Consider the following 69671-nt stretch of genomic DNA (forward strand, 5'->3'; position numbering starts at 1 on the left):
TGCAGCCTCACCCTGAAGCCTCACCTGCAGCCTCACCTGCAGCCTCACCTGCAGCCTCACCTGCTGCCTCACCTGCAGCCTCACCTGCAGCCTCACCTGAAGCCTCACCGGCAGCCTCACCTGCTGCCTCACCTGAAGCCTCACCGGCAGCCTCACCTGCTGCCTCACCTGAAGCCTCACCTGCAGCCTCACCTGCTGCGTCACCTGAAGCCTCACCTGAAGCCTCACCTGCTGCGTCACCTGACAGTAGCAAGCCGACTCCAGCTTTGGCACCAAAAATTATCTTTTAATTCACCAAAAACTGTTCTGTAATCTCTGGGATATTTGCTAGCTTGAGCTCCGCAGTTAACCGCCTTATCTCACTGTGCGACAGGCAAGTGCGTCGTGGGTCACGGGCAAAAGGTCAAAGGTAACAATGTGACCGGAGGGCTTGCAAAATAATAATAATAATAATTATTATTATTATTATAATTGTAGTACATGTGTCAGAAATAGTAAATGTGTCATGGAGCAAAAGGGGCAGGTGCTCAGCCCTGCTTGCCCCCCCCCCCCCCCCCCCCCTGCACTTACCTGTTCCTGCTTCTTGTTCAGCCCAGAAACCCACACCAGCTCATCAGTTTTTACCCCAGGCTCAGGATCAGCACTGATGATCCCACCCCCGTTTGCTTGGATATTTCTTCACACCTCTCTGTCGCGCTCTTCTTGTTCCTTCCTGCGCTTTGCTGTCATACTTTCTGTTACCCGCCATCGTGAGAGATCCCTCCCTGAGTCCACATCTTCTCCCGCTTTGGGCTGAAATGACTCTCCATAGCAGTAGCAAATGAATCTCTGTGGTGAACTCAGCCGCCTGAGTCGGATCTCAGAAAGGCGCCGGAATTCTCATCGTGAATGGAAACCTCGCGATATCTCCTTCGTCCACGAAGGCTCTGTAACGTCACAAACACAAACATCGGCGGATGTGATCGGTACCGGTCCAGTTTAGAGTCCGCCAGAAGTCCACAGACACCAGAACCAGCGACTATCCGAACCCCGGGACCCGGAGCTGAAGCTGCCGCCGCGTGAGGATGTCTGCCGGGACCGGGAGCCGGAGCACGGAGCCCTGGGGAGGGTTCGACGACCAGCTCATCCAGGTGGGTCAAACCTGGGATAACTAGCAGCTAGCGAACCGAGAGCCTAATTAATTGTTGCTAGCAGTCCGGCCAGCAGATGACCCCACTGGCTAAGCTAATGTTAGCCTCCGCTGACAGAACCAACCGACCCGCCAACCTGCTAACTGGAGGAACGGATCCGACCGGATCAGGAGCTTCTGATGGGTATCACCATCAGGTTCTGGTTCTGATCACAGGTTCGAACACTGACCCGGTGTTATGGATTAACTGGTGGCAAAATTAACTGGGTGAAACCTTCTCGCACCGCAGATGTTTCTGAATTGTAGGTGGCTGTGTTGATGCCTGCTAAAAAATGCTACTTGTGTGACAAAACCATTTGCAAAACTTTCCTTTAAATCCCGTTTGAAGCAAATACGTTTTTTGTTACATGTGAAAATTACGTTTCAAAACAAGTTTCTACAGAGCAGCGATCAGTTCGCTTCATTGGATCAGAACCAGGTCAATGAGAAACAGGACCACCCCATCCAGGTTCACCAGAATCAATTCATTTCCTGTCATGAACAGCAGAATGTGAGCCTGAGTGGAAGCTTTTCTAACCAGCACTGATCGATTATTGATCATTGAATCGGCTCTCAGCTTCCTGTAATGGGCGATATTAACATTTCCATCCTGCTGAGAGTTTCTGGCTCTGCAACCAAAATGTTTCTGAACTTCATCCTGTAGAGACTCGACCTGTCACAGGAAGTGACTCGACCTGTCACAGGAAGTGACTCGACCTGTCACAGGAAGTGACTCGACCTGTCACAGGAAGTGACTCGACCTGTCACAGGAAGTGACTCGACCTGTCACAGGAAGTGACTCGACCTGTCACAGGAAGTGATGCTGAGCGATGAGGTCATCACATTGAATCAACTTTAAATCACTGATGTGTTGCTGTGTGTTTACTAACAGTAACGTCCATCAATCATCTCAATGACATAAAGTTATAATAATCAACATTATGATCATATCTACAGTCTCCACTGGGAACCAGTTTGGATTTGGCATTAACCAGTGAGCCCACGGGTCCTCAGCGCTGCTGCCTGGAGACTTTAGGCGTCTGATTCGTTTCCTGATCAAAATGATTAGAAAATGTCTTTGATCTTTTCAAAACAACAATAATAATTATTAGCATGTGAAGGAAAATTGATAAATATATTGAAATATCAGCGAAATATCAGCATTTTGAGGACTTACAACCTGTTATTGATCCTGATCCAATGACCCTATTATTGATCCTGATCCAATAATCCTGTTATTGATCCTGATCCAATTACCCTGTTATTGATCCTGATCCAATAATCCTGTTATTGATCCTGATCCAATGACCTGTTATTGATCCTGATCCAATAATCCTGTTATTGATCCTGATCCAATGAGCCTGTTATTGATCCTGATCCAATGACCCTATTATTGATCCTGATCCAATAATCCTGTTATTGATCCTGATCCAATGACCCTGTTATTGATCCTGATCCAATAATCCCGTTATTGATCCTGATCCAATGACCCTATTATTGATCCTGATCCAATAATCCTGTTATTGATCCTGATCCAATGACCCTGTTATTGATCCTGATCCAATGACCCTGTTATTGATCCTGATCCAATGACCCTATTATTGATCCTGATCCAATAATCCTGTTATTGATCCTCCAATGACCCTGTTATTGATCCTGATCCAATAATCCTGTTATTGATCCTGATCCAATGACCCTATTATTGATCCTGATCCAATAATCCTGTTATTGATCCTGATCCAATGACCCTGTTATTGATCCTGATCCAATAATCCTGTTATTGATCCTGATCCAATGAGCCTGTTATTGATCCTGATCCAATAATCCTGTTATTGATCCTGATCCAATGACCCTGTTATTGATCCTGATCCAATAATCCTGTTATTGATCCTGATCCAATGAGCCTGTTATTGATCCTGATCCAATAATCCTGTTATTGATCCTGATCCAATGACCCTGTTATTGATCCTGATCCAATGACCCTATTATTGATCCTGATCCAATAATCCTGTTATTGATCCTGATCCAATGATCCCGTTATTGATCCTGATCCAATGACCCTGTTATTGATCCTGGTCACCTTGCGCTGTAAGAAGTAAACCTGGATTAACTTGTGAAACGTTCAGAATCTTAGTTTGAGTGAAGATTTTAACAGTTTCTGATGTAAAAATTTATAAGACAATAGTTTCTGTCTCTTATGGTTGAGTGTTGGAGTCACTTGATGAAAAGAATAAAGCTGTTTAGTTAAATTAAAAGACAAAATATCAACAATAGAGAATAAATGCCACATAGATCTGCAGTAGCCATGACTTCTATAAATAAGCAGCGCCCCGTTGCTTTGGTATCGTCTCTGAATGCGTGGAATGAAACATCATTTTTCCAGCAAAAGTCCTGCCATGCGTTTGATCCAGTCGAGATCCACTGCAGCCTTCTGCTGAGATTGTTGCCTTCATTTCTTTTCCCATTTCCTCTTGATGTATTCTGGATTCTCATGTTTAGATAGCTTATATCGTTATATAATTTGGAGATAATTCTGCTGTCTCGTCCAGGTTTAATTAGTGATAAAAATGAAACTTGAATCGCTTTCTGTCATCCGTTCTTTAAAACATCTATTAAAATAATGTCTCTCCTGCAGGTACCGAAAGAAATCATGTTTTCCAGTCTGTGATCCTTCTGTAAGGTTTCAAAACTCTGAAATATCTCTTTGTGGGAAAATGAGTAACAGGTAGTTGATCCTTTTCAGGTCCTCCAGTTGATCTTTTTAATCATTTATGGCTCTTTAAGATTTATCAGGGATGAATCTTTGAGATCTGTTTCCATCTTCCATTGACGAGTTTCAGCCTCTGAAGGAACATAGAAATCAGGACAACTTCTGACAAATCTGCATGTTTTGGTGATTTTGTAGATTAATGTAAAATAAAAAAGGCAACATAGCATGTTAGACCAATAAACATCTTTCTAATTAGTTATTACCGAGATCTTCATGGGCTTCTTACAGAATCTGATGGTTTTTCAAGCTCATCGCCTTGTTTACTTCCTGGTTCAGTAAAGGGGTCCTAAAAAGCCACGCCCACACCAACATCTGCCAGCTGCCGCCACCAGTTAACCCATAACACCAGAACCAGTCCATCCGAAGGTTCTGGAGTTATTCTTTATTTATTCAAACAACTCCAGAACCAATTCATTGAACTGAAACAGAACCAGAATTTTATCCACATCCATTTTCCTGACCATCAGCTTCTTTGCCTGAATTTCACAGAAATGGACCCGACCTCCCCTCGGTTCTGGTCAGTTTAAGCCTGAAACCAGAAATAAACCCGGTTCTACTAAGACTAGAACCGGGTCGGTGGGGAACATTGATGGTTCTGATCAGGTTTGTTCAGCTGGACTGAACCGGGTCTGAAACCATCAAAGTGTTTCTGGACCCAACATCTGGACCTCTGCTGGTTCTGAAAGACCCACTTCATTTTCTGATTAGGATTGTTGTAAGTATTACTTTAGTAATTGATTATTCTGATGATTAATGGAGTAATCGAATAAAACATTTGATAAAATAAAATTCTGCCATATGAAAATTATGGCACAATTCTGTTAATATCAATATTAATGCTGATATTCAATATGTAGTTTTCTAAACTACTTTTCTGTAGTTTAGAAAAGAAACCTGAGACAATAAAAGTTCATAGTTCAAGTTAACCTGGACAACAATCTGAAGCTACATGGACTTTAATAATCAACCAGTTTCATGGATGAACTCTGCCCAGACTCTTACTAGCTTCGTGTTAGCCTTAGCTTTGTGTTCATGTTAGCATTGTGTTAGCGTCAACTTTACGTTAGCTTTAGCTTTGTGTTTGAGTCAACTTTATATTAGCTTTAGCTTTGTATTCAAGTTAGCATTGAGTTAGCTCGAGCTTTATGTTAGCTTTAGCTTTGTATTAGCATCGGCTTTGTGTTTTTGGTAGCTTTATGTTAGCTTTAGCTTTGTGAGCATTGAGTTAGCTCGAGCTTTATGTTAGCTTTGGCCTCATCAGCCGTCAGCTACGTGTTTTGTCAGTGACAGGATTAACAGTACAGCCCCCAGCTCTCTAGCGCCACCATGTGCTTGTCCTCTACCTGCTCTGAGATGGACAGACGTTTATTTCCGGGTTCTTCCATTAAACGTCATCAGCACCGCCATGTTCAGTCCAACGGTGAAACACTGAAGAGTTGCTGGTTCTGGTTACACAGCTGAATAAATTGACCCGGTACCGGGAACAGCTGGATGTCCTGGTCCTCAAACGGACCTGACCTAACCCGGTCCGTTTGGTATCAGCACCGGCTATGATGCGTCCTCAGGGCGGCGGTGCGGCGGTCATCGACATGGAGAACATGGACGACACGTCGGGCTCCAGTTTCGAGGACGTTGGCGAGCTGCACCAGAGGATGAGGGAGGAACAGGAAGTGGCCGAGGAGGCGGCGGCCGCCGACGCCGACGGCGCTGACGACTTCCTTGGTGTGAAGGGGCTAAAAGGTCAGCTGGGTCGGCAGGTGGCGGACGAGGTGAGTGCGTGCCGACGGATGGGAGCTGGAATGTTGCTATGGTGACGAGAGGATGCTATAAGCCCCGCCCCCTCCCTCTGTTTCCTCCAGGTGTGGCAGGCGGGGAAGCGGCAGGCGTCCAGAGCCTTCAACCTCTACGCCAACATCGACATCCTCAGGCCGTACTTTGACGTGGAGCCCGCCCAGGTGCGCTGCAGGTGAGAACTCCACTTCCTGCGTCCTGTCAGCTGCTTCCTGATCCCATGCTAAGCTAGCCTTTCCCCTCGCCAGGTTGCTGGAGTCCATGATACCCGTCCGCATGATCACCTTCCCCCAGGTAAACCCCGCCCCTCTTGCAGTAAGCCCCGCCCTCTCCAGGTGAGCTCCAGGTGAGCTGCTGTGCTTCCTCTGCAGAAGGTGGCGGGGGAGCTGTACGGCCCTCTGATGCTGGTCTTCACCCTGGTGGCCATCTTGCTGCACGGCATGAAGACTTCGGGACCGTCATTGTAAGCCCGCCCCCGGCCTGTCCTCACCTGTCCTCACCTGTCCTCACCTGTCCTCACCTGTCCCTCCTTCCGTCACTAGGTGGAGGGCACCCTCATGGGGACGGCCATCGGGAGTGCTTCGGCTACTGGCTCGGCGTTTCCTGCTTCGTCTTCTTCTTGGCCTACCTGGTCAACGCTCAGATCACCTTGCTGCAAATGCTCTCCCTGCTGGTGGGTACTGCACCTCCCCTGCCCCCCAGCTCCCCCTGACATCACTTCCTGTCTCCTGTCGCCAGGGTTACGGCCTGTTCGGGCATTGCGTGGTCCTCCTGGTCACTACAACATCCACTTCCACTTCCTGTTCTACGGCCTGTGGCTGCTGCTGGGCGGACTGTCCACGCTGCGCATGGTAGGACTGCGTTTCCCATCAACCCCTGCCTCAGCCCCGTTTCCCATCAGCCCCTGCTCCTCATTCCCTGTGTGTCCTGCAGGTGGCGGTGTTGCTCTCCCGGACGGTGGGCCAGACGCCGCGGCTGCTGCTCTGCGGTTCCCTGGCGCTGCTGCACATGAGCTTCCTGCTGTACCTGCACTTCAGCTACCACCGCATTCTGGAAGGTCAGAATCGGGTCAGAACCAGAACCGGGTCCGAACACAGAGCTGATTGGACCACGTCTCGTCGTGTTCGACTTTAGTGAATGGGTTTCCTGGGTTTGTTGAGACGATGCGTCCCAGTGGAACGGATCGGTTCCGTTACACACCGAGACCTTATTATGAAAACAATTTTACTGGATGGATGGTTGATGGAACCAGTTCACCCAGTTTAACCATCAGAGAGAAAAACTCGCCATGTTTATAGCAGCATGTTTATAGCATATCGCGGCCCGGTTCTGCAGCTCCGGATCCAAATGTTCTCTCGGGATTGGGCGGCTCATTTGGGTCAGAACCGACTCATGATCTGCTTGGTTCTGTTCCAGGTCTGCTAGACTCTCTGGAAGGACCCGACCCGGCGGCCATGGAGAGGGTGGCCCGAAACGTTCACCAGGTGACCCTGAACGCCACCGCCAGGAGTCTGTGAAGGGCCCAGTGAGAGCTCGGTCCGGATCCGGTCAGGGTCCGGTCCGGATCCGGTCCGGGCTCGGTCCGGATCCGGTCAGGGTCCAGTCCGGGCTCGGTCCGGATCCGGTCAGGGTCCGGTCCGGGCTCGGTCAGGGTTTCTTTCTCTCTGGTTCTGGTTCTCTGGGTTTCTCTCTCCTTCTGCTCTCCATACCTTCAGCGTCTTTATTATTGTTTTTATCTTTGTTGTTTATTACAGATGTTGCGTTTGAGTCAGTTAGAAACTCTGGGAAATCTCAGTTTGTCTAACCTTCACAGAAACTGAAACATGTCAGTGTGTTCAACATGTTAATAAAGATTTGATTCCCATCTAATGGTTCTGAACTGGCAACAGGTGCAGTTCTGTATTTCTGCCACCAGGCGGCACAGCCTACCATAACAAACAAACTGATGGTTCCCTCCTTACCCCAGCTAACCCCAACAGGTCAGACTGAGGCATAAAGGATCCAGCTGCAGGAGTTGGAACACAGTCTGCTGCGATCCGTGCAGAATGTGCTCCAATTATAGAGGGGTCACACTCTTAAGCCTCCTTAGCAAGGTCTATTCAAGGGTCCTGGAGAGGAGGGTCCGTCGGATAGTCGTACCTCAGATTCAGGAAGAGCAGTGTGATTCTTTTTTCTGGTCGTGGAACACTGGACCAGCTCTACAACCCCAGCAGAGTCCAGGAGGTGTATGGGAGTTCCCCAACCGGTCTACATGTGTTTTGTGGACTTGGAGAAGGTGTTTGACCGTGTCCCTCAGGGTGTCCAGTGGGGGTTCTCCAGGAGTTTGGGGGTACCGGGCCCTTTGATACAGGCTGTCAGGTCCCTGTACGACCGGTGTCAGAGTCTGGTCCGCATTGCCGGCAGTAAGTCGGGCTCGTTTCTGGTGAGAGTTGAACTCCGCCAGGACTGCCCTTTGTCACCGATTCTGTTCATTACTTTCATGGACAGAATCTCTAGGTGCAGTCAAGGCGTTGAGGGGATCCGATTTGGTGGCCTCAGGATCGCATCTCTGCTTTTTGCGGATGATGTGGTTCGTTGGCTCCATCAGGTTGTAATCTCTGCAGCTCTCGCTGGAGCGGTTCGCAGCCGAGTGCGAAGCGGCCGGGATGATGATGATCAGTGCCTCCTAATCTGAGGCCGTGGTCTTGAGCCGGAAAAGGGTAGAGTGCCTTCTCCGGGTCGAGGGGGATGTCTTGCCCCGAATGGAGGAGTTCAAAAGATCCGAATGGATCTTGTTCACGAATGAGAGAAGGGAATGGGAGATCGACAGACGGATTGGAGTAGGGTCTACAGTGAAGCGATGAAACTGTACCGGTCCATCAAAGTGAAGAGCAAAGCTATCGATTTATTGGTCGATCTACGTTCCTACCTTCTTCTATGGTCATGAGCTTTGGGTCATGACCGACAGAACGAATACATGGGTCATTCGATCATGACCCATGATCGAATACAAGCGGCCGAAATGGGTTTCCTCCGTTGGGTGGCTGGGCTCTCCCTTCAAGAGAGAAGCTCAGTCATCCGGGAGGGACTCAGAGTAGAGCCGCTGCTCCTTCACATCGAGAGGAGCCAGTTGAGGCTCAGGCATCTGGTCAGGATGCTTCCTGGACGCCTTCCTGGTGGAGATCCCACTGGGAGGAGACCCGGGAAGACCCAGGACACTCTGGAGGGACTTTGTCTCCCGGCTGGCCTGGGAACATCTCAGGTTCCCCCGAAGTGGCTGGAAGAGGGAAGTCTGGGCCTCCCTTCTTAAGCTGCAACCCCCGCGACCCCGGATAAGCGGCAGATGATGGATGGATGGAAGTAATATTGATGATAATAATGTAGCAACAGGAGGATTCATATGTTAGCATTAATATACATCAGTAGTTCGATAATTCAGTCAGGTATCTGATGATGCAACACATCTCAGAGATTTCAAATATAACTGCAATAAAGATAAAAATGTTAAAAACTGTGGCTCATCTCAGCTGTCTGTTTATGAATAAACAAAATCTTAGGTTACATATTTGAGCTCTATTGTTTTGCAGTAACACTCCATAAGTTACCATAACTCTAGAAATAGATTCAGGAAGTGCAATTTTCAGTTTGATCCGCCTTTCTGATCAGTCCCAGAATATTTCGGTCTGACTGCGTTCATGACTTGCTTTATCGTTTATTGTCATCGATATCAAAGCGATCTCAAACTTGCAAAAAATGTTTTTTTTAAATTATTTTTCAGGAAATAAAGTTTCTTGGGGTCATTGGATGATATGTTATTATATCTGTATTCTGATGAATAAATGGTTTTGATATCATATGATCTGGTAAATTCAGCTTTTGGGGGAAAGAATTGATATTTTGCACAGAATTGTTGTAGTTTAACATGCAGCCATTAAGTGTCTAATATATTCTCCTGCAGCCAATCCGTAAAATAAGACTTTATTGTGACGTATGAATCTGTTATTGCATATGATGGACAGCATTTTCCAGACAGTAACATTTTATGGAACTGATAGTTTAATAAGAAATTTATGTTTATTGAAAACAGCTACAAGTTTTAGACCATTATTGTGTTAATATATAATGAGAGAGACAATACCAACATAACTGAGAATTATTCATTATTAATCCAGTTGGCTACTTTCAGACGCCATCTTTGATTTCTTTGACCTATGACCTTTCCTGTGGCCTGTTCCTCCCAATAAAGTTGATTGGGTTAATAGTTTTAACGACAGCAGCAGGTTGACGATATCAATCTGGACAAATTTCCATGTTTGAGGAGTAAATTGGTCCTGAAGCCGTGAGTGAAGTTTGGATTTATCGTCTTTAATCTTGTTTTCAAAACTTCAGGTTCTGAAAAAGTTTGGTTGGATCCGTTATGGTTGGAAGCTGCTTGTTTGAACGCAGCAGTGACGTCATATTAACTGCTGACGCGTCTGATTTCTCAGTGTCTGCACCGATCTGATCATGAATTGTTCATATTCCTAAATTACAGAGAAAAGTGGAAATGAGATGAAATATTAATGTTAAATCAGCAGCAAAGCCTCCAGGGAGTTTCACACAAATATTAATGTTTGGATATAAACCAATAATTAAGTTCCTACAATTTACTCCAAAACATAAATGATCCAAAACTGAGAATAAGAATTGATTATTGATCAATAATGATCATTACTCTCTCCGCCATCTTGTCCTGGTGTTATCTGTCCCCTCACTATCAGCAGCAGGTCCTCTAAGCCCCGCCCCCGCAGGCTGAGCTCTCTCCCTTTAGCTCCTCCCACACAGGTGAGTTCAGGTACCTTCTGCTCTCCACAGTAAATGTCTCTGACTTGGTGAAACTTCATTTCTTGCTACGTCATTGAACTCGTGTTCAGTCCTGCAAGGTGTTTTTGGAGGTCAAAGGTCTTTCATTGTGGGAGGGACAATCAAAACAGAAAACTCAAGAGGCTGATCAATGATCAATACTGATGGATATCGATGGGTCCTCGGCTGCATCTATGTCGCCACGGGAACCGGAAATAACTCTTTAAGGGGAAGCGGAAACAATGAGCGCTCCGCGGGAACAGGCCGGAAGTGGAACCGCGGCTCAGACAGCCAACAGCAGAGGCGGTTCGGAACCGGCCCGGTCCAGCATGAAGATCTATTTCTGCGGCAGCATCCGGGGCGGCAGGTCGGACCAGCTGCTCTACCGGAGGATCGTGAACGCGCTGAGCAGATACGGGAGCGTGCTCACTGAACACGTGGCTTGCGCCGAGCTCGGCGACTCAGGTGGGACGCGCATGCGCTTTTGAGTTTTTGATGGCCCGGACCCAGGCGGGTCGGAGCCTCTGATACTGAGGAAGAGGAAGGCGCTGGAGCCAAAAGGGAGATTTAAAGCCAAAGAATGAGCAGATGCGTCCTGATTAATAGCTATTCAACACTGTAAGAGTTAAGCAGTGCCTGGAGCACCTATTGCTCCACGTTAGCACAACATTAGCAGAGCTAGCGCTCTGGGGAGCAAAGCTATGCTAGCATCACCCTTCTCCCCAAAATCAGCATTTAGCTGTTTCATGCATTAGCTGTGTTCAGCACACTGAATGGAGAAATTCAATGTAAGACAACATGCTAGTGACGGCGTTTAAGCTAACATTAGCATTTTGGCTCATGTTAGCTCACGCTCTAGTTTAAACCTACCGAATGGAGTCAGTCCTCATTGGTCAACATGCTATTGATAGGATTTAGCTAAGTTTAGCATTGATGCTAAATGTTAGCATCAGAACGCTGGTTCTACCCGACGGGCCCACTTTGGAACGTCTTCAGAAACGTTCTACTTCATCAATAAAGTCTTTGCCTTGGTGATGCAACTCTTAACATTTTGTCGTTTTCAGGAAGTCTGTAGATTTGCTCAACAATCACAAAATCCACCAACATTCCTGTGAAGAATGATCACAATAAGTCGTTGCCTTTTCCTGCCTGGTTCTGCTGAGCGCTCAGAAACCGCAGCCCTTCGTAGAAGAGAGGCCAGTCTGGGAGCAGATCCACCGTGAGGCTCCGGGCTACGGCGGCCCATTAGCCGCTGCTACGGCGGCCCATTAGCCGCTGCTACGGCGGCCCATTAGCCGCTGCTACGGCGGCCCATTAGCCGCTGCTACGGCGGCCCATTAGCCGCTGCTACGGCGGCCCATTAGCCGCTGCTACGGCGGCCCATTAGCCGCTGCTACGGCGGCCCATTAGCCGCTGCTACGGCGGCGCATTAGCCGCTGCTACGGCGGCCCATTAGCCGCTGCTACGGCGGCCCATTAGCCGCTGCTACGGCGGCCCATTAGCCGCTGCTACGGCGGCCCATTAGCCGCTGCTACGGCGGCCCATTAGCCGCTGCTACGGCGGCCCATTAGCCGCTGCTACGGCGGCCCATTAGCCGCTGCTACGGCGGCCCATTAGCCGCTGCTACGGCGGCCCATTAGCCGCTGCTACGGCTAGTGACGTCCCCCTGCGGTGCCTTTCCAGTTTCTAGACGTTTTTGGCTTGAATAGGAGCGCCGATGTTGGGATGTGTCACAGATCTCCATCTGTCTGGATTCAAACCCAGAAACAGTTTGGTTTCTGTCAGTTTGGCTGGTAGCGTCTTTAAGCAGCTGCTTCACTGATCGTCTGTCCAGGGAGTAGATGTTTGGGTCGCTTGTTTCTGAGTGAACTGAATTGAAACACAGCGGCTTCATATTGTCAGGTGCAGCATCAGGCTGTGACCCACAGACATGTTAGAGTGCTGCAGGTCAAACGTTTCACCCAGCTGATTCCCTTGGATCTGACCTTGCTGTCGTAGCGTTGACCATTAATAGCAAAATATTACGTCCCCTTTTCAGATTCTCGGCTTGGCTGCAAATCCTGAGCATGGAGTCCTCTCAGTGACCTTCCAAGCAGCAGGTCACTGAGAGGCTCAGGATTTGCAAAATAATGTTCAAAGCTGTTAACAACCAGCTGCTGCTGCAGAGTTACTGTCTGCTAACGATGCAGGAACAGGAAGGAAACAAGGTGGCCATATTGGTGGGCATGTCTCAAGAAATCTGCTTTTATTTGAAATCTTCTCTTTCAAGCTAGAGCTGCTCAGGATGTTTGGGACCAAATGGCCACAATGTTCATTAGTTCATGAATGAATTTGTTCAGGATTGATGAATTGCATTGCTGCTGCTGATTGGTTATTGGTCATGTGATGTCAATGACCAGCTGTGCTCTGACTGGTCAGGAGAGAGAGGTCCAGCAGGGGGCGACAGAGCCATCCATGACCGAGACCTGGCCTGGCTGCGCAGTCTGACGGTAAGACCGGATCGTAGCGTCGGTCCCAGAGGGGTGGGTCGCTCACCTCTGACCCCTATGTGTCTCAGTGGTGGTTGCCGAGGTGACGCGGCCGTCCCTGGGCGTCGGCTACGAGTTGGGCCGGGCCTTGGACATGGAGGACAAGAAGGTGCTGTGTTTGTTCCGGCCGTCGTCAGGACGAGGTGAGGTCACTTCCTGTGCAGGTTGATGTGATTTGGTCATCAGGGTGTTAACTTCCTGCCTCTGCAGCGCTGTCGGCCATGATCCGAGGGGCGGCGGATGGGCGGCGCTTCCTGGTGGTGGACTACAGCGAGGAACAGCTGGAGGGGGTTCTGGACCGGTTCTTCAGTCCAGACTCAACGCCAAGCAGCAGGTCACTGAGACCAATTAGTCACCATGGTGTCGTCCACAGGGGAAGGCGGGTTTGTTTGAACTTATAATAATAGTAATAAAAACCACTAATGAGCATCATCATCATCATCAGCAGCAGCAGCAGCACAAAGGTCAGAGGTGACGGGGAGACATAGTTTGTCTAGCAGAAAGGTCGTGAACCCTGAACTTGTCCAGAATATCTTTCTTCCTTATTTTTTGATATTTTAGTATCTGATGTTTGACTTATAACTGAGGAGCAGCAACAGTTTATTAAATGTCTCTTTGTCCAAAACGTTATTAAAAATGATCTTTCATCAAAGATTGATTTCCTGGTTGTTTGCAGAATATCTGAGACATGAACCGTGTCAGAGGAATCGTCTCCATGTGAAAGGAAGAGCTTCCTCTGCTCCACTGATCGTTGGAGCATTTCTGTTGTGACAACATCTCCAATCAATAACCCTTATTGATTGATGATTAGCAGTGACACATTGTAGAGGATAAATTCAATTTATTATAAGATTCCCTTCATCGTTATACATGTTTAACCAGTGATTCTGTTCCATCCAGATGTGAGTAAAAAGTGATTTATTCTGATAAAATATTCACATCATTGCAGATATTACAGTAATGACATCACAGTCTCTGTATTTCAGCAGATTAAAGTCGATTTAGAGTTTTAAAAAGTAGGCGGAATCTCCCTTTAGCGAATCAGAAGCTGACTTCAGTTTGAGAACCAGCAGGGGTCCGGATGTTCCCAGAACCGGGTCCGACTGGACGACCGTGGACTAAATGTTGTTTATAGACTAAACGACCTGCCAAAATAAAAGCAGCTTATTTCAACAACCGTGGAGGCGATGTGCTTTTATTTTGGCAGGTTTCTTGGTAGCTATGGTGACGGAACTGCAGCTGAATTTGTTTCTCTGATTGTTTATGAATAACTGATCATGTAACGGGTCAATATTGATGTTGACTGATGATACTGTGATAAATCATTGAGCAGGTGTTGTTTATCTGAGCTACCTGTCAATCCGTCCTACCTGAACACTACGTCACATTCTGCTGACTCAGCAGATTTCTTCTCCTACCTGTGGAAGTTTCATTCAGGTGTTTTATTTCATTGCATCAGAAACTTTATTTATTTTCTAGCAGCTTTCATGAAGCTGCTGGATTACTAGCAGAATTCTGGCTTTAGTTTGGTCCAGTCATCATCAGGACTGAATATGTTTTTGAGCTATACTTTTAAAATACTTTAGTTTAATTACACTTTTTATTAATGATCAAACTTTGCTAAATAGATGTGGGACTGAAGTTGTCAAGGCCTGTAATATCAGTGCATATGAATCATATCCCATCATTTCAGTGACTTGTTGTGGCTGATGCTGATAACATATAATATATATATAATATAAAGTATTAATGCACAAAAAAGATCTGTGGTGATCTAGATTAGTGTTTAATTCCAATAAAAGCTGTTTCCATCTGATCCGGTTTTATTCTAACAAACGCCTCTGTGTCTCAGATATTAACAGCTAGATATTGTAGGAAAGGATCAGCTGCATCTGCAGCTTTTCATTTCAACTTTGGTAGGATATTCAGATGAAGGAAGTGATCTGCTTCTGGTTTCATCATCACATCATTGTTCAATGCTAAGCTAACCAGAACTGCTAAGCTTCCAGTCACTAAATGATCCAATTATTGAACATTAACAAGCCGCTGCAGTTTGTTTGTAACATGGCGGTAGCAGCTTTAGACGGTAGCACGGACAGACAGAGCCAGCTGTCGATCCGTGCTGCGGTAGGGAAATCTGACGAGTAGCTCAGATCGTCAGAACAGGGTCAGTGAGAAAAGGCCGAAATCTCGCGAGAAACTTCGTGTTTTCAGCTGTATTCCCTCCTGTGCCGCTGGGGGCGGTAAATCCGACCTCCGCTTTCACCGCAGCAGCAGAAGAAGGAGCCCACCAAAACACCCGCTGAACCGCCCGTCCAGGTCTGCTCTGACTGGAACCGAACCGAGCCCAGCCGAACATGACGAGTCTGAAGGAGTCCGTTTCCGGCGGCTGCAACGTGCTCACGTGATCACAGAGGAACTTCCGGAGCGGAGACAGAAAGGAGGCAGGTGAGACCCGAACCTCACCTGGATACGCGGTTCGGCTCTGTGCTGCGGTTCGAGAGGTTTCTGGATCACCGGGCTCTGCGGTTCCGGCTCTGTGGATCCTGGTCCAATCAGAGGAAGCAGACCGGAACTGCCTCACATCCGGTTTAACCCGGATTATGTGATGGGTGTGGAGCGATTCAGAACCACCCAGAAGGTTCTGATGGACCTGATAGCTTCATGCTTGACCCGTTGGATCAGAGCAGTCTGGTCCGGTTCCGAACAAGTTCTCCAGGTTCTTGTTCTGAACCGTCGCCCCAGTAGAAGTTTCTGGTTGCAGCTCACAACCTTGAAGACAAAAATCGACCCATTAGAATGATTAGAAGCTGGTACCAGAACCAGGAGGAACCAAGCCAGAAGAGAGGCTCCTCCTAGTTCTGGTCCTGGTTCTGGTCCTGGTTCTGGTTCTGGTCCTGTTTCTAGTTCAGGTCTGGGTCGATCCGTCTCCGGGTCGGTCTGGGTCCGGGTCGATCCGTCTCCGGGTCGGGTCTGGGTCGGTCCGGGTCCGGGTCGGGTCCGGGTCGGTCCGGGTCCGGGTCGATCCGTCTCCGGGTCGGGTCCGGGTCGATCCTGCAGCCCAGCACAGTTGGAGGTGGACCAGATGGTCCGGTGAACTGGTACCAGCCGACCTGGACAAAGTTGTCAGGGTTTCCCAGGCGACCTGCTCAGCCCAGCGGGGGGTCCGCCGTGTTTCTGTTGTAAAAATGTTAAATTGACAGGAAATGTAAACATATTACTGGGTAATTATGAATTAGAGGAAAACATGGAGAGTGAAACTATTGAAACCGTCACCGGTCTAAACAACAAATCCAATTTTCCATGAATATGAATTATTTGCACTTTTGTTCAATCCACATTAAGGCAGCGGCTCCTTGGGGCCCCCAGGGCTCTTTGGGGCCCCCATGGCTTCAGGGGCCCCCAGGGCTTCAGGGGCCACCATGGCTTCAGGGGCCCCCATGGCTTCAGGGGCCCCCAGGGCTTCAGGGGCCCCCAGGGCTCCTGGGGCCGCCAGGGCTTCAGGGGCCCCCAGGGCTTCAGGGGCCCCCAGGGCTTCAGGGGCCCCCAGGGCTTCAGGGGCCCCCAGGGCTTCAGGGGCCCCCAGGGCTTCAGGGGCCAGAAATAATCATATTTTAACACAGAAGCAGAAATGAAACCTTCTTTTATTGAGATGATCAATGCTGCTAAATTTGATGTCACAGTTTTAACATAAACTAAAAGATTTTAAATTGTTTAACATTTAAATGTACTTTTAAGGAGCTGGAAAGTTTATTTTATAAAAGATCAAAGAACAATATTCATAGTTAGATTGTTTGTTACCACAGCAACAACCTGATGCTGAGTTTGTTGACAAATATAAATTAATAAACTGTAATTAGAACTGATAGTTTTCAGGTTGGCCAGTTAATCTACTTTAATCTCCCAGATTAAATCCAACAGAAGCTGCTAGAGGTTCTGATGTTTTAGCAGCAAGAGGGGCCCAACAGTCAGGTTCTGCCCCACAGTCAGGTTCTGCCCCAACAGTCAGGTTCTGCCCCACAGTCAGGTTCTGCCCCAACAGTCAGGTTCTGCCCCAACAGTCAGGTTCTGCCCCACAGTCAGGTTCTGCCCCACAGTCAGGTTCTGCCCCAACAGTCAGGTTCTGCCCCAACAGTCAGGTTCTGCCCCAACAGTCAGGTTCTGCCCCAACAGTCAGGTTCTGCCCCACAGTCAGGTTCTGCCCCACAGTCAGGTTCTGCCCCAACAGTCAGGTTCTGCCCCAACAGTCAGGTTCTGCCCCACAGTCAGGTTCTGCCCCACAGTCAGGCAGCTAGCCTGTTAGCTCAGCACATGGCAGCTAGCCTGTTAGCTCAGCACATGGCAGCTAGCCTGTTAGCTCAGCACATGGCAGCTAGCCTGTTAGCTCAACAAATGGCAGCTAGCTTGTTAGCTCAGCACATGGCAGCTAGTCTGTTAGCTCAGCAAATGGCAGCTAGCCTGTTAGCTCAACAAATGGCAGCTAGCCTGTTAGCTCAGCACATGGCAGCTAGCCTGTTAGCTCAGCACATGGCAGCTAGCCTGTTAGCTCAACAAATGGCAGCTAGCTTGTTAGCTCAGCACATGGCAGCTAGTCTGTTAGCTCAGCAAATGGCAGCTGGCCTATTAGCTCAACAAATGGCAGCTAGCCTGTTAGCTCAACAAATTGCAGCTAGCCTGTAAGTTCAACAAATGGCAGCTAGCCTGTTAGCTCAACAAATGGCAGCTAGCCTGTAAGCTCAGCACATGGCAGCTAGCCTGTTAGCTCAGCACATGGCAGCTAGACTGTTAGCTCAGCAAATGGCAGCTAGCCTGTTAGCTCAACAAATGGCAGCTAGCCTGTTAGCTCAACAAATGGCAGCTAGCTTGTTAGCTCAGCACATGGCATCTAGCCTGTTAGCTCAGCAAATGGCAGCTAGCCTGTTAGCTCAGCACATGGCAGCTAGCCTGTTAGCTCAGCACATGGCAGCTAGTCTGTTAGCTCAGCAAATGGCAGCTGGCCTGTTAGCTCAGCAAATGGCAGCTGGCCTGTTAGCTCAACAAATGGCAGCTAGCCTGTAAGCTCAGCACATGGCAGCTAGCCTGTTAGCTCAGCACATGGCAGCTAGACTGTTAGCTCAGCAAATGGCAGCTAGCCTGTTAGCTCAACAAATGGCAGCTAGCCTGTTAGCTCAACAAATGGCAGCTAGCTTGTTAGCTCAGCACATGGCATCTAGCCTGTTAGCTCAGCAAATGGCAGCTAGCCTGTTAGCTCAGCACATGGCAGCTAGCCTGTTAGCTCAGCACATGGCAGCTAGTCTGTTAGCTCAGCAAATGGCAGCTGGCCTGTTAGCTCAGCAAATGGCAGCTGGCCTGTTAGCTCAGCAAATGGCAGCTAGCCTGTCAGCTCAGCACATGGCAGCTAGCCTGTTAGCTCAGCACATGGCAGCTAGCCTGTTAGCTCAGCACATGGCAGCTAGCCTGTTAGCTCAACAAATGGCAGCTAGCTTGTTAGCTCAGCACATGGCAGCTAGTCTGTTAGCTCAGCAAATGGCAGCTGGCCTGTTAGCTCAACAAATGGCAGCTAGCCTGTTAGCTCAACAAATTGCAGCTAGCCTGTAAGTTCAACAAATGGCAGCTAGCCTGTTAGCTCAACAAATGGCAGCTAGCCTGTAAGCTCAGCACATGGCAGCTAGCCTGTTAGCTCAGCACATGGCAGCTAGACTGTTAGCTCAGCAAATGGCAGCTAGCCTGTTAGCTCAACAAATGGCAGCTAGCCTGTTAGCTCAACAAATGGCAGCCAACTTGTTAGCTCAGCACATGGCATCTAGCCTGTTAGCTCAGCAAATGGCAGCTAGCCTGTTAGCTCAGCAAATGGCAGCTAGCCTGTTAGCTCAACAGCAGGTATTTTGTGCTAATAAAATACAGGAAAACGCCACAACAGCGAGTTATGAAGTCGCTAAACTTATTGCCCAGCACGTCAAACCGTTTTCAGACAGTGATTTCATAAAGCAGTTCCTCATCAAAGGCACACATAATGTGTCCAACAACAGTGTCTGATTTCAACAATGTGAGCTCATTCAGAAATACAGTCGTGCGGAGAATAGAAGACTTGTCAGCTGCCCTGAAACTTCAGCTGAGAGACAAAACTTGTGCTTTTGATTTTTACTGGATAGCATGAGATGAGAGCTCAGACGCCACAGACACTGCGCAGCTGCATACAGGCAGCTGAAAAGATGGGGCTTAATTGGGACAAGCTCTGCGGAGTAACAACAGATGGAGCTCCGGCCATGACGGGCGAGCGCAAAGGTAAAAGAGAGCAGAGGTGAGGCTGTTAGGATGAACTGTATAATCCACCAAGAAGCGCTGTGTGCCAGGGTTAGGGTTAGGGTTAGGGTTAGGGTTAGTGTGTGCCAACACTGTCCAGCTGAGCGATGTGATGAACTCTTATTAAAACTGTCAACATATTTCAAGCTCCAGGAATGACCCACAAAGATTTTCAGGCTCTCCAATCTGACGCTGAAGACGGGGATGTTCTTGCACTCTGATGTGCTGTTGCAGCGCTTTTATTCGCTGACATCAGAAATCGACCAGTTTTAAAAGAGAAGAGTGCTTTTGATTTTTTCATGAACTAAGTGACCCTGTAGCTGCAGAACTGGCATTTTAGTTGATCTGGATCCACTGAACAAGAACCTAGAAGGAAAGAACAGCTGCATGCGCATGAAAGCCCTGAGCGCTAAGCTCCACCTAGTGGAGACAGACTGAACGTCACCTCTAGTGTCTGTGGCCCTTTGCTTGTTTGTCTGTATTTGGCCCTCAATAAAAACATTTGGACCCCTGAGACCCAGGAGTCTCAGAAATGTTGGACAACAGGTCCAACATTTCTGTCTGTCGACTTTTAATAGAGTCACAGAAACTGAAACTGTTTACTGCAGTTTATGGGACGAGTTTCTCTGAGATCTGAGTTAACCCACCTGTCCTCCTCCTGTCCTCCACCTGTCCTCCTCCTGTCCTCCTCTTGTCCTCCACCTGTCCTCCTCCTGTCCTCCACCTGTCCTCCTGTCCTCCTCTTGTCCTCCACCTGTCCTCCTCTTGTCCTCCACCTGTACTCCTGTCCTCCTCTTGTCCTCCACCTGTCCTCCTCCTGTCCTCCTCTTGTCCTCCACCTGTCCTCCTCTTGTCCTCCACCTGTCCTCCTCTTGTCCTCCACCTGTCCTCCTCCTGTCCTCCTCTTGTCCTCCACCTGTCCTCCTCTTGTCCTCCACCTGTCCTCCTCCTGTCCTCCTCTTGTCCTCCACCTGTCCTCCACATGTCGTCCTCCTGTCCTCCTCTTGTCCTCCACCTGTCGTCCTCCTGTCCTCTACCTGTCCTCCTCTTGTCCTCCACCTGTCCTCCTTTTGTCCTCCTCCTGTCCCCCACCATCCACCTGTCCTCCACCTGATGTCCTCTTGTCCTCCTCCTGTCCCCCACATGTCCTCCACCTGACCTCCTGTCCTCCACCTGTCCTCCTCTTGTCCTCCACCTGTCCTCCTCTTGTCCTCCACCTGTCCTCCTCTTGTCCTCCACCTGTCCTCCTCCTGTCCTCCTCTTGTCCTCCTCTTGTCCTCCACCTGTCCTCCTCCTGTCCTCCTCTTGTCCTCCACCTGTCCTCCACCTGTCGTCCACCTGTCCTCCTCTTGTCCTCCACCTGTCCTCCTGTCCTCCTCTTGTCCTCCACCTGTCCTCCTCCTGTCCTCCTCTTGTCCTCCACCTGTCCTCCACATGTCGTCCTCCTGTCCTCCTCTTGTCCTCCACCTGTCCTCCTCTTGTCCTCCACCTGTCCTCCACATGTCGTCCTCCTGTCCTCCTCTTGTCCTCCACCTGTCGTCCTCCTGTCCTCTACCTGTCCTCCTCTTGTCCTCCACCTGTCCTCCTTTTGTCCTCCTCCTGTCCCCCACCATCCACCTGTCCTCCACCTGATGTCCTCTTGTCCTCCTCCTGTCCCCCACATGTCCTCCACCTGACCTCCTGTCCTCCACCTGACCTCCACCTGTCGTCCACCTGTCCTCCTCTTGTCCTCCACCTGTCCTCCTGTCCTCCTCTTGTCCTCCACCTGTCCTCCTGTCCTCCTCTTGTCCTCCACGTGTCCTCCTCTTGTCCTCCACCTGTCCTCCTCCTGTCCTCCTCTTGTCCTCCACCTGTCCTCCACATGTCGTCCTCCTGTCCTCCTCTTGTCCTCCACCTGTCGTCCTCCTGTCCTCTAACTGTCCTCCACCTGTCCTCCTCTTGTCCTCCACCTGTCCTCCTTTTGTCCTCCTCCTGTCCCCCACCATCCACCTGTCCTCCACCTGATGTCCTCTTGTCCTCCTCCTGTCCCCCAAATGTCCTCCTCTTGTCCTCCACCTGTCCTCCTTTTGTCCTCCTCCTGTCCCCCACCATCCACCTGTCCTCCACCTGATGTCCTCTTGTCCTCCTCCTGTCCCCCACATGTCCTCCACCTGACCTCCTGTCCTCCACCTGACCTCCACCTGTCGTCCACCTGTCCTCCTGTCCTCCTCTTGTCCTCCACCTGTCCTCCTGTCCTCCTCTTGTCCTCCACCTGTCCTCCTCTTGTCCTCCACCTGTCCTCCTCCTGTCCTCCTCTTGTCCTCCACCTGTCCTCCACATGTCGTCCTCCTGTCCTCCTCTTGTCCTCCACCTGTCGTCCTCCTGTCCTCTACCTGTCCTCCACCTGTCCTCCTCTTGTCCTCCACCTGTCCTCCTTTTGTCCTCCTCCTGTCCCCCACCATCCACCTGTCCTCCACCTGATGTCCTCTTGTCCTCCTCCTGTCCCCCAAATGTCCTCCTCTTGTCCTCCACCTGTCCTCCTTTTGTCCTCCTCCTGTCCCCCACCATCCACCTGTCCTCCACCTGATGTCCTCTTGTCCTCCTCCTGTCCCCCACATGTCCTCCACCTGTCCACCTGACCTCCTGTCCTCCACCTGACCTCCACCTGTCCTCCTGTCCTCCTCTTGACCTCCACCTGTCCTCCACCTGTCCTCCTCTTGTCCTCCACCTGTCCTCCTCTTGTCCTCCACCTGTCCTCCTGTCCAGCTCCTACAGTGGGAAGGTCTTCCGGGTCACTCTGCTGTCTCTGGGCGGTTTCTTGATTCTTCTTCTTCTCATCATCTTCTTCATCCTGGAGTCTCCCATTCATCCAGAGGCCTTCAGGTGAGTCAGTCTGGATCGGGTCAGAACCAGATCAAACCCTCTTTAACCCCCTTGTTTCCATGGCGGCCTGTGGCGCCCCCTGCTGGCTGCAGCTTGAAGGAGCCGCCCCAGATGAAGGGCTGCTGGGAGCCCAACCTGCGGCTCCGGGAGGCCCGGCGGCTCTACGAGGACCAGCTTCTGGGTCCAGAGTCCATCGTCAACATGGGAGGTCAGCTGCTTCACTTCTGGTTCCCGACCAGAACCAGAACCAGAACCAGAACCAGAACCAGTCTGTTTTTCTCTCCGCAGATGTTTTCTTCACTGGAACAGCTGACGGCAAAATCCTCAAGCTGATTGGACAGAGAATCGTTACCTTGGCAACGCTCGGCAGGCCGCCGTGTGGTGAGAACTGGTTCTGACTGGTTCTGATTGGTTCTGACTGGTTCTGACTGGTTCTGATTGGTTCTGACTGGTTCTGACTGGTTCTGACTGGTTCTGACTGGTTCTGATTGGTTCTGACTGGTTCTGACTGGTTCTGATTGGTTCTGACTGGTTCTGACTGGTTCTGACTGGTTCTGATTGGTTCTGACTGGTTCTGACTGGTTCTGATTGGTTCTGACTGGTTCTGACTGGTTCTGACTGGTTCTGACTGGTTCTGACTGGTTCTGATTGGTTCTGACTGGTTCTGACTGGTTCTGATTGGTTCTGACTGGTTCTGACTGGTTCTGATTGGTTCTGACTGGTTCTGACTGGTTCTGACTGGTTCTGACTGGTTCTGATTGGTTCTGACTGGTTCTGACTGGTTCTGACTGGTTCTGACTGGTTCTGACTGGTTCTGACTGGTTCTGATTGGTTCTGACTGGTTCTGATAGGTTCTGACTGGTTCTGATTGGTTCTGACTGGTTCTGACTGGTTCTGACTGGTTCTGACTGGTTCTGATAGGTTCTGACTGGTTCTGACTGGTTCTGATTGGTTCTGACTGGTTCTGACTGGTTCTGATTGGTTCTGACTGGTTCTGACTGGTTCTGACTGGTTCTGACTGGTTCTGATTGGTTCTGACTGGTTCTGAAAGGTTCTGACTGGTTCTGACTGGTTCTGACTGGTTCTGACTGGTTCTGACTGGTTCTGATTGGTTCTGACTGGTTCTGACTGGTTCTGACTGGTTCTGATAGGTTCTGACTGGTTCTGATAGGTTCTGACTGGTTCTGACTGGTTCTGACTGGTTCTGATTGGTTCTGACTGGTTCTGACTGGTTCTGACTGGTTCTGATTGGTTCTGACTGGTTCTGACTGGTTCTGACTGGTTCTGACTGGTTCTGATTGGTTCTGACTGGTTCTGACTGGTTCTGACTGGTTCTGATTGGTTCTGACTGGTTCTGACTGGTTCTGACTGGTTCTGATTGGTTCTGACTGGTTCTGACTGGTTCTGACTGGTTCTGATAGGTTCTGACTGGTTCTGATTGGTTCTGACTGGTTCTGACTGGTTCTGACTGGTTCTGATTGGTTCTGACTGGTTCTGACTGGTTCTGACTGGTTCTGATTGGTTCTGACTGGTTCTGACTGGTTCTGACTGGTTCTGACTGGTTCTGATTGGTTCTGACTGGTTCTGAAAGGTTCTGACTGGTTCTGACTGGTTCTGACTGGTTCTGACTGGTTCTGACTGGGTCTGACTGGTTCTGATTGGTTCTGACTGACTGGTTCTGACTGGTTCTGACTGGTTCTGATTGGTTCTGACTGGTTCTGACTGGTTCTGACTGGTTCTGACTGGTTCTGATTGGTTCTGACTGGTTCTGACTGGTTCTGACTGGTTCTGATTGGTTCTGACTGGTTCTGACTGGTTCTGACTGGTTCTGACTGGTTCTGAAAGGTTCTGATTGGTTCTGACTGGTTCTGACTGGTTCTGATTGGTTCTGACTGGTTCTGACTGGTTCTGACTGGGTCTGACTGGTTCTGATTGGTTCTGACTGGTTCTGACTGGTTCTGACTGGTTCTGACTGGTTCTGATTGGTTCTGACTGGTTCTGACTGGTTCTGACTGGTTCTGATTGGTTCTGACTGGTTCTGATTGGTTCTGACTGGTTCTGATTGGTTCTGACTGGGTCTGATTGGTTCTGACTGGGTCTGACTGGTTCTGATTGGTTCTGACTGGTTCTGACTGGTTCTGACTGGTTCTGATAGGTTCTGACTGGTTCTGACTGGGTCTGACTGGTTCTGACTGGTTCTGATAGGTTCTAACTGGTTCTGACTGGTTCTGATTGGTTCTGACTGGTTCTGATTGGTTCTGACTGGTTCTGATTGGTTCTGACTGGTTCTGACTGGTTCTGACTGGTTCTGATTGGTTCTGATTGGTTCTGACTGGTTCTGACTGGTTCTGATTGGTTCTGACTGGTTCTGATTGGTTCTGACTGGTTCTGATTGGTTCTGACTGGGTCTGATTGGTTCTGACTGGTTCTGACTGGTTCTGATTGGTTCTGACTGGTTCTGATTGGTTCTGACTGGTTCTGATTGGTTCTGACTGGGTCTGATTGGTTCTGACTGGGTCTGACTGGTTCTGATTGGTTCTGACTGGTTCTGACTGGTTCTGACTGGTTCTGATTTGTTCTGACTGGTTCTGACTGGTTCTGATTGGTTCTGACTGGTTCTGACTGGTTCTGACTGGTTCTGACTGGTTCTGACTGGTTCTGATTGGTTCTGACTGGTTCTGACTGGGTCTGACTGGTTCTGATTGGTTCTGATTGGTTCTGACTGGTTCTGATTGGTTCTGACTGGTTCTGATAGGTTCTGACTGGTTCTGACTGGTTCTGACTGGTTCTGACTGGTTCTGATAGGTTCTGACTGGTTCTGACTGGTTCTGACTGGTTCTGATTGGTTCTGACTGGTTCTGATTGGTTCTGACTGGTTCTGATAGGTTCTGACTGGTTCTGACTGGTTCTGATTGGTTCTGACTGGTTCTGATTGGTTCTGACTGGTTCTGATAGGTTCTGACTGGTTCTGACTGGTTCTGACTGGTTCTGACTGGTTCTGACTGGGTCTGACTGGTTCTGACTGGTTCTGATTGGTTCTGACTGGTTCTGATAGGTTCTGACTGGTTCTGATAGGTTCTGACTGGTTCTGACTGGTTCTGACTGGTTCTGATTGGTTCTGACTGGTTCTGATTGGTTCTGACTGGTTCTGACTGGTTCTGACTGGTTCTGACTGGGTCTGATTGGTTCTGACTGGTTCTGATTGGTTCTGACTGGTTCTGACTGGTTCTGATAGGTTCTGACTGGTTCTGATAGGTTCTGACTGGTTCTGACTGGTTCTGATTGGTTCTGACTGGTTCTGATTGGTTCTGACTGGGTCTGACTGGTTCTGACTGGGTCTGACTGGTTCTGATTGGTTCTGACTGGTTCTGATTGGTTCTGACTGGTTCTGACTGGTTCTGACTGGTTCTGATTGGTTCTGACTGGTTCTGACTGGTTCTGACTGGTTCTGATTGGTTCTGACTGGTTCTGACTGGTTCTGATTGGTTCTGACTGGTTCTGACTGGTTCTGATTGGTTCTGACTGGTTCTGACTGGTTCTGACTGGTTCTGATTGGTTCTGAAAGGTTCTGACTGGTTCTGACTGGTTCTGACTGGTTCTGATTGGTTCTGACTGATTCTGACTGGTTCTGACTGGTTCTGACTGGGTCTGACTGGTTCTGATTGGTTCTGACTGGTTCTGATTGGTTCTGACTGGTTCTGACTGGTTCTGACTGGTTCTGACTGGTTCTGATTGGTTCTGACTGGTTCTGACTGGTTCTGATTGGTTCTGACTGGTTCTGACTGGTTCTGATTGGTTCTGACTGGTTCTGACTGGTTCTGATTGGTTCTGACTGGTTCTGACTGGTTCTGACTGGTTCTGATTGGTTCTGACTGGTTCTGATTGGTTCTGACTGGGTCTGATTGGTTCTGACTGGTTCTGACTGGTTCTGATTGGTTCTGACTGGTTCTGATTGGTTCTGACTGGTTCTGATTGGTTCTGACTGGTTCTGACTGGTTCTGACTGGGTCTGACTGGTTCTGATTGGTTCTGACTGGTTCTGATTGGTTCTGACTGGTTCTGACTGGTTCTGATTGGTTCTGACTGGTTCTGACTGGTTCTGACTGGTTCTGACTGGTTCTGATTGGTTCTGACTGGTTCTGACTGGTTCTGATTGGTTCTGACTGGTTCTGACTGGTTCTGATTGGTTCTGACTGGTTCTGACTGGTTCTGACTGGTTCTGATTGGTTCTGATTGGTTCTGAAAGGTTCTGACTGGTTCTGACTGGTTCTGACTGGTTCTGATTGGTTCTGACTGGTTCTGACTGGTTCTGACTGGTTCTGACTGGGTCTGACTGGTTCTGATTGGTTCTGACTGGTTCTGATTGGTTCTGACTGGTTCTGACTGGTTCTGATTGGTTCTGACTGGTTCTGATTGGTTCTGACTGGTTCTGATTGGTTCTGACTGGGTCTGATTGGTTCTGACTGGGTCTGACTGGTTCTGATTGGTTCTGACTGGTTCTGACTGGTTCTGACTGGTTCTGATAGGTTCTGACTGGGTCTGACTGGTTCTGACTGGTTCTGATAGGTTCTGACTGGTTCTGACTGGTTCTGATTGGTTCTGACTGGTTCTGATTGGTTCTGACTGGTTCTGACTGGGTCTGACTGGTTCTGACTGGTTCTGATAGGTTCTGACTGGTTCTGACTGGTTCTGACTGGGTCTGACTGGTTCTGACTGGTTCTGATTGGTTCTGACTGGTTCTGATTGGTTCTGACTGGTTCTGATAGGTTCTGACTGGTTCTGATAGGTTCTGACTGGTTCTGACTGGTTCTGATTGGTTCTGACTGGTTCTGATTGGTTCTGACTGGGTCTGACTGGTTCTGATTGGTTCTGACTGGTTCTGATAGGTTCTGACTGGTTCTGACTGGGTCTGACTGGTTCTGACTGGTTCTGATAGGTTCTGACTGGTTCTGACTGGTTCTGATAGGTTCTGATAGGTTCTGACTGGTTCTGATTGGTTCTGATTGGTTCTGACTGGGTCTGACTGGTTCTGATTGGTTCTGACTGGTTCTGATTGGTTCTGACTGGTTCTGACTGGTTCTGACTGGTTCTGACTGGTTCTGATTGGTTCTGACTGGTTCTGACTGGTTCTGATTGGTTCTGACTCGTTCTGACTGGTTCTGACTGGTTCTGATTGGTTCTGACTGGTTCTGACTGGTTCTGACTGGTTCTGACTGGTTCTGATTGGTTCTGAAAGGTTCTGACTGGTTCTGACTGGTTCTGACTGGTTCTGATTGGTTCTGACTGGTTCTGACTGGTTCTGACTGGTTCTGACTGGGTCTGACTGGTTCTGATTGGTTCTGACTGGTTCTGATGGTTCTGACTGGTTCTGACTGGTTCTGATTGGTTCTGACTGGTTCTGACTGGTTCTGACTGGTTCTGATTGGTTCTGACTGGTTCTGACTGGTTCTGATTGGTTCTGACTGGTTCTGACTGGTTCTGACTGGTTCTGATTGGTTCTGACTGGTTCTGACTGGTTCTGACTGGTTCTGATTGGTTCTGACTGGTTCTGATTGGTTCTGACTGGGTCTGATTGGTTCTGACTGGGTCTGACTGGTTCTGATTGGTTCTGACTGGTTCTGACTGGTTCTGACTGGTTCTGATAGGTTCTGACTGGTTCTGACTGGGTCTGACTGGTTCTGACTGGTTCTGATAGGTTCTGACTGGTTCTGACTGGTTCTGATTGGTTCTGACTGGTTCTGATTGGTTCTGACTGGTTCTGACTGGTTCTGACTGGTTCTGACTGGTTCTGACTGGTTCTGATTGGTTCTGACTGGTTCTGACTGGTTCTGACTGGTTCTGATTGGTTCTGACTGGTTCTGACTGGTTCTGACTGGTTCTGATTGGTTCTGACTGGTTCTGACTGGTTCTGACTGGTTCTGATAGGTTCTGACTGGTTCTGATTGGTTCTGACTGGTTCTGACTGGTTCTGACTGGTTCTGATTGGTTCTGACTGGTTCTGACTGGTTCTGATTGGTTCTGACTGGTTCTGACTGGGTCTGACTGGTTCTGATTGGTTCTGACTGGTTCTGACTGGTTCTGACTGGTTCTGATTGGTTCTGACTGGTTCTGATTGGTTCTGACTGGTTCTGACTGGTTCTGACTGGTTCTGACTGGTTCTGATTGGTTCTGACTGGTTCTGACTGGTTCTGACTGGTTCTGATTGGTTCTGACTGGTTCTGACTGGTTCTGACTGGTTCTGACTGGTTCTGAAAGGTTCTGATTGGTTCTGACTGGTTCTGACTGGTTCTGATTGGTTCTGACTGGTTCTGACTGGTTCTGACTGGGTCTGACTGGTTCTGATTGGTTCTGACTGGTTCTGACTGGTTCTGACTGGTTCTGACTGGTTCTGACTGGTTCTGATTGGTTCTGACTGGTTCTGACTGGTTCTGACTGGTTCTGATTGGTTCTGACTGGTTCTGATTGGTTCTGACTGGTTCTGATTGGTTCTGACTGGGTCTGATTGGTTCTGACTGGGTCTGACTGGTTCTGATTGGTTCTGACTGGTTCTGACTGGTTCTGACTGGTTCTGATAGGTTCTGACTGGTTCTGACTGGGTCTGACTGGTTCTGACTGGTTCTGATAGGTTCTAACTGGTTCTGACTGGTTCTGATTGGTTCTGACTGGTTCTGATTGGTTCTGACTGGTTCTGATTGGTTCTGACTGGTTCTGACTGGTTCTGACTGGTTCTGATTGGTTCTGATTGGTTCTGACTGGTTCTGACTGGTTCTGATTGGTTCTGACTGGTTCTGACTGGTTCTGACTGGTTCTGATTGGTTCTGACTGGGTCTGATTGGTTCTGACTGGTTCTGACTGGTTCTGATTGGTTCTGACTGGTTCTGATTGGTTCTGACTGGTTCTGATTGGTTCTGACTGGGTCTGATTGGTTCTGACTGGGTCTGACTGGTTCTGATTGGTTCTGACTGGTTCTGACTGGTTCTGACTGGTTCTGATTTGTTCTGACTGGTTCTGACTGGTTCTGATTGGTTCTGACTGGTTCTGACTGGTTCTGACTGGTTCTGACTGGTTCTGACTGGTTCTGATTGGTTCTGACTGGTTCTGACTGGGTCTGACTGGTTCTGATTGGTTCTGATTGGTTCTGACTGGTTCTGATTGGTTCTGACTGGTTCTGATAGGTTCTGACTGGTTCTGACTGGTTCTGACTGGTTCTGACTGGTTCTGATAGGTTCTGACTGGTTCTGACTGGTTCTGACTGGTTCTGATTGGTTCTGACTGGTTCTGATTGGTTCTGACTGGTTCTGATAGGTTCTGACTGGTTCTGACTGGTTCTGATTGGTTCTGACTGGTTCTGATTGGTTCTGACTGGTTCTGATAGGTTCTGACTGGTTCTGACTGGTTCTGACTGGTTCTGACTGGTTCTGACTGGGTCTGACTGGTTCTGACTGGTTCTGATTGGTTCTGACTGGTTCTGATAGGTTCTGACTGGTTCTGATAGGTTCTGACTGGTTCTGACTGGTTCTGACTGGTTCTGATTGGTTCTGACTGGTTCTGATTGGTTCTGACTGGTTCTGACTGGTTCTGACTGGTTCTGACTGGGTCTGATTGGTTCTGACTGGTTCTGATTGGTTCTGACTGGTTCTGACTGGTTCTGATAGGTTCTGACTGGTTCTGATAGGTTCTGACTGGTTCTGACTGGTTCTGATTGGTTCTGACTGGTTCTGATTGGTTCTGACTGGGTCTGACTGGTTCTGACTGGGTCTGACTGGTTCTGATTGGTTCTGACTGGTTCTGATTGGTTCTGACTGGTTCTGACTGGTTCTGACTGGTTCTGATTGGTTCTGACTGGTTCTGACTGGTTCTGACTGGTTCTGATTGGTTCTGACTGGTTCTGACTGGTTCTGATTGGTTCTGACTGGTTCTGACTGGTTCTGATTGGTTCTGACTGGTTCTGACTGGTTCTGACTGGTTCTGATTGGTTCTGAAAGGTTCTGAAAGGTTCTGACTGGTTCTGACTGGTTCTGACTGGTTCTCATTGGTTCTGACTGATTCTGACTGGTTCTGACTGGTTCTGACTGGGTCTGACTGGTTCTGATTGGTTCTGACTGGTTCTGATTGGTTCTGACTGGTTCTGACTGGTTCTGACTGGTTCTGACTGGTTCTGATTGGTTCTGACTGGTTCTGACTGGTTCTGATTGGTTCTGACTGGTTCTGACTGGTTCTGATTGGTTCTGACTGGTTCTGACTGGTTCTGATTGGTTCTGACTGGTTCTGACTGGTTCTGACTGGTTCTGATTGGTTCTGACTGGTTCTGATTGGTTCTGACTGGGTCTGATTGGTTCTGACTGGTTCTGACTGGTTCTGATTGGTTCTGACTGGTTCTGATTGGTTCTGACTGGTTCTGATTGGTTCTGACTGGTTCTGACTGGTTCTGACTGGGTCTGACTGGTTCTGATTGGTTCTGACTGGTTCTGATTGGTTCTGACTGGTTCTGACTGGTTCTGATTGGTTCTGACTGGTTCTGACTGGTTCTGACTGGTTCTGACTGGTTCTGATTGGTTCTGACTGGTTCTGACTGGTTCTGATTGGTTCTGACTGGTTCTGACTGGTTCTGATTGGTTCTGACTGGTTCTGACTGGTTCTGACTGGTTCTGATTGGTTCTGATTGGTTCTGAAAGGTTCTGACTGGTTCTGACTGGTTCTGACTGGTTCTGATTGGTTCTGACTGGTTCTGACTGGTTCTGACTGGTTCTGACTGGGTCTGACTGGTTCTGATTGGTTCTGACTGGTTCTGATTGGTTCTGACTGGTTCTGACTGGTTCTGATTGGTTCTGACTGGTTCTGATTGGTTCTGACTGGTTCTGATTGGTTCTGACTGGGTCTGATTGGTTCTGACTGGGTCTGACTGGTTCTGATTGGTTCTGACTGGTTCTGACTGGTTCTGACTGGTTCTGATAGGTTCTGACTGGGTCTGACTGGTTCTGACTGGTTCTGATAGGTTCTGACTGGTTCTGACTGGTTCTGATTGGTTCTGACTGGTTCTGATTGGTTCTGACTGGTTCTGACTGGGTCTGACTGGTTCTGACTGGTTCTGATAGGTTCTGACTGGTTCTGACTGGTTCTGACTGGGTCTGACTGGTTCTGACTGGTTCTGATAGGTTCTGACTGGTTCTGACTGGTTCTGATAGGTTCTGATAGGTTCTGACTGGTTCTGATTGGTTCTGATTGGTTCTGACTGGGTCTGACTGGTTCTGATTGGTTCTGACTGGTTCTGATTGGTTCTGACTGGTTCTGACTGGTTCTGACTGGTTCTGACTGGTTCTGATTGGTTCTGACTGGTTCTGACTGGTTCTGATTGGTTCTGACTCGTTCTGACTGGTTCTGACTGGTTCTGATTGTTCTGACTGGTTCTGACTGGTTCTGACTGGTTCTGACTGGTTCTGATTGGTTCTGAAAGGTTCTGACTGGTTCTGACTGGTTCTGACTGGTTCTGATTGGTTCTGACTGGTTCTGACTGGTTCTGACTGGTTCTGACTGGGTCTGACTGGTTCTGATTGGTTCTGACTGGTTCTGATTGGTTCTGACTGGTTCTGACTGGTTCTGACTGGTTCTGATGGTTCTGACTGGTTCTGACTGGTTCTGACTGGTTCTGATTGGTTCTGACTGGTTCTGACTGGTTCTGATTGGTTCTGACTGGTTCTGACTGGTTCTGACTGGTTCTGATTGGTTCTGACTGGTTCTGACTGGTTCTGACTGGTTCTGATTGGTTCTGACTGGTTCTGATTGGTTCTGACTGGTCTGATTGGTTCTGACTGGGTCTGACTGGTTCTGATTGGTTCTGACTGGTTCTGACTGGTTCTGACTGGTTCTGATAGGTTCTGACTGGTTCTGACTGGGTCTGACTGGTTCTGACTGGTTCTGATAGGTTCTGACTGGTTCTGACTGGTTCTGATTGGTTCTGACTGGTTCTGATTGGTTCTGACTGGTTCTGATTGGTTCTGACTGGGTCTGATTGGTTCTGACTGGGTCTGACTGGTTCTGACTGGTTCTGACTGGTTCTGACTGGTTCTGATTGGTTCTGACTGGTTCTGATTGGTTCTGACTGGTTCTGATAGGTTCTGACTGGTTCTGACTGGGTCTGACTGGTTCTGACTGGTTCTGATAGGTTCTGACTGGTTCTGACTGGTTCTGATTGGTTCTGACTGGTTCTGATTGGTTCTGACTGTTCTGATTGGTTCTGACTGGTTCTGACTGGTTCTGATTGGTTCTGACTGGTTCTGACTGGTTCTGACTGGTTCTGATAAGTTCTGACTGGTTCTGACTGGTTCTGATTGGTTCTGACTGGTTCTGATAGGTTCTGACTGGTTCTGATTGGTTCTGACTGGTTCTGACTGGTTCTGATAGGTTCTGACTGGTTCTGACTGGTTCTGACTGGGTCTGACTGGTTCTGACTGGTTCTGATAGGTTCTGACTGGTTCTGACTGGGTCTGACTGGTTCTGACTGGTTCTGATAGGTTCTGACTGGTTCTGACTGGTTCTGATTGGTTCTGACTGGTTCTGATTGGTTCTGACTGGTTCTGACTGGTTCTGACTGGTTCTGATTGGTTCTGACTGGTTCTGACTGGGTCTGATTGGTTCTGACTGGGTCTGACTGGTTCTGATTGGTTCTGACTGGTTCTGACTGGTTCTGATTGGTTCTGACTGGTTCTGATTGGTTCTGACTGGTTCTGATTGGTTCTGACTGTTTCTGACTGGTTCTGACTGGTTCTGACTGGTTCTGACTGGGTCTGATTGGTTCTGACTGGTCTGACTGGTTCTGATAGGTTCTGACTGGTTCTGACTGGTTCTGATTGGTTCTGACTGGTTCTGACTGGTTCTGATAGGTTCTGACTGGTTCTGACAGGTTCTGACTGGGTCTGACTGGTTCTGACTGGTTCTGACTGGTTCTGAAAGGTTCTGACTGGTTCTGATAGGTTCTGACTGGTTCTGACTGGTTCTGACTGGTTCTGATTGGTTCTGACTGGTTCTGACTGGTTCTGACTGGTTCTGAAAGGTTCTGACTGGTTCTGACTGGTTCTGATTGGTTCTGACTGGTTCTGACTGGTTCTGACTGGTTCTGATTGGTTCTGACTGGTTCTGATTGGTTCTGATTGGTTCTGAAGGTTCTGACTGGTTCTGACTGGTTCTGACTGGTTCTGATTGGTTCTGACTGGTTCTGACTGGTTCTGACTGGTTCTGATAAGTTCTGACTGGTTCTGACTGGTTCTGATGGTTCTGACTGGTTCTGATAGGTTCTGACTAGTTCTGACTGGTTCTGATAGGTTCTGACTGGTTCTGAAAGGTTCTGACTGGTTCTGACTGGTTCTGATTGGTTCTGACTGGTTCTGACTGGTTCTGACTGGTTCTGATTGGTTCTGACTGGTTCTGACTGGTTCTGACTGGTTCTGATTGGTTCTGATTGGTTCTGACTGGTTCTGACTGGTTCTGATAAGTTCTGACTGGTTCTGACTGGTTCTGATTGGTTCTGACTGGTTCTGATAGGTTCTGACTAGTTCTGACTGGTTCTGACTGGTCTGACTGGTTCTGATAGGTTCTGACTGGTTCTGATAGGTTCTGACTGGTTCTGACTGGTTCTGACTGGTTCTGATTGGTTCTGACTGGTTCTGACTGGGTCTGACTGGTTCTGATTGGTTCTGAAAGGTTCTGACTGGTTCTGACTGGTCCTGACTGGTTCTGATTGGTTCTGACTGGTTCTGATAAGTTCTGACTGGTTCTGACTGGTTCTGATTGGTTCTGACTGGGTCTGACTGGTTCTGATAGGTTCTGACTGGTTCTGAAAGGTTCTGACTGGTTCTGACTGGTTCTGACTGGTTCTGATTGGTTCTGAAAGGTTCTGACTGGTTCTGACTGGTTCTGATTGGTTCTGAAAGGTTCTGACTGGTTCTGACTGGTTCTGACTGGTTCTGATTGGTTTGACTGGTTCTGACTGGTTCTGACTGGTTCTGATAAGTTCTGACTGGTTCTGACTGGTTCTGATTGGTTCTGACTGGTTCTGATAGGTTCTGACTAGTTCTGACTGGTTCTGATAGGTTCTGACTGGTTCTGAAAGGTTCTGACTGGTTCTGACTGGTTCTGACTGGTTCTGACTGGTTCTGATTGGTTCTGACTGGTTCTGACTGGTTCTGACTGGTTCTGATTGGTTCTGACTGGTTCTGACTGGTTCTGACTGGTTCTGATTGGTTCTGATTGGTTCTGACTGGTTCTGATTGGTTCTGACTGGTTCTGATAGGTTCTGACTAGTTCTGACTGGTTCTGACTGGGTCTGACTGGTTCTGATAGGTTCTGACTGGTTCTGATTGGTTCTGACTGGTTCTGATAGGTTCTGACTGGTTCTGATAGGTTCTGACTGGTTCTGACTGGTTCTGATTGGTTCTGACTGGTTCTGATTGGTTCTGACTGGGTCTGACTGGTTCTGATTGGTTCTGACTGGTTCTGATAGGTTCTGACTGGTTCTGACTGGGTCTGACTGGTTCTGACTGGTTCTGATAGGTTCTGACTGGTTCTGACTGGTTCTGATAGGTTCTGATAGGTTCTGACTGGTTCTGATTGGTTCTGATTGGTTCTGACTGGTCTGACTGGTTCTGATTGGTTCTGACTGGTTCTGATTGGTTCTGACTGGTTCTGACTGGTTCTGACTGGTTCTGACTGGTTCTGATTGGTTCTGACTGGTTCTGACTGGTTCTGATTGGTTCTGACTCGTTCTGACTGGTTCTGACTGGTTCTGATTGGTTCTGACTGGTTCTGACTGGTTCTGACTGGTTCTGACTGGTTCTGACTGGGTCTGACTGGTTCTGATTGGTTTCTGACTGGTTCTGATTGGTTCTGACTGGTTCTGACTGGTTCTGATTGGTTCTGACTGGTTCTGACTGGTTCTGACTGGTTCTGATTGGTTCTGACTGGTTCTGACTGGTTCTGATTGGTTCTGACTGGTTCTGACTGGTTCTGATAGGTTCTGACTGGGTCTGACTGGTTCTGACTGGTTCTGACAGGTTCTGACTGGGTCTGACTGGTTCTGACTGGTTCTGACAGGTTCTGATTGGTTCTGACTGGTTCTGACTGGTTCTGATTGGTTCTGACTGGTTCTGACTGGTTCTGACTGGTTCTGACTGGTTCTGATTGGTTCTGATTGGTTCTGACTGGTTCTGACTGGTTCTGATAAGTTCTGACTGGTTCTGACTGGTTCTGATTGGTTCTGACTGGTTCTGATAGGTTCTGACTAGTTCTGACTGGTTCTGACTGGGTCTGACTGGTTCTGATAGGTTCTGACTGGTTCTGATAGGTTCTGACTGGTTCTGACTGGTTCTGACTGGGTCTGACTGGTTCTGATTGGTTCTGATTGGTTCTGAAAGGTTCTGACTGGTTCTGACTGGTTCTGACTGGTTCTGATTGGTTCTGACTGGTTCTGATAAGTTCTGACTGGTTCTGACTGGTTCTGATTGGTTCTGACTGGGTCTGACTGGTTCTGATAGGTTCTGACTGGTTCTGAAAGGTTCTGACTGGTTCTGACTGGTTCTGACTGGTTCTGATTGGTTCTGAAAGGTTCTGACTGGTTCTGACTGGTTCTGATTGGTTCTGAAAGGTTCTGACTGGTTCTGACTGGTTCTGACTGGTTCTGATTGGTTCTGACTGGTTCTGACTGGTTCTGACTGGTTCTGACTGGTTCTGACTGGTTCTGATTGGTTCTGACTGGTTCTGACTGGTTCTGACTGGTTCTGACTGGTTGTGGTTCTGATAGGTTCTGACTGGTTCTGATAGGTTCTGACTGGTTCTGAAAGGTTCTGACTGGTTCTGACTGGTTCTGACTGGTTCTGATTGGTTCTGAAAGGTTCTGACTGGTTCTGACTGGTTCTGACTGGTTCTGATTGGTTCTGAAAGGTTCTGACTGGTTCTGACTGGTTCTGACTGGTTCTGATTGGTTTCTGACTGGTTCTGACTGGTTCTGACTGGTTCTGACTGGTTCTGATTGGTTCTGACTGGTTCTGACTGGTTCTGACTGGGTCTGACTGGTTCTGATAGGTTCTGACTGGTTCTGAAAGGTTCTGACTGGTTCTGACTGGTTCTGACTGGTTCTGATTGGTTCTGACTGGTTCTGATTGGTTCTGACTGGTTCTGACTGGTTCTGACTGGTTCTGACTGGTTCTGATTGGTTCTGACTGGTTCTGATTGGTTCTGACAGGTTCTGACTGGTTCTGATTGGTTCTGACAGGTTCTGATAGGTTCTGACTGGTTCTGACTGGTTCTGATTGGTTCTGACTGGTTCTGAAAGGTTCTGACTAGTTCTGACTGGTTCTGATTGTTCTGACTGGTTCTGACTGGTTCTGACTGGTTCTGATTGGTTCTGACTGGTTCTGACTGGTTCTGACTGGTTCTGACTGGTTCTGAAAGGTTCTGACTGGTTCTGACTGGGGTCTGACTGGTTCTGATAGGTTCTGACTGGTTCTGACTGGGTCTGACTGGTTCTGATTGGTTCTGACTGGTTCTGATTGGTTCTGACAGGTTCTGACTGGTTCTGACTGGTTCTGACTGGTTCTGATAGGTTCTGACTGGGTCTGACTGGGTCTGACTGGGTCTGACTGGTTCTGACTGGTTCTGACAGGTTCTGACTGGTCTGACTGGTTCTGACTGGTTCTGATTGGTTCTGATAGGTTCTGACTGGTTCTGACTGGTTCTGACTGGTTCTGATTGGTTCTGACTGGTTCTGACTGGGTCTGACTGGTTCTGATTGGTTCTGACTGGTTCTGATTGGTTCTGACAGGTTCTGACTGGTTCTGACTGGTTCTGATAGGTTCTGACTGGGTCTGACTGGTTCTGACTGGTTCTGACAGGTTCTGACTGGGTCTGACTGGTTCTGACTGGTTCTGACTGGTTCTGATTGGTTCTGATAGGTTCTGACTGGTTCTGACTGGTTCTGACTGACTCCCCATAGGACTGATGTGAAGAGAACTGCTGAACCATGTTGAACTAGGCTAACGGGTTAGCCTGAATGTGTATGCTGAACAATGCTAGATTTAGCATGTTGGACCAGGCCAAACGACCACCAGCTGTTAGCCTCAGTTAGCACGATGAACCAGGCTAGTTGTTAGCCTCAATTAGCATATTGAACAAAGCTAATAGGTTGCTAGCTGTTAGCCTGGTTCAGTATGAACTGAATAAACCTGATAGGCTAAAAGTGCCAAAATAAATTCGATTGGCTGAGCCTGGCTCCACCTCCAGACTGACCCTCTGACCCTCTGCAGGCGCCAGGGAGGACGAGCCCACCTGTGGGCGGCCCCTGGGCATCAGGGCGGGGCCTAACGGGACGCTGTTCGTAGCCGACGCCTACCTAGGTGTGTTCGAGGTCGACCCTGCCACAGGTGAGCTGTGATGGACCTTCCCCTCCTCTCGCCTCCAGGTCATGCTGACGCGTCTCCCTGCAGGTGCGGCGACCCGGCTGGTGGCGGGGGGCAAATGGTCGGGGGCAGGAAGCTGTCGTTCATCAATGACGTGGCGGTGACCCAGGACGGCAGGAAGCTGTACTTCACCGATTCCAGCAGCAGGTGCAGCGCCGGGACTACCTGCACCTCATCATGGAGGCCACGGCGGACGGACGGTACGGCCCGCCGCCTGGGTCAAAGGTCAGCTGCTGGGACCCTTCAGAATAAAAGCCTGTCCTCCTATCCGCCTCAGAGTGCTGGAGTACGACACGGAGACGCGAGAACGACAGTCGTCATGGAGAACCTGCGCTTCCCCAACGGCATCCAGCTGCTGCCGGACCAGGAGTCGGTTCTGGTGGCCGAGACCACCATGGCCCGGATCCGCAGGTGAGCCCGACGTTGACCCAGGACCACCCGGTTCAGGGGAGGTGTCCTCCTGACCGGATCTGTCTCCATCCAGGGTCCATGTGGCGGGCCTCAACAAGGGGGGCATGGACACGTTTGTGGACAACCTGCCCGGTTTCCCGGACAACATCCGGCCCAGCTCTTCCGGAGGGTACTGGGTCTCCATGGCGGCGGTCCGGCCCAACCCCGGCTTCTCCATGTTGACTTCCTGTCCCAGAGACCCTGGGTCAAAAAGCTCATCTTCAAGGTAAATGGGTCAGTTTTATGTGACCTCTGACCTACTGGAGGAGAAACTAATGAGATGCCTGAGACGGCCCAGTCAAGGCTGCGTTCACCCAGCAGATCTTGATTGTGCTGCTGCTTAAACCCGACTGCAACGTGAGGTCTGTGTGACCGAAGAGGAACGTAAATTTACGGCAGTAAAGATGGCCGCCATATTGCTCTGTTTGGGGCAGTAAAGGCCGCCGTATTGCTCTGTTTGGGGCAGTAAAGATGGCCGCCGTATTGCTCTGTTTGGGGCAGTAAAGATGGCCGCCGTATTGCTCTGTTTGGGGCAGTAAAGATGGCCGCCGTATTGCTCTGTTTGGGGCAGTAAAGATGGCCGCCGTATTGCTCTGTTTGGGGCAGTAAAGATGGCCGCCGTAGCGCTCTAGGTAAACGCAGCCTCAGGCAGCAGCAGTTCTCCAGGTCAAAGGTCATGTTGTCTTCGATGTCTCGGTTTCCACCCTGCAGCTGTTCAGCCAGGACGTCCTCATGAAGGCCGTCCCTCGCTACAGCCTGGTGGCCGAGATCCAAGATGGCGGCGTCTGTAGGCGGAGCTTCCACGACCCCAACGGCCTGGTGGCCGCATACGTCAGCGAGGCCCACGAGCATCATGGGAAACTCTACATCGGATCCTTCCGCTCGCCATACATCGCCGTGCTGGACCTGCAGGGACTGTAGAACTGGGTCCGGCTTCACACCCTGCTGGTTCTGATGCCCGGTCCTTTTGGATCAGAACTTGGGGACTTTAATAGCTGCTGTTGGCAGCTGAGGGTCCAGTTGGGCCCGGTTCTGGTTCTGTTGCTCCATCATTTCATGTCAGACTGAATTTTCCTGTGTTGCTGCTCTGCTGTTGCACCGGCCCGGTTCTGGTCCCATACCCGGACCCGGTTCCGTACCCTGACCCGGTTCTGGTACCATACCCGGACCCGGTTCCGTACCTTGACCCGGTTCTGGTACCATACCGGACCCGGTTCTGGTACCATACCCCCGCCTTGACCCGGTTCTGGTACCATACCCGGACCCGGTTCTGGTCCCATACCCGGACCCGGTTCCGTACCTTGACCCGGTTCTGGTTCCATACCCGGACCCGGTTCCGAGCCCTGTTTCCAGACCAGTCCTAGTTCTAAAAATTGCAAAAAAGTGAAATCGGGCGAGCTCATTGTGATTTGTGAACTTGGTTCTGGTTCGGCCCGGTTCCGTCTAAACCGACCTGTAGACCTACTGAACTCTGGAGGTTCTGTAGAATAGAAGAACCGGTCTGGATCTGCTGCAACTCTTTATTCACTCATCATTTAAACAGAACCGGATCCTGATCAGAACCGGTCCGGATCAGAACCGGTTCCTGTTGGTGCGATCTGCACTGCAGCTCCAGGGTTTCCCGCCCAGGCTTCCAGGGGGTCAGGCACAGATCCAGGTGACACCGGAAGGTCTGGACAGAAACGGGTCGGTCAGAACCTCCAGAACCATCGGGTCCTCCTGCGACTCAGATCCAGACTCACCTGGGCCAACCGGCCCGGAGGCTGGAGGTGGCACCGGTCCAGGTCCAGGTCCGGTTCCGTTTGGGACAAACCGTCCTGGAGATCTGGAAGTCCACGATGTACCGGATCCCTCTGACCACCTGGAACACAGAGCGGGTCCGTTAGGTTCTGCTCCGATCTGGAACCGGGCCCGTGTCCAGACCAGAACTACATGAACAGGTCTGCTTCAGGTTCTAGGCTCAGCAGAACCTGGTTCTGGTTCTCACACTTCAGACTGAATCTGAACGTGCTTTTATTTTGAAAGGAGGTATTGTTTCTTGTGAGAAAGGTTCTGGTTCTATTCTGGTTCCCTCCTCTGATTGGCTGATTGGTCCGTCCAATCACCACAGACCTGAGCTTCTAATAAACTACTGTTGGTTTAACTGTCCCGCCTCCGTCTGTTCTGGTTCTGATCCGGTTCCTCCTGACCGGGTCGACCAATCAGATCAATTTGATCTGTGCAGCACATTTCAGCAGCAAAGCCTTCGAAGAGCTTTACATCCTAAAAACACAAAGTCATGAATCAACAATGTAACGTGACATTAAGTCAAGAGCTGTCGATAAATTGATTATTGATTATTGATTACGTTTCAGTCTGGACTCTGGATCTCAGGGTTTCGGTTGTTTTACAGTTTCTGGAAGTTTGTTCCAGATCTGTGGTGCATAGAAGCTGAACGCTGCTTCTCCTCATTTGGTTCTGATGCAGAACCAGAACCTGAGCAGATCTTTCATGTGTTGCTCAGTGATTGTTTAGAGTCTCTGAGCTGCAGGGAACCAATGAGGGACTGCAGAACCAACCGGGTCCAGATCCTCCTGGTTCTGGTTCTGGTCCAGCAGCAGCTGCAGGAATCGGTGCCACTGAGACATCAGACCTCTAGACGCTCTGCAGGGGACAGAAGGCCGACTTTGTGACTGTCTTTATGTGGCGCTGATGGTCAGAGGTCAGAGGTCATCCGCCCACTTGTTCCCACCCAGTAGATTCTCCTCTGATGGTTCTGGAGAAACTGGACTTCCAGGTTTTTTGAACCAATTGGATCCAGACACCAGAATCCGGACCTGCTGACGGTTCTGACCCCTCCCATATCACCATGGCAACAACTGTCCCAGGTAGGCGGTACCTGTCGCTGCGCTCTGATGACGGCCGACGGTTTGAACAGGAAGGCGTCGTTTGATTGGCTGTTGAAGGAGTGGGCGGCGCCGAGGACGGCCTGCTGGACAGCGGCGGCGTTCTTGCTGATGTCACACGGAGAGCCTGGCATGGAGCAGCCAAGATGGCTGCCGGCTGCTGGACCCGGACCTGGAAGAGAAGAACCTTCAGAACCAACAGAACCCAGGCCAGCCCGCCAATCTGTTTCGGACCTGTTCCTGGTTCTCCTGATGGCTGTGCCTTTCAGAACCACAGAGGACGGACCCAAACAGAACCCAGTGCCGAGTCATTTCTGCCCGACCAGAACCAGCCTGCAGTCTTACCCAGAGTGGCGAGCAGCAGCAGCAGCATCTTCGCCTCCATCTCGGTTCACTTCCTGTCACCACAGACCAGCTACTTCCTGTTTGCCTGAGCTTTGTTCACGCCTGACATCACTTCCTGTGTCTGAAGCGCTCCCTGTACGGCAAGCCGTTTCAACATAAATTCAGTTTTACTGCCCTTACATTCCAGATATCAAATTGTTTTATGACGAGACGTTTTAGCAATTATCTTGAATTATTCAACTTTTCTATGCAAGATATCTTAAACTGATATCTTGAATTAGCATTCTGTCTAGTCAAAGCGTCAATTTGAAAGTTTAATAAAACAATGAAAAACAGAAAAAACAAAACAAGATGTTTGAAAATTCACAACTTTCATGTTGAAAATGGGTTGACAACAGCAGGTTTAGCTTTTCAAAGCTGCTTTTAAGGGCATTCGTTTCATCAGAAATGAATAAACAGGATTTTTTAGCAGATATCATTAGCAGTCTTATAGTTTTCCGCATTTCCAACATTGCCGAGCTCTTTCTAATTTCTGCCATTTATGGACAATTTTGTGCAGGAAACATCAAATTCTTCAGGCAACTGTTTGGGCAGCACAAAGGGGCTTCCACCTCATTCTTAATTCACATATCTAAAATTGTCATTTTGATTGGTGATAATTCAGTTCAAGATATCTTAAATCATAATTCCGGATACGAGTCTCATCAAATTACAGATCCAGTGACGTCATCTGAGAAATCTTGAAAGGAATTTTGACTCATCAAGATGTAAACGCAGATATCTTGAATTATTATTCCAGATAGTCAAAATGCATTTTCAGATATCTGGAATATAATTACGGATAGTCAGATGAAACTGAATTTATGTTTAAAACAGCTTGCCATAAGTCCTGAGACCCCGCCTCTTTAGCTGGGGCTCCTCCAGGCTGGAAATCCTGACCCTTGACCCCTGACCCTACAATAGCTACGTTCATTTCATATAGAAACATTTTCTCACAAAGTGAGACCAAAGTTCATCAGCTATCTGTGTTTAATTTCAAACTGGTTCCTGAACCCACAGAGCTCTGCTGACCTCTGACCCCTGACCCAGGACATCAAACAGCAGATTCTAAAATGAAAACATGTTTCATTTAATATCTTCAAACTCTGATAAAACAGATATGAGCAGTTTCAATACCGAAACATGTGATACACTCGATATTTTCTGATTAGTTTTAATTTGGTTTATAATGTAGAAAAACATTTTCAGATCAATATATGATTTATACACTTTTAGGAATTTGCTCAAGTATAAAAACTAGTCATTTCTCATTTTGTGATCATTATATGTGATTGAGTTATGAATTGATTAAATCATGAATATATATAAATATAAATTGATTTCTGGTTTTGTCCTTATGTTAAGCATAACTGCTCAACTTCCACTTCAGTCACTCAATTAATGTTCTCCAATATATTTATGATTAACAATCTGCTAGTTTCTGTTAGTAAACATGATGGTAGCAGTTTTAGACGGGTAGCACCGACAGACAGACCTGGCTATCTATCGGTGCTACGGTAGGAAAATCTGACGGGGTACTTCGGATCATCAGAACCCAGAAATGTGTCGTGTTGCAGGAACGCGCATCGCACCTGTTCTCTGGTGTAACCTGGTTTTATTTCTCTTTTGTTATAATTACACAAAAGGTCTTTTTATTCTTTGCTATTTGTATTCTTTCTTCTTTGACTGAAACGCCTCTAAAATCTCTGTCATTGTTTTAACTTTTATTTCTCCTTGTGTGGTATTGTCTTTAAATTGTCACGTTGTCCTGCAGGGTTAGGGTGTGTGCTGTTTATTTTGCATCTAAATACATTCAGTGTATTTCTAGATTTATGAAGATTATTTCTGTGATGTACCATGTTTTGTGTGCAGCTGCAGCCTGTAACTCAACATGTTTTGTTAAACCGGGTCACATAAAACCAGCACAATGCAGAGGATCCTGCCATAAGTTTCATATCCAAAAGACTAATAATCTGAAATATGCCCCTCCCTCCTGCTAACTTGGAGAAATAAAGCGATAAAAATGGAAAAACATTTTCTACATGACTGCACTATAAGCTTCATTTCAATGAACAGGCAGCGACTCCCGCGACAAAGCGCGTTTCCGGCACAACACTGCAGCTTCCGCTTCCTGCCGGCTGGCGGCGCTCGAGCCACTGCCAGCAGGCCTGCTGGTAAACAATCGTAGAAGAAGAGCAGGAGCACAAGAAGAGGAAGAGGAGGACTGAGTCGGAGCAGAGGAAGAAGAAGAGCGGAGTTATTGATCACTGATCGATCCGAGAGGTGAGGAGACCGGTTCTGATCCAGAATGATTCCCCTCAGGTTCCGCTTCTGCTTTCGGGTTTTAGAGCTCCGTTAGCTCCAACTACTTCCGGTTCTGTCCAGACTGAGAACCAGAACCAGTGGGCCGAGCTCAGACCAGGCTTTACAGCAGAACCCTACCAGATGGAAGCCGGTTCGGTTCTGCTCGAACCGGGTTTTGGGTCGGTTTCGCTTTGTCAGGCTGCCTCCACTTCCGGGTTATTATGGAACGTTACCGTCATGTAAAGGGTTAGGGTTAAAGGTTAGAGTTTAGAGGGAACTTTGACTTGAAAGGTTCTTTAACCGGATCATGATCCATTTCCTCTCGGTTCCGAGTTCAGCTCAGTTTGGGTTTTACGGTTCTGTTTTAAAGGAACAGTACGCCCTAATGACCCAGGCTCGGGTCAAGGTTCTGGAGCTTCCTGCTTTGACCGAATTGAACCCGGGACCGAAACCTGTCAGCTGGTTCAGAGTGGAGCTTTAAAGGTTCTTTCTCTGGTCCAGAACCCGACCAGAACCAGTTGGTCGGGTTAGGTTGAGTGAATGATGGTGAGCTCAGAGGAAAACATAATAATCATCATATGGGCCACTTCCTGTTTCATGAGGAAACAGGAAGTGGAAGTCATCAGCTCCAAAGGCCTGGAGCTGACAACCTCCACGGATTCATTTGGAAATTCTAGATTTTGTAGCAAAGGTTTGTTAAATTTTCAATAATCTGTCCTATGATTGTCCATCACTTTGTCCACAACGTCCAAACTAATCAGACAAAAGTCTGAGACTCTAGAGACACCAAATGTTTATCTGTCCTTGTGTGGACTGGGCCGGTTTACAAGTCGTTAATAAACAAATCCTAAATATTAATATTTACTGTGTCTGATCAATAACTTGTAGAATGATCCATTTACCACAGTGTGATGCTTGGAGAACAGCGCCCCCTGCTGACCTGTTACTGATCCTGGACAAAATAAAATCTGCTCCCTTATATTGGCAGAAACAAAGAGACCCTTCCTTTTCATTCCTAATAATCAATAAGAAATTATTATTAAAAATAAAATAATAAATCTGAAGCTGCAGAGACAGATTTTGCCTCCATTAGGAAGCAAACCAATGATTAGGTTATAACTGTGTTATTACCGCTCTGCACGTTGTCATTGATGTTGCTGATGAGATCGGGTCGCTGCCGGTCCTCTCAGATTGGTTCCCTTCCTGCGCTGAATCACACGGTTCTGGATGGAGCCTCCGGTTTCATCCATTTTTAATCCCGAACCTGAAGCTCCGTCCAGCAGAGAGTCCTGATCCTCTTTATGGCAGAACTCCAGAGATTATTTCCATTTCTCTCGTTGATCTTTCTAGTTGCAGCCCAGATGATGGCGTCTCTCTAAGCTCACCGTTTTTCACCTCTTGCCTCTTTAGCTCGGCGTGTTCAGGAAGAGATGGGCAGGTCAGGGTCATTCAGCTCCCAGGTTTCCTTCTATCTGTGCAGTTTCCCTCCTGCACAGATAGGAGGAGGGAAACTAGCTAGCCGTAGCTTCTAGCTACATGCTAGAAGCTAGTTTTAGTTTTTTGTTGCTTGAAATCAAACGATGACAATGAAGGTCCCTATCTGAAGTCACCGAACAATAACCAACATGAAGATTGCACTTTTTAGAGATTTCCTTTGGCTCCGAGTTCAGATCCAACATGGCTACATGCTAGAAGCTACGGCTAGCCTCGCCACGCTAATAGCTGTATCCGAGTCGTTCTTCAAATCTCTATTGGAGATAAAATGTCTTTTAAATGTAGCTCAGCATTTAAAGATCGACTGCACCAGCCGCCATCTTGCAAGTCCAAGAAGAGTCATATTTGATTTGTTGTCTAAGAAAATGGGATAAGACCAGTCCTGGGTTCTGGTTCTGTACTGGTGAAGCTTTGGATCTCCCAGTTCACCCAGTTTGTGCCATGTGTCTCCAGATGTACTACTATCGCTATGACAACCCTGAGGTCAGCTGCTGCTACAAGTACCTGATGTTCAGCTACAACATCATCTTCTGGGTGAGTCACCTGACCCACTGGACCCGCCAGAACCAGAACCTCCTCGGTTCCTGTTGCCACGCAGAAACCAGGAAGTGATGTCAGCGACATGCTGAAGCTTCTTGGCAGCAGGAAACGGTCTGGTTCTGGTTCAGTCAGTACTCTCAGGTCCAGTTCTCAGTGTGACTCCGGTTCTGGTTCTGTTGCAGCTGGCCGGAGCCGCCTTCATTGCCATCGGGTTCTGGGCGTGGAGCGAGAAGGTGAGGCGACCGGATCGCGGCACCGCGACCCGTCTGCAGTGGGCAGAACTGACCGTTTTGTTCTGTTTGCAGGGGGTTCTGTTGGACCTGACCCGGGTGACCCAGCTGCATGGCTTTGACCCGGTCTGGCTGGTTCTGGTGGTGGGCGGAGTCACGTTCATCCTGGGCTTCGCCGGCTGTGTGGGAGCGCTGCGGGAGAATATCTGCCTGCTCAAGTTTGTACGTCTGACCCGGTTCTGGTTCTGACCCGCACATGTAGAGCTGTGGAACGGGCCAGGAGCAGAACCAGGGGTCCGATTAGGAAAAAGCAGCTTTAATTGCCGACTGTGGTTCTGACCCGGTGTGTTCCGGCCCAGTTTTCCGGGGTGATCGGGTTCATCTTCTTTCCTGGAGCTGACCGTGGCGGTTCTGGCCGTGGTTTTCCAGAGCCAGGTCCGAGAGTGGCTCAACAACTTCTTCCTGCAGAACATCAAGGGCTACCGGGACGACATCGACCTGCAGAACCTCATCGACTCTTTGCAGAAGATGGTAGGACCCGCAGGTACCGCCGGTACTCTGTGGCCGGCCCGGTACTGATCCGGTTCTCCCCAAACAGAACCACTGCTGCGGGGCCCAGGAACCCGACGACTGGAACCTCAACGTCTACTTCAGCTGCAACGGGACCCATCAGAGCCGGGAGAAGTGCGGCGTCCCGTTCTCCTGCTGCGTCCCCGACCCTGCCGTGAGTCCAGTTCTGATCCGAACCCATCTGGGCCCGCCACGAGTCCGGTTCCGATCCGAATCCACTTAGTAATGCTGGTTCTGTTCTTTCAGGACTCGGTCCTGAACACCCAGTGCGGCTACGATGTGAGGAAGCAGGACGGGGTGAGTTCAGCTGTTCCTGTTGGTTCTGATTGGTTCTGAGCGGTTCTATTGGTTCTGAGCGTTCTATTGGTTCTGAGCGGTTCTATTGGTTCTGAGCAGTTCTATTGGTTCTGAGCGGTTCTATTGGTTCTGTTGGCCCAACAGAAGAATGGAGTGAAAAGATCTTCATCAAGGATGCATCCCGGCGCTGGAGGAATGGCTTCCTCGCAACCTGTACACCGTGGCCTTCATCTTCATCGTCATCTCTCTGCTGCAGGTACCAGAACCCATCGGGTCAGGTTCAGATGCTCTGGATCTGCCTTAAATAATCTAGTCACCTGTAGTTTACCTGCACCTCTCTGACAGATGGTGGGGATCTATCTGGCCCGAACCTTGATCGCCGACATTCAAAAGGTCAATTCAGCCATTAACCCCCGCGGTGGGCGGAGCCTCGGCCCTCTTGGTGGGCGGAGCCTCGGCCCTCTTGGTGGGCGGAGCCTCGGCCCCCTTGGTGGGCGGAGCCTCGGCCCTCCCGGTGGCGGAGCCTCGGCCCTCCCGGTGGGCGGAGCCTCGGCCCTCTTGGTGGGCGGAGCCTCAATCCTCTTGGTGGGCGGAGCCTCGGCCCTCTTGGTGGGCGGAGCCTCGGCCCCCTTGGTGGGCGGAGCCTCGGCCCTCCCGGTGGGCGGAGCCTCGGCCCTCCCGGTGGGCGGAGCCTCGGTCCTCTTGGTGGGCGGAGCCTCGGCCAGGAGTTTTGCACCTGGCTGCTGAGTCGCATGTGCCTTCATCTCCTTCCAGTGTGGTCTTCCTCTGATGTGCTCCTTGCTATGGTTACTGAAAATGTCTGCTGAACAGCGCCACCTTGTTTTGTCTGGACCTGATGCCTTCACTTCCTGCTTCACCTGAGAGGCCTTCCAGAACCGATCGCTTGCCTTTGTCACGTCTGATCACCTGAACATCATCAGTAGCAACGACAGCCACGTTACCGGTCCGGTTACCAGAAACCGGTCCGGTTCTGGTAACCGGTTCGGTTCCGCTCACATGACTCGCTGTTTAATGAATGTGAATGCCAACACTGGAAAACACGTTGGTCTGAATAAAGTTGTGTTTGAATATTCTGTGGTTGATCAAGAAAAAATTGGTTGATCAGATTATTGACCCAGCGTCATTGGAGAGCTTTTATTTTGAAGGGAGTGAGTTTTGTTTTGTGTTTTTTACAAAGTGAATTTTAATCTTTTTTATATTCTGCATAATAAGTGACTTTTCCTCTTGTTACGTCTTTTGCTTTATTGAACCAATCGGTCCATCCAGTTCTGACCTTTAACCTTTAAACCTCAGCGGTCGGTAAACGATCATAAAATCGCCGCCAGGTGGCGGTGATGCGCTTCTTCCTCAGACTTCCTCCTCCGCTCGGCTATCCTCGGCTCCTTTCGGCTCCTCTCCAGCCACAGCAGCCAGTCGGAAACGCGCAGCAGCGTCGCGGCTCCGCGTCTCGTCTTGCTTTTCTCTCCCGCCGTCCAGGCCTCCGGAGCGGCTCTCCCCTCCAGCCAGCAGCCAAGCGGCGGATCCTCGGCCTCTGTGACGGCCGGCCACGGCGCGCAGCGCGGCGGAGCCCGAACCTTTCCGGCTCTCCTCCTCCGCCGCGGCGGAAAACCCCGGACGGAGGCCCGCGGTGTGCGCTCCTCCTCCCGCAGGCCTTCGGCCCGGACTCCCGCCTTTCTGCTGGAAAATGGACGGCTTCACCGGAAGTTTGGGTGAGTACGGGACGCACCAAGAACTGAACCGAACCTGCTCACCTGCTCGTGCACAGGTAGGACGGTGAGGGCCGCACGCGCCTCTGGCGGGTTTACACGTGTCACTGCTGTTTGTTTCAGGAAGAGGCTGCACCGCCCTCTGGCCGCTGCAGGGCCACAAAACCAACACCTCCACCCGCAGGAGGGTGTTCAGAGTCCAAGCCTGCCAGAACCGGGTTCTGGTGTGGTCCCATCTGGGTGCAGGTAGTTCAGGTAGCAGAACCCAGCTTAACCTGGAGGAACAGAATCGTTTCTGGTCTCCAAGTCCAGCAGAATACAGGTCCAACCGGGTCGAACCACCCGGTGGAAACCAAGGGCCTCAGTGGGTGCTGGAGCCCCAGGTTGGGCCACACATAGTCCCCTACTGGAAGCTGATTGGACGATCCATCAATGCAGGGTGTCACAGTCTTGCAGGTTTTAGATGAATGAAATGGCTTCATGACCATCAGTTCTCCAGAACCTCAATGACCTCATCAGTCTGTCCAGGTGGAGCAGCAGGGCAGTGACCTCCACGTCTGGAGTTTGACCCCTGTGTTTTATTGTTTTGGTTCTGATCCAATCCACTGCTCTGCTAGTCCCATTTCATCTTGTAATCACAGGATCAGTCCCTGGGGTCTGTTCCCTCTGGAGGATTGGTTCCCTCTAGGGTTCAGTTCCCTCTAGGGTTCAGTTCCCTCTAGGGTTCAGTTCCCTCTAGGGTTCCCTCTAGGGTTCAGTTCCTTCTATGGGTCTGTTCCCTCTAGGGGTCAGTTCCCTCTAGGGTTCAGTTCCCTCTAGGGTTCAGTTCCCTCTAGGGTTCAGTCCCTCTAGGGTCGGTTCCTCTGGGTTAGGGTTCCCTGATGGGTTTTATCAAAGTAACTGGGTCAGAACTGGTTTCAGTTCCAGGTCCTGTCGGATCAGAACCTGTGACGGGTCCAGGTGTGACCTGCAGGTTGGATTCTCAGCTCCAGTCCTTAGAAGGGAAACATGCAGGGGTCAAAGGTCACAGCGTAGGAAAGACCTCCCTCCAGATGTTCTGAAACTCGGAACCATCTAATGGGCCTGCGGTTCTGTTGTGTCGCTGCGGTTCTGAGCGGGTTCTGGTGTCTGTGCAGACGACAGCATGTCGGACCAGCGTGTCCGACGTCAACGACCGGCTGTCGGCGCTGGAGCTTCGCGTCCAGCAGCAGGAGGACGACTGACGGTGATGAAGGCCGCGCTCGCCGACGTGCTGCGCCGCCTCGCCGCGTCTGAGGATTCCGGGGCCAACAGGAAGCAGCTCGGAACCAAAGGTAAGGCGCTTCCACCCGCTGCTATGGATACACGCTGCAAGGCGTGGTGGCATCGGCTACGCTGCCCCCTGCAGGCGGCGCCGCCATGCGCGAAGCCTTCTCTCTGTCCTGTCCTGCATCGCCAACGGCGGCACGCCACGCAAGAGAGACTCCGCCTCCGTCACCAGGAAGGACACGGTGTCATCGGGCCGCCAAGAGGTAAGAACCCACCGGGTCAACACCGGGCCCGGGAGAACCAGAACCAGAACCTGGGGAGCTCCAGAACCAGAGCAGAACAAGAGCAGAACCAGAACCAAACTAGAACCAGAGCAGAACCAAAACCAGAGCAGAACCAGAACCAAACTAGAACCAGAGCAGAACCAGAACCAAAGCAGAACCATAACAGAACCAGAGAAGAACCAGAACCAGAGCAGAACCAGAACCAAACTAGAACCATAACTAAACCAAGCAGAACCCAACCAGAACCAGAGTAGATCCCATCAGAACCGAAGTGGCGCTGTCTCATGGTCCCGGTTTCTGTTCACAGCGGTCAGAGAAGAAGAAGGAGGTGAGCAGTCAGCGCTCCCACATGGAGGAGATCCATGAGGAAGCTCCGCCCCTAAAGGAGCCGCCACCCAATCACTCGTCCCCCGTCCCGTCCCACCCCCCCAGAGGTCGACCCCCCCCCTGACGGCGCCAAAGGCCACGCCCCAAAAAGGTTCCACTTCCTGATCTGTCGGCTGCGTCTGATCTTACCGACTAACCGTCTCTGAGGGCTTTCTCTGTACCTGATTGGCTGAGGATATTCTTGATCAGCCAATCAGGTTTTAGAGTGGGAGGAACTTTGAAACTGCTTTATTGCATGAGCTGCAGCAGGGCGACCTCTGACCTCTGCTCTTTTGCTTATTTCCTGGACACTTAACCTGCTAACCAACTACAACAAGTTAATTGCAACCTGCTAACTACCTACAAACAAATAACTTAGCAGTTAACTACCCTGATAGCCGACCTATGACCTACAAACTGCTACCCGACCTCTAGAGCCCAGGTCACCAGCTCCTACCTAGCAAAGTGGCTATTGTATCCATAGCAACAAACTCCACATACTCCTCAGACCACCTTAACCCTTTCAGACCACCTTAACCCTTTCAGACCACCTTAACCCTTTCAGACCACCTTAACCCTTTCAGACCGCCTTAAGCCTTTCAGACCGTCTTAAGCCTTTCAGACCACCTTAACCCTTTCAGACCGCCTTAAGCCTTTCAGACCGTCTTAAGCCTTTCAGACCACCTTAAGCCTTTCAGACCACCTTAACCCTTTCAGACCGCCTTAAGCCTTTCAGACCGTCTTAAGCCTTTCAGACCGCCTTAACCCTTTCAGACCGCCTTAAGCCTTTCAGACCGTCTTAAGCCTTTCAGACCACCTTAACCCTTTCAGACCACCTTAAGCCTTTCAGACCACCTTAACCCTTTCAGACCACCTTAAGCCTTTCAGACCACCTTAACCCTTTCAGACCGCCTTAACCCTTTCAGACCGTCTTAACCCTTTCAGACCGCCTTAAGCCTTTCAGACCACCTTAAGCCTTTCAGACCACCTTAACCCTTTCAGACCACCTTAAGCCTTTCAGACCGCCTTAAGCCTTTCAGACCACCTTAACCCTTTCAGACCGCCTTAAGCCTTTCAGACCACCTTAACCCTTTCAGACCACCTTAAGCCTTTCAGACCACCTTAAGCCATTCAGACCACCTTAAGCCTTTCAGACCGTCTTAAGCCTTTCAGACCACCTTAACCCTTTCAGACCGCCTTAAGCCTTTCAGACCACCTTAACCCTTTCAGACCGCCTTAAGCCTTTCAGACCGTCTTAAGCCTTTCAGACCACCTTAAGCCTTTCAGACCACCTTAACCCTTTCAGACCGCCTTAAGCCTTTCAGACCGTCTTAAGCCTTTCAGACCGTCTTAAGCCTTTCAGACAACCTTAACCCTTTCAGACCGCCTTAAGCCTTTCAGACCACCTTAACCCTTTCAGACCACCTTAACCCTTTCAGACCGCCTTAAGCCTTTCAGACCGTCTTAACCCTTTCAGACCGCCTTAAGCCTTTCAGACAGCTTAACCCTTTCAGACCGTCTTAAGCCTTTCAGACCACCTTAACCCTTTCAGACCACCTTAAGCCTTTCAGACCACCTTAAGCCTTTCAGACCACCTTAACCCTTTCAGACCACCTTAACACTTTCAGACCGCCTTAACCCTTTCAGACCGTCTTAACCCTTTCAGACCGCCTTAAGCCTTTCAGACCACCTTAAGCCTTTCAGACCACCTTAACCCTTTCAGACCACCTTAAGCCTTTCAGACCGCCTTAACCCTTTCAGACCGTCTTAACCCTTTCAGACCGCCTTAAGCCTTTAAGACCACCTTAACCCTTTCAGACCACCTTAAGCCTTTCAGACCACCTTAAGCCTTTCACACCACCTTAAGCCATTCAGACCACCTTAAGCCTTTCAGACCGTCTTAAGCCTTTCAGACCACCTTAAGCCTTTCAGACCGCCTTAAGCCTTTCAGACCGCCTTAACCCTTTCAGACCGCCTTAAGCCTTTCAGACCACCTTAACCCTTTCAGACCGTCTTAAGCCTTTCAGACCACCTTAAGCCTTTCAGACCACCTTAACCCTTTCAGACCACCTTAACCCTTTCAGACCACCTTAAGCCTTCAGACCACCTTAACCCTTTCAGACCACCTTAAGCCTTTCAGACCACCTTAAGCCTTTCAGACCGTCTTAAGCCTTTCAGACCACCTTAAGCCTTTCAGACCACCTTAACCCTTTCAGACCACCTTAACCCTTTCAGACCACCTTAAGCCTTTCAGACCACCTTAACCCTTTCAGACCCACCTTAAGCCTTTCAGACCACCTTAAGCCTTTCAGACCGTCTTAAGCCTTTCAGACCACCTTAAGCCTTTCAGACCGTCTTAACCCTTTCAGACCACCTTAACCCTTTCAGACCGTCTTAAGCCTTTCAGACCACCTTAAGCCTTTCAGACCACCTTAACCCTTTCAGACCACCTTAAGCCTTTCAGACCACCTTAACCCTTTCAGACCGTCTTAAGCCTTTCAGACCACCTTAAGCCTTTCAGACCACCTTAAGCCTTTCAGACCACCTTAACCCTTTCAGACCGTCTTAAGCCTTTCAGACCACCTTAACCCTTTCAGACCACCTTAACCCTTTCAGACCACCTTAACCCTTTCAGACCACCTTAAGCCTTTCAGACCACCTTAACCCTTTCAGACCACCTTAAGCCTTTCAGACCACCTTAAGCCTTTCAGACCGTCTTAAGCCTTTCAGACCACCTTAAGCCTTTCAGACCGTCTTAACCCTTTCAGACCACCTTAACCCTTTCAGACCGTCTTAAGCCTTTCAGACCACCTTAAGCCTTTCAGACACCTTAACCCTTCAGACACCTTAACCTTTCAGACCACCTTAACCCTTTCAGACCGTCTTAACCTTTCAGACCACCTTAAGCCTTTCAGACCCACTTAACCCTTTCAGACCACTTAACCCTTTCAGACCACCTTAAGCCTTTCAGACCACCTTAACCCTTTCAGACCACCTTTTTCAGACCACCTTAAGCCTTTCAGACCGTCTTAAGCCTTTCAGACCACCTTTCAGGACCTCTTAGCCTTTCAACCCTTAACCTTTCAGACCACCTTAACCCTTTCAGACCGTCTTAAGCCTTTCAGACCACTTAAGCCTTCAGACCACCTTACCCTTTCAGACCACCTTAAGCTTTCAGACCACCTTAAACCCTTTCAGACCGTCTTAAGCCTTTCAGACCACCTTAAGCTTTCAGACCACCTTAAGCCTTCAGACCACCTTAACCTTTCAGACCGCCTAACCCTTTCAGACCGCCTTAAGCATATTCCTCCAGGATCGTCTCTGATTCTTTCTTCACTGCTGAAATGAGTCGAAGCTGTTTGAAATGAAAGGTTTTACTCCTCACCGTGATGCTACCTTGCTTCTGACTCCTCCCCTCTGACTCCTCCCCCTCCGGGTTCTGAGTGGCCTCCTGGTGCTTGGATGTTTATGAAGCAGAAAATCTCTCTGTTGTTTCTGAGTAAAAGCTTTGACATTTCAACTTCAGAGACTCCATACATCATCCAAAATGATGATGAACTTGATGAGAGTTTTGTGATTCCTGCTACTCACTGTGTGTGTGTGTGTGTGCGTGTGTGTGTGTGTGGTCTCTCCCAGGTCCCAGCGTAAAGCGGTCTCAGGAATGGAACGATCCCAGAGCAGCAACTGGGACTCAGCAGAGAGAACGGAACAAGCTGGTGAAGGCGGCATCTACCTCCAAGCTGCTGGCTAAAGTGGTGAGAACGCAGAGAAGTACGAAACACACACACACACACACCACACACACACACACACTCTTGGATTTAATGACCCAAACCCCCAGCTGAGATCTCTTGAGAAGCTGTGAGTGTCCTGGTCCGATTAGGGAGGAGAGTGATGAGTGTTTTCTGCTCTTCCAGGCACAAAGATCCGGTGTCAGCCAAGGTAGGTTCTCCCTCCTCGCTAAACACACCATACCCATCTCATCCTCATCATCACTGTCTACCAACCAGTAGGACTCCAGACCCTCAGATGTTTTCTGGCTTGTGGTCTGTCAGACGCCATGTTGTTGTTGTTGTTGTTGAGTGACCATGTGACCATGTGACCATGTCTCTGTCTCACACCAGCCAAAATGTCGACCCGAGAGAAAAACAGCCTTGCTGGTAAGTTCAGCTGAAGCCTGCTAGCTGGCTAACAAAGTGTAACACTTCCTGTTTCTGAACCAATCACATCCTTCTGTGTGCTTCCATTGTCTGGCTGACTCATCCACCTGCTGATGTCACTGTTTGGCCCCGCCTCTTCCTTGTTTATAGTGTTGATCTGCAAGAGCAAACTAAAGCGCCTGATTGGAGCCTGAAACTTTTTTAAAGCTTCACAGCGAATCAGATTGGTTCCTTGTGTTCAAATCGGGCCAATCACAGGCCTTCACCAACCTCCCTCCAACCTGCCCCTCACCTGTAACCAATCCTTACCTGCTTCTCACCTGCTCTACGTCTGGAGTTGGATTCTGTCAGCAGAACCTTCGGACTCCTGCTGGAGGTTCTGGTCTGACCGGTTCTGTTGCAGCAATGGCCCGTCTGACCCGGCACCTCGGTTCTGTTTGATGTTTCAGAGGGAAACTCTATCAAGATGTTCATGCGAGGTCGACCAATCACCATGTTCATCCCTTCAGACGTGGAGAACTATGACGACGTCCGGGCCGAGCTTCCTCCAGAACGACTCAAGCTGGAATGGGTGTATCCTTCCAACCAGGTGGAGAACCAGAACGGCCAGTTAGACTAATAGAGCCCAGATGGAGCCCAGGAGAACCTCAGGCGGTCCAGTAGAACCCCAGGTGCGGTTCTGGTGCTCCTTAACCCTCTGCAGGTATGGGTACCGCGGTCGGGACTGCCGGGCCAACGTCTACCTGCTTCCCACTGGAGAGATCGTCTACTTCATCGCGTCCGTGGCGGTTCTGTTCAGCTACGAGGAACGGACCCAGAGGCATTACCTCGGACACACCGACTGCATCAAGTGGTGAGGAACGCTCGGCGCCGCTTCCTGCTCCGCCATTGGCTGCTGCTGTAGGTGATGTCGTTCTCTGTCCGCAGTCTGGCCATCCATCCGGACAAGATTCGGATCGCCACTGGACAGATTGCCGGAGTGGACAAAGACGGACGCGTGAGCAGAACCGGTTCCGATCCCAGAATGGGAAGGTTCTGTTGGGGGAACCAGCAGATTTTAGTTCTCAGCACGATAGCTTTATATATGCACTGATGTCATAGTTAATTTGAAAAAGAAACTTTAATCCGATTACTAATTACTCCTTGAAAAATTAACTTAGATTACTGACTACTTGATTCAATAATCTAATTACATTTTTTTAGTAACTTTTTAGTTACTTTCAGCATCTGCTGACAACAACCTTCCTCCAATCAATGTAAAATTACAGTTTTACCAATACTTGTGTTATCGCCATTTATTTTATAAACATCAACAATTTTTCCTAAACATTGTTGATGTTGAACCATTAAACAATCTGAAACTGAAGAATTAATCGTTTAACAAAAACACCTTGAGTAATTTTTGCATGTTTTTCTTTGTTCCACAATAGTCTGTAAAACTCTAGATAGGAGTTTAGAGCCCCTTGCAGCCCCCTCTGTGTTACGGCCCTGCTGCAGCTCCTCCTGCGGCTCCACCAATCAGATGGCTGCACAGATTAGTGACACTAATCTTAACATTAATGATTATAATGACGTTCAGTTGCGTAACTTTATGATCATATTAGTCTTGATGATTAAAGTTTCCTACATGACCTGTGACGACATTCACAGCTCATATAAATATTATTCATACATATTTATATTACCTGGATATTAACGAAGACATTTGGACGGATCATCAGGGAAATGATGGACAGGGAGAGTCCGACTGAAACTACTGGATGTCAGTCAAATTCTGGGGTTGATTGTGTCTCTGCTTATTTCAAAAGCAAGTCCAGGAAAGGGTTGGGGTTATTAAATTGCAAGTGACTTTAGAAAAAAACAATGTAATAATCGGACTTGATGACAGAAACATGTCACAGTCAAATACAGGTTGAATCACAACTTCCAGATAGCATGGCTGGCTGGTGAATGCCGGTTCTGATTTGTTTTTTCTGACTGAGCTGAGGAATTCTGCAGAACACAGGGAGGGGCAGAGGACATGGATTATTTTTTCATAAATGATCTCATGTTTGGACATGTTGAAAGTTTGAATATGTGAAATCCCACCAGTAGCTGCGGTTGAACAGCGGGAGCAGAACCGGCGTCTCACTCTGCAGCTCCAACACTTGAATGATTGTTGGGTTAGTTCAGCTTTCTGACCGAGATGCTAATCGCTGAGTGTTGTAGCTGCGCTGCTCTCCCTGCTGTCTGCATCCGGATGTCTTTTGTTCCTGCGTTGAGCCTCGATGGAACCAAATCAATCTAGTTCTTGTTTTACAAATATCACATTAGATTCGTTGTGTTGATGCATTTTGATGAGCTTCACCCGGAGGTCAGGATTTTTTGCTGCACAGCGAGAAGGAAACAGGAGACCAGCTGGAGGCTGAGAAGGAGAGGACAGGTGATCGGTTTAGTGATCACCGATCAGACACTTTTTCACGGAAATCAGCCCATTATGATGGTATATATAAAAAACAAATTCCTTTTAAAAATTCCCTTCTTACCCACCGCGGGTGGTTCTGATCCTCTGAGCCTCTACCATAGGTATATATATATAGATATATAGATATAGATCTATATATATATAGATATATATAGATCTATAGATCTATATATAGATATATATATAGATCTATAGATCTATATATATCCTCTGAGCCTCTACCATAGGTTATATATATATAGATATATAGATAGATCTATATATATATAGATATATATAGATCTATATATATCCTCTGAGCCTCTACCATAGGTTATATATCTATAGATCTATATCTATATATCTATATATATATAGATCTATATACATAGATCTATATATCCTCTACCAGAGGCCTGGGAGCTTGAGGGTCCTGCAGTATCTTGGCTGTGCCAAGGACTGCACATTTCTGGACTGAGATGTCTGATGTTCCTGGGATCTGTTGTAGCCACTGCTCCAGTTTGGGGGTTACTGCCCGAGGGCCCCGATGACCACAGGCACCACTGTGGTCTTCACCTTCCAGGTCCTCTCCAGTTCCTCCCTGAGGCCCTGGTATTTCTCCAGTTTCTCGTGCTCCTTTTCCTGATGTTGCAATCACTTGGTATTGCTACATCTACCACAACGGCTTTCCTCTGATGTTTATCCACTACGACAATGTCTGGTTGGTTCGCCATTACCATTTTGTCTGTCTGGATCTGGAAGTCCCACAGGATCTTAGCTCTGGTGTTCTCCACCACCTTTGGGGGTGTTTCCCACTTTGATCTCGGGGTTTCCAGTCCATATTCTGCACAGATGTTTCTGTACACTATGCCTGCCACTTGGTTATGTCGTTCCATGTACGCTTTCCCTGCCAGTATCTTGCACCCTGCTGTGATGTGCTGGACTGTCTCAGGGGCCTCCTTGCACAACCTACACCTTGGGTCTTGTCTGGTGTGGTAGATCTGGGCCTCTATTGCTCTGGTGTTTAGGGCCTGTTCCTGGGCGGCCAGGATGAGGGCTGTGCTGTCCTTGAGTCCAGCTTTTTCCAGCCATTGGTAGGATTTACTGATATCAGCCACTTGGGTTATTTGCTGGTGGTACATCCATGTAGGGGCTTGTCCTCCCATGATGGTATCTCTGGCACCTCAACCTCCGTTCCCTGTTGTCTGAGACATTCACAGAGCACATGTACATGTATGAACAGAACTGTGTGAACGGTTGTCCTTCTGTGTTCTGACTGAAATCTGGTTGGGACCCTGACCGCTAAAGTTGAAACCTGACTGGTTCTGTGCGGCCGTTTCAGGCGCTGCAGCCTCATGTCGGGTTTGGGACAGCATCAGCCTTTCCACTCTGCAAGTCATCGGTTTGGGAACCTTTGAACGTGGCGTCGGGTCTCTGGCGTTCTCCAGAGCGGTGAGTGTCCATCAGGAGGCGGCCATGATGCACATTCTGGTTCTGTAGAACCTTCCTAACGGGTCTCCGTGTTTCAGGACTCGGGTCAGCACCTGAGCGTTATCGATGACTGCAACGACCACATGTTGACGGTTTGGGACTGGCAGAAGAAGTCCAAGATCGCAGAGATCAAGGTGAGCCGGTTCTGACCGGGTTCTGCAACCGGTACTAGCTGGGGTGTTCTGGTACCTGGTTCTGACAGGTCTGGACCCGGTTCTAAGTGGTACATCTCGTCTCCTTACAGACAACCACCGATGTGGTTCTGGCCGTGGAGTTCCACCCGACTGACCCAAACACGATCGTTACCTGTGGGAAGTTCCACATCTTCTTCTGGGCCTGGAACGGGAACTCCCTGCTGCGCAAACAGGGACTCTTCGGGGTGAGCACAACCCAACAGAACCTTTTGGACCGCCCACCATATTACTGGCTAAAGGGATTCTGCATACATTTGCATGCATCTGCAGCTCCTGGCTCCCAGTAGAGCCAGGAGCACCCAGTAGACGTACCAACAGGTACCTGGGACCAACAGGTACCTGGGACCAACTGGTACCTGGGACCAACTGTTTGGTTCAGAAGGACAGAGCCTTGTTCTCTGCGGCAGGTCAGTGATCCAACATTTCCTTTTCTGTGGTCAGAGTCACGACCGGCCCAAGTTCATCCAGTGCCTGACCTTCCGGAGCAACGGCGACATCGTGACTGGAGACTCGGCCGGACAGCTGCTGGTCTGGACCCGGAACTCTGCCGAAGCGCCCACTGGCAAGGCACCACAAGGTGGGAGGGGGACGTCATCAAACCTGAGCTTCACCTTGACGAGGTCCAAGTGTCGGCTCAAATGCTCACTGCTCTGTGTGTGTGTGTGTGTGTGTGTGTGTGTGTGTGTGTGTGTGTGTGTGTGTGTGTGTGTGTGTGTGTGTGTGTGTGTGTTGTGTGTGTGTGTGTGTGTGTGTGTGAAGCCTTCCAGATGAGGACCGACCTGCGGCCAATCGAAGCTCATGAAAAAGGAGTTTTCTGCATGTGCGACATGCGGAGCGGCTCGCTGCTGACCGGAGGAGGAAAAGACCGCAGGATTGTCCTGTGGGACCAACAGCTGCAGCTGGACCGCGACATCGAGGTCTGACGCACACGCACACACACACACACAGAGACGGACCCTAACCTAACGTGTTCTCAGGTCCCGGATCAGTACGGGAACATCCGCGCGCTGGCGGAGGGAAAGGGAGACGAGTTCCTGGTTGGGACGTCCAGGAACTTCATCCTTAGAGGGACCTTCAACGACGGCTTCCAGGTGGAGGTCCAGGTGAGGTCACATGACATCACAGAGGTACATGCAGTGCATTCAATGTCTCCCTCTCTCTGCGGTGCATTCAGGGTCTCTCTGCGATGCGTTTAGTGTCTCTGCGATGCGTTTAGGGTCTCTCTGCGGTGCGTTTAGTGTCTCTGCGATGCGTTTAGGGTCTCTCTGCGGTGCATTCGGGGTCTCTCCCTCTCTGCGGTGAGTTTAGTGTCTCTGCGGTGCATTCAGGGTCTCCCTTTCTGCGATGCGCTTTGGGTCTCTGCGGTGCATTCAGGCTCTCTCCCTCTCTGCGGTGAGTTTAGTGTCTCTGTGGTGCATTCAGGGTCTCTCCCTTTCTGCGATGCGTTAGGGTCTCTCTGTGGTGCATTCAGGGTCTCTCCCTCTCTGCGATGCGTTATGGTCTCTCTGTGGTGCATTCAGGGTCTCTCCCTCTATGCGATGCGTTAGGGTCTCTCTGCGGTGCATTCAGGCTCTCTCCCTCTCTGCGGTGCGTTTAGTGTCTCTGTGGTGCATTCAGGGTCTCTCCCTCTCTGCGGTGCGTTTAGTGTCTCTGTGGTGCATTCAGGGTCTCTCCCTCTCTGCGGTGAGTTTAGTGTCTCTGCGGTGCATTCAGGGTCTCTCCCTCTCTCTGCGGTGCATTCAGGGTCTCTCCCTCTCTCTGCGGTGCATTCAGGGTCTCTCTGCGGTGCATTCAGGGTCTCTCTGTGGTGCATTCAGGGTCTCTCCCTCTCTGCGATGCGTTTAGGGTCTCTGCGGTGCATTCAGGGTCTCTCCCTCTCTGCGGTGCGTTTAGTGTCTCTGCGGTGCATTCAGGGTCTCTCCCTCTCTCTGCGGTGCATTCAGGGTCTCTCTGCGGTGCATTCAGGTTCTCTCTGCGGTGCATTCAGGGTCTCTCCCTCTCTGCGGTGCGCTTAGGGTCTCTGCGGTGCATTCAGGGTCTCTCCCTTTCTGCGGTGCGCTTAGGGTCTCTGCGGTGCATTCAGGGTCTCTCCCTTTCTGCAATGCGCTTTGGGTCTCTCTGTGGTGCATTCAGGGTCTCTCCCTCTCTGCGATGCGTTAGGGTCTCTCTGTGGTGCATTCAGGGTCTCTCCCTCTATGCGGTGCGCTTAGGGTCTCTGCGGTGCATTCAGGCTCTCTCCCTCTCTGTGGTGCGTTTAGTGTCTCTGTGGTGCATTCAAGGTCTCTCCTCTTTGCGGTGAGTTTAGTGTCTCTGCGGTGCATTCAGGGTCTCTCCCTCTCTCTGTGGTGCATTCAGGGTCTCTCCCTCTCTGCGATGCGTTAGGGTCTCTCTGTGGTGCATTCAGGGTCTCTCCCTCTCTGCGATGCGTTTAGGGTCTCTGCGGTGCATTCAGGGTCTCTCCCTCTCTGCGGTGCGTTTAGTGTCTCTGCGGTGCATTCAGGGTCTCTCCCTCTCTCTGTGGTGCATTCAGGGTCTCTCCCTCTCTGCGATGCGTTTAGGGTCTCTGCGGTGCATTCAGGGTCTCTCCCTCTCTCTGCGGTGCATTCAGGGTCTCTCTGCGGTGCATTCAGGTTCTCTCTGCGGTGCATTCAGGGTCTCTCCCTCTCTGCGGTGCGCTTAGGGTCTCTGCGGTGCATTCAGGTCTCTCCCTTTCTGCGGTGCGCTTAGGGTCTCTGCGGTGCATTCAGGGTCTCTCCCTTTCTGCAATGCGCTTTGGGTCTCTCTGTGGTGCATTCAGGGTCTCTCCCTCTCTGCGATGCGTTAGGGTCTCTCTGTGGTGCATTCACGGTCTCTCCCTCTATGCGGTGCGCTTAGGGTCTCTGCGGTGCATTCAGGCTCTCTCCCTCTCTGTGGTGCGTTTAGTGTCTCTGTGGTGCATTCAAGGTCTCTCCCTCTTTGCGGTGAGTTTAGTGTCTCTGCGGTGCATTCAGGGTCTCTCCCTCTCTCTGCGGTGCATTCAGGGTCTCTCCCTCTCTCTGCGGTGCATTCGGGGTCTCTCCCTCTCTCTGCGGTGCATTCAGGGTCTCTCCCTCTCTGCGGTGCATTCAGGTTCTCTCTGCGGTGCATTCAGGGTCTCTCCCTCTCTGCGGTGCATTCAGGGTCTCCCTCTCTCTGCGGTGCATTCAGGGTCTCTCCCTCTCTGCGGTGCATTCAGGTTCTCTCTGCGGTGCATTCAGGGTCTCTCCCTCTCTCTGCGGTGCATTCATGGTCTCTCCCTCTCTGCGGTGCGCTTAGGGTCTCTGCGGTGCATTCAGGGTCTCTCCCTCTCTCTGCGGTGCATTCAGGGTCTCTCCCTCTCTCTGCGGTGCATTCAGGGTCTCTCCCTCTCTCTGCGGTGCATTCAGGGTCTCTCCCTCTCTCTGCGGTGCGTTCAGGGACACACGGACGAGCTGTGGGGTCTGGCCACCCACCCCAGCAGGGAGCAGTTCCTGACCTGCGCCCAGGACCAGACGGTTTGTCTCTGGAACTCTCTGGATCACAGCCTGCAGTGGAGCCGCACTCTGGAGGTGAGGGGCGGGGCTTGTGACTGGGGCCTGCTGATTGGTTGGAGGACTGACGGTGCGTTGCTCCTGCAGGAACACGGACACTGTGCGGAGTTCCATCCCACTGGAGCCGTAGTTGTCATAGGAACGCACTCGGGAAGGTCAGCGGTGTCATCGCTGCGTCTGGTTCTGATTGGTTGTACCCGCCTCCCTCTCCTCTGATTGGTCGCTCTGCTCTTACATGTCTCCAGGTGGTTTGTTCTGGACGCCGAGAGCAAAGATCTGGTCGGGATCCACTCGGACGGCAACGAGCAGCTGTCGGTTCTGCGTTTCTCAGTTGGTGGGTGGAGTCTGCTGTAACCGTGGCGATGTGAAAGGAATGTGGTTCCCATCATGCCTCTCTCCCTCCGTCCTGCAGATGGCAGCATGCTGGCCGTGGGGTCGCATGATAACTTCATCTACCTGTACAGCGTGTGGGAGCAGGGCCGCAGGTACAGCCGCTACGGGAAATGCTCGGTGAGTTCCTATTGGTCGGCTCCCTGCCCCCTGATTGGTTCATAGGTCAGAGAGCAGAACCACAGCCACGCTTGGTTCCGTCCAATCAAAACCCAGGTTTTCAGGACCAGAACCTGAAAACCTGGTTCTGGGACATTTGCAAGGGGAATCTTGCAGATGTCCTGATTCCCCTGAATGTCTCTCCAGGGTCATTCCAGCTACATCACACACCTGGACTGGTCACCTGACAACAAGTTCATCATGTCCAACTCTGGGGACTATGAGATCCTTTACTGTGAGTAGACACAGATAGCCCAATGAAGTACACCCATAGTTCCCCCATAGTTCCCAGAGTTCTCCACTAGTTCCCCCATAATACTCCTGTGTGTATTTCCAGGGGACATCCAGAACGGCTGCCAGCTGATCCGGAACCGGTCCGAGTGCAAAGACATCGAATGGGCCACCTACACCTGCGTTCTGGGATACCATGTGTTCGGTCAGTGCTCTGCTGGGGCCGGGGTCGGTTCCGATGGTTCTGAAGGTTCTGATGGAAGCTGCTGTGTTCCAGGTGTCTGGCCCGAAGGTTCTGATGGTACAGACATCAATGCTCTGGTGAGGTCCCACAACAGGAAGGTGATCGCGCTGGCGGACGACTTCTGCAAGGTTCACCTGTTCGCCTACCCCTGCTCCAGATTCAAGGTGGGTCCAGAACCAGAACCGGAACAAGCCGGCACGTTCCGACAGACTAACCGTTGTCTCCGCAGGCGCCCAGCCACAAGTACAGCGCCCACAGCAGTCACGTGACCAACGTCAGCTTCCTGCACAGCGACAGCCACCTGATCTCCACGGGCGGGAAGGACACCAGCGTCATGCAGTGGCGTCTCGTCAGGAAGCTGGTCGACGCCCCCAAGCCCGCCGCGCGCCGACCCAACACGGCCGGTGACCCGGCGGGCGACGCGGCCGCCACGCAGTCTCTGGCTGGACCCGACCCGGTCGGCGCCGGAAACCCGGACCCATCGAGCCGGGTCGCCGCAGAAGGAACCCCGCCTCCCTCGGACAGCACGCTGAGCCTGAAGGACAGCCTGGAGACGAGCGACGACACGGCGACGCCGAGCGACGAGGGCCTGCCTCCCCTCACTCCCCCCTCCTAGAGGGGCGGGGCCTCTTCCAGGTCAGGTGTCTCTGTTGTTGCTCCTGACACCAGCGGGGTCACCGACCGCCAAGCACCTGTTCGCACCCGAACATTTCAGGACCGCTGTCAGGAATTCGACGGGAAACCCACAGAAACTGTCCGGACGTCTGCAGACGTCGGCCGTCTTCCCAGAAACACTCCAGAATCTGATTCAGAACCTTCCAGGTCTCCTCCAATCCGCCACAGGAAGTCACCTGATCTGCCCTCTCTGGACAGGTGAACACTAGAGCTGCACCGATGGCACATTTCTGTCCGATCCTTAATAAACCGATTGTTTTTGTCTGAAACGTCGACAAATATAGAAAGTCGCTGAGTTGATAACGGGGGCGACTATTGCAAATACCTGGGTGGGCGGGGCTAACCAGGTGGGCGGGGCTAACTTCACTGCAGAGGAAATGAGGACAGTGGTTGATTTTTAGACCTTTCAGAGAAAAATAAGATCGGCTTCACAAATATCGGCCAATCGCTGATCTTTGAAACTTAGGAAATCTGTGCTAATAAATCGGTGCACCCTTATTTGTTTTTTTAAACATATTTATTGAATTTTATAACATAAAACAAGTGGCAGTGATACATTTGACATAGGATTCACATTGAACAACTCAGTCCCCAAAGTAAACAAACTTAAATAATAAAGAAACAGCAGCAAAAAGCAACTCAACAGCATGTATATCAGAAAACAGAAATAGCGGAAAAAGAAACATTGCAGCAATCTGCACTGTTCATTTCCTTTGTAGTGTTTCAGAAACTGCGACTGTGTTTCTTCAAATTTGGCTCCCTTTCCTCTGACAATATGAGAGAGACGCTCCAGAGCCACACATGATGTCATCTCCTTCACCCACATGTGCTTTGAAGATATGTCCATTTTTTTGACATAAATATTAATTCAAAGTCAGTCAATTTTAACTGTCTGGAGCTAAATACACAGTTCTCTGGATAAATACGTAAAACACACATTCACTACAACAATCTTTGATTAAAGTTTGTGTCACTGAATTGCTGTAATTCTCCCAGACACAGTGAAGAAGAAAGACTTACTGCAGTCCTCATCAACCTTCAATACCTTCACTGCTATTGAACGACTTTCATCCTAGTTTCGATTGACTGCTTTTGGCCTTTTAACCCTCCTCTTGTCTTCGGGTCATTTTGACCCGAAGACAACAGGAGGTTGTTCTTATTTTTTTCGTCAAGTTCACATTTGAATTGCTGCAGCAGAAAATTCCATCTGAGTTGTGAACACTGTAGGTCTGATTCAGGACTGTTAGATTTCAAGTTGCTGTATGCAGTTGCAATTAAAAAAATGTTTTATAAGGGCTTGTCCTCGGGTCATGTCAACCCGAGGGCAACAGGAGGGGGGGGAAATTTGAAAAGATATCAGTTTTACGGAGATCAGTGATGCCATTCCATACTGTTTGCCTGTCCAGCTGTAATTTCCTTAGTCTTCCGGTCAGTCTGACCTGAGGCCTGGGTTTGGTTATCTTTATTTCTTTTGTAAAGTTCACATTTGAATTGCTTGAGCCTAAACTTCCCCTGAGTTGTGCACACCGTAGTTCTGATGCAGGACTGTTAGATTAAAGTTTCTGTATGCAGCTGCAATTGAAAAACAAATTTTTTAAGGGCTTGTCCTCGGTCGACATGAGCAGAGGACAACAGGAGGGTTAAGCACAGTCCACCCTTGGTTAATACCTGACACTCCTGTGATGTCAACATTTTTCTGTCCAAAGATCATCATGGCACCTGTTATCCTCCCGTCTGCCACCGGGGGCAGCAGGGAGCTGAAGGGGAGGAATTTCTTAAACAAGAGAATCATTTTTCCCAAACAAACAGTTTGATTTTCCTCCGGTGAGAAGAGTTGACCTCAAAGTTAAACAGGAAGTCTTTTGTTTTACAGGAAGTTTGTGAATCAGAGGAAACCTGGAAGATTTCAATTTTGTTTCAAAACAACCATCTACAGCTTTTTAGTTAAAATAGTGAAAATCAATTTCATTTAAATCTGTGAATTAAAATATCACTGAAGGATGCAAACAGCTGCAGGCTTTTATTCTGAAAAGCCACAGATGACATTCAGTTTCAGTCTAAATGAATACAACAGAGAAAAGGAACATTCTGTTAAAAATTATGTCCATGTTTAAAGCGGTTCTGACCCATCAGGTTCTAGATCCACTGGTTTGTGTTTCAGAAGCTTCACACTGTTGCCAACAGAAAACCAACAGCATGAAACAGGAAGTGATTGTTTGGCGAGGTGACCTTCAGGTTAAAACTGTGACAGAGAACCAATCAGAGTGAACCCTCCCGCTTTGCTGAAAATCCCATTTCATCTTGAGAAGAATTGATCAAAGTGAGCCCTCTCTGTTCATAAAGGATCTGTGTTGTTTGTATATGCTGCAGACGTCTGTGTGTATATTTGTGCTCAACACTAGAGGGCAGCACTTCAGTCACATTCAGCTCACATCTCTTATCCAATCAGGCGACGGCAAAGGGGTGGGCCTGTGCTCTGATTGGTTGCTCTCAGTGACTCACTGCTGGGCTTTTGTCTGTTCTGGACCATTTCACTTCAGGCCTTTGTTGAATGTGTCGATGATGTCATTCAGGGGCGGGGCCTTAGGGGTGAGGGGGGGGGGGTTGATGCTGCCTTTTTATTACTGACTCATCTTTTCTATGTTTGCCTCTAAAGGGCTTCTGTGGAGTTCAGGGACTCACCTGGATGTTCAGGTTGGGGGCGGGGTCACGTGAAGGGGGCGGGGTTTGTGTTCATTGATCCTCATTGATTTTTATGTGACTGTTTTGAGCCAATCGTCTTCTCTCATGCATTCCTGTCAGAGGGCAGACTGTACTGAAGATTTCAACACAAAATGCAAATAAACGTTGTTATGATGACGACCACTCAGCTTCTTCCTTGTCTGGTCAGTGACGCTGTGATGACGTCAGAAACAGGAAATACCATCTGTACTCTTAGATTACTGCTCATCATCGGTTCTGGTTCTGGTTCTGGTCAGTTCTGCGGTTTCCATGTCCAAAAGGTCCAGCCGAGTTCTGAAACGGTTCTGTTGGGCTGAACGGACCCGGTGTTACAGAAAAATGTGTGCCAGGAGGCGATGGTGTCCAAATCAATACTGATGCAGCTGGAGTTGTATTACCGTCACACTGATGGAGACAATATATTTGTTTATGAGGCGGAACAATGACCATCGAATCGAATCGCTGTGGAATATGGAAACCAGCTGGTTGTTTAGTAAATCGGCAACTGATTAAGAAATGGATCACACTGGTCGCAGGTTGTTCTGGCCAGAATAATCGCTCTATTGCGATTCCCTGCGGTCACAGAAAATTAACACTCAGATTTTTCTGTAACAAGCCACCAACTGGTAATGAGTGGAACACGACAAAACAAAAGTTTCTTTATGTGACTTATCTGGGGGTTATAAAGATCTCTCTAAAAAGAATTTTGTACCACTTCTTGAAAATACTAAATTAGAATTTCAAAGGTGGAACAATCTGCCGCTATCGTTAATAGGCCGTGTCAGTTCTATAAAAATGAACATATTGCCTAAGTTCCTTTATTTATTTCAGTCTATTCCAGGTTGTATCCCAAAGGAATTCTTTGTGACACTAGATAAACATGTCTCTGCTTTTATTTGGAATAATAAGTCTCGCAGAATACGTAAAGATTTCATGCAGAGGCCTAGACCTATGGGTGGATTGGCTTTACCAAATTTCCAGTCTTATTACTGGGCTGCAAATATACGAAACATGCTATATTGGTTTAGTGAAGCCAACCCCATCTTGGCTTCAGATTGAGTCGTCTAATTGTGGCTAGGCTAGCTTACCTGCTTTGTTGACATCTGCTCTCCCTTTAGAGATATGTACCTATAAGTGCAACCCTATAATATATAACTCCCTTAGAGTCTGGGTGCAGTGTAGGAAAAAATTGGGGTTACACTTGATGTCAATTAATACTCCTATCTGTTCAAATCATATGTTCCCACCCTCTATATCTGATTCTGCCTTTAAAGTTTGGGAAAGTAATGGACTAAGTAAAGTTAAACACCTTTTCATTGATGGGATTTTTGCTTCATTTGCACAACTCGTGGAACAGTTTCACATTCCACATGCACATTTTTTCCACTATTTACAACTGCTGCATTTAGTGAAAAATAAATGTCCCTCATTTCCTGAATTGCCTGAGGAAACAGCTCTGGATGAAATCATAGGTATAAACAGCCATCAAAGGGGGGTGATTAAAAAGATCTATACCATACTGCTAGATCTACAATCTCCTTCTCTTTCCATTATTAAGTCACATTGGGAGAAAGATCTTGCAATCACATTAACAGATGAGCTCTGGCAATCTATTCTGCACAGGGTTCACTCCTCTTCTATATGCGCTAGACATGGGCTCCTCCAGTTCAAGGTGCTGCACCGGTTGCATATCTCTAATGAAAGACTAGCTAGGTTTTATCCAGGGAATGATCCCTTATGTCATCAATGCAGGTCAGAAGTCGGTTCTCTTATTCATACTTTCTGGGCGTCCAAAGCTTCATATCTATTGGTCATCAATATTCAATACATTCTCAGAAATATACAAAGTTACATTTGGTCCTTCTGCTCTAACTGCAATCTTTGGAGTCACACCCCGAATGTTTTACTGTCCAAGAATGATTCAAATCCAGTAGCTTTTGCTACGTTGATTGCAAGTCATTTACTTTTGAGGTGGAAACAGAAAGCTTCTCCTACACATGAACAGAGGCTTGCAGAGCTCATGAAACTTTCACATTTAGAAAAGATAAGATGTACACTGACAGGCTCAACAGCCAAATTTATCAAAACATGGCAGCCATTTTTACAATACATGGAAACATTCAAGATGAATACCTCATCGTAACCAAACTTTTGTCATATTTTTCTAGTCAGCTATCAACAGATTTTTGTTTTTTCGTTTGTCTCTATTTTTTGTGTGCATGTTTATTTTTGTTTGTGTTTTTGTCACGTTTTGGGGCTTTACTTGTTAACAGCGTTGTATAAAACATAAACTCTGTAAGGAACATGCTGTGAAAATTGATAAAGTATAAAAAAAATTAACTAAATTAAAATTTATTAACCGAACTTTAAAAAAAAAAAAAAAAAAAGTTTCTAAGAATCAAATTTAGCCTGATGTCCTCCGCTTCCTGAATCTTTATGCAACACCAATTAGACATTGCTGTTGCATCAATAGCAGGACCAAGATTGCGAAGTAACTTGTTTCTCTGAATACGGTCATTTCTGCAATCCACAATAAGGTTAGGACCGGACCGGATCGGACCGGACCGGACCGGACCGAGACGCAGGAGGAGGTCAGCTCCAGTAGCCGTGTAATGAAGAGGCCTTCATTACAGAGTTAATTTATTCAATGTATTGTATAGCACTGTAAAAACATTTGCACTTTCTCACTATGTACTTTATTTAGCACTGCACTTTCAAAGTAGATCTATAAATTAATAACATTTTGCACTCAGGAAGTTTTAATTGTATTTATTGAGTATTTTAGGGATTGGTGTGTAGCCTTTGTTCTGGGCTCTGCACAGCTGCTCCTCATTGGCCAGTGGAGGTGGTTAACTGTGAAGAGAGGAGAATTGGTACTCAGAGCAATGAGCTATTGGTGGATAAAACTAAATAAATGATGTGCATAATTTATTAGGTATGGAATGTGC

At 49.2% G+C, this 69671-nt stretch overlaps 5 protein-coding genes and 2 pseudogenes across 5 annotated transcripts; 6 read left to right on the forward strand and 1 right to left on the reverse strand.

Annotated features, from left to right (window-relative positions):
* Positions 1–884: 884 nt before the first annotated feature.
* On the forward strand, positions 885–7598 carry LOC129356106 (protein YIPF3-like). Its single transcript, XM_055025717.1, has 9 exons — positions 885–1130; positions 5504–5707; positions 5798–5904; positions 5978–6023; positions 6101–6192; positions 6272–6402; positions 6468–6580; positions 6663–6786; positions 7146–7598. Exons 1-9 carry the CDS (start codon positions 1065–1067, stop codon positions 7244–7246), a joined length of 984 nt encoding a protein of 327 aa, XP_054881692.1. The 5' UTR covers positions 885–1064; the 3' UTR covers positions 7247–7598.
* Positions 7599–10808: 3210 nt separating this feature from the next.
* On the forward strand, positions 10809–13499 carry LOC129356111 (2'-deoxynucleoside 5'-phosphate N-hydrolase 1-like). The gene is made up of 4 exons (XM_055025721.1): positions 10809–11015; positions 12969–13052; positions 13108–13221; positions 13289–13499. The coding sequence occupies exons 1-4, from the start codon at positions 10880–10882 to the stop codon at positions 13477–13479; spliced, it is 525 nt and encodes a 174-aa protein (XP_054881696.1). The 5' UTR covers positions 10809–10879; the 3' UTR covers positions 13480–13499.
* Positions 13500–21693: 8194 nt separating this feature from the next.
* On the forward strand, positions 21694–39338 carry LOC129356105 (adipocyte plasma membrane-associated protein-like; annotated as a pseudogene).
* Positions 39339–39654: 316 nt separating this feature from the next.
* LOC129356107 (cystatin-F-like) lies at positions 39655–41439 on the reverse strand. The gene is given in 5 exon segments (XM_055025718.1): positions 39655–39810; positions 39881–39927; positions 39930–39999; positions 41017–41195; positions 41369–41439. Coding segments are annotated over 5 exon segments (477 nt in total). The 5' UTR covers positions 41409–41439; the 3' UTR covers positions 39655–39669.
* A 2139-nt stretch (positions 41440–43578) lies between these two features.
* LOC129356110 (tetraspanin-14-like) lies at positions 43579–47933 on the forward strand. The gene is given in 11 exon segments (XM_055025720.1): positions 43579–43690; positions 45659–45739; positions 45928–45978; positions 46051–46197; positions 46335–46361; positions 46363–46506; positions 46574–46699; positions 46792–46846; positions 46987–47010; positions 47013–47098; positions 47188–47933. Coding segments are annotated over 10 exon segments (1143 nt in total). The 5' UTR covers positions 43579–43690; the 3' UTR covers positions 47590–47933.
* Positions 47934–48459: 526 nt separating this feature from the next.
* Positions 48460–50552, forward strand: LOC129356112 (echinoderm microtubule-associated protein-like 4; annotated as a pseudogene).
* A 3853-nt stretch (positions 50553–54405) lies between these two features.
* LOC129356103 (echinoderm microtubule-associated protein-like 4) lies at positions 54406–66867 on the forward strand. The gene is given in 19 exon segments (XM_055025715.1): positions 54406–54627; positions 55077–55200; positions 55331–55480; positions 55555–55624; positions 58413–58425; positions 58428–58522; positions 58600–58695; positions 58806–58940; positions 59197–59332; positions 59515–59672; positions 59733–59858; positions 62190–62321; positions 62391–62458; positions 62549–62637; positions 62716–62813; positions 63000–63087; positions 63190–63288; positions 63361–63491; positions 63557–66867. Coding segments are annotated over 19 exon segments (2226 nt in total). The 5' UTR covers positions 54406–54596; the 3' UTR covers positions 63944–66867.
* The last annotated feature ends 2804 nt before the right edge of the window (positions 66868–69671 follow it).

Source organism: Poeciliopsis prolifica, unplaced genomic scaffold, assembly GCF_027474105.1.
Source record: "Poeciliopsis prolifica strain line A6 unplaced genomic scaffold, Auburn_PproV2 SCAFFOLD156, whole genome shotgun sequence".
NCBI classification, from domain to species: domain Eukaryota; kingdom Metazoa; phylum Chordata; class Actinopteri; order Cyprinodontiformes; family Poeciliidae; genus Poeciliopsis; species Poeciliopsis prolifica.

Bases quoted from the DNA above. Each gene is read 5' to 3' on its own strand.
- LOC129356106 (XM_055025717.1), top strand. From the start codon at position 1,065: ATGTCTGCCGGGACCGGGAGCCGGAGCACGGAGCCCTGGGGAGGGTTC. The intron at 5,708-5,797 runs GTGAGTGCGTGC...TGTTTCCTCCAG, and splicing joins GTCGGCAGGTGGCGGACGAG to GTGTGGCAGGCGGGGAAGCG. The intron at 6,024-6,100 runs GTAAACCCCGCC...CTTCCTCTGCAG, and splicing joins GCATGATCACCTTCCCCCAG to AAGGTGGCGGGGGAGCTGTA.
- LOC129356111 (XM_055025721.1), top strand. From the start codon at position 10,880: ATGAAGATCTATTTCTGCGGCAGCATCCGGGGCGGCAGGTCGGACCAG. The intron at 11,016-12,968 runs GTGGGACGCGCA...CTGACTGGTCAG, and splicing joins CGCCGAGCTCGGCGACTCAG to GAGAGAGAGGTCCAGCAGGG. The intron at 13,222-13,288 runs GTGAGGTCACTT...CTGCCTCTGCAG, and splicing joins CCGGCCGTCGTCAGGACGAG to CGCTGTCGGCCATGATCCGA.